General features: G+C 50.6%; 4 protein-coding genes across 5 annotated transcripts; 3 read left to right on the top strand and 1 right to left on the bottom strand.

Annotated features, from left to right (window-relative positions):
* Nucleotides 1-3397: 3397 nt before the first annotated feature.
* On the bottom strand, nt 3398-10699 carry LOC133362377 (uncharacterized). 2 transcript variants are annotated; one of them, XM_061581308.1, is made up of 6 exons: nt 9936-10699; nt 8396-8450; nt 6648-6832; nt 5855-6071; nt 5134-5358; nt 3398-4053 (listed from the first exon to the last, which is right to left on the bottom strand). In XM_061581308.1, exons 2-6 carry the CDS (start codon nt 8436-8438, stop codon nt 3944-3946), a joined length of 780 nt encoding a protein of 259 aa, XP_061437292.1. In that variant the 5' UTR covers nt 8439-8450; nt 9936-10699; the 3' UTR covers nt 3398-3943. The 2 variants fall into 2 exon arrangements, with proteins under 2 accessions (XP_061437292.1, XP_061437291.1); XM_061581307.1 differs by having other exon boundaries at nt 8396-8453.
* A 134-nt stretch (nt 10700-10833) lies between these two features.
* On the top strand, nt 10834-19183 carry LOC133362376 (zinc finger protein 883-like). The gene is made up of 4 exons (XM_061581306.1): nt 10834-10850; nt 11175-11237; nt 12651-13835; nt 17571-19183. Exons 3-4 carry the CDS (start codon nt 12679-12681, stop codon nt 18331-18333), a joined length of 1920 nt encoding a protein of 639 aa, XP_061437290.1. The 5' UTR covers nt 10834-10850; nt 11175-11237; nt 12651-12678; the 3' UTR covers nt 18334-19183.
* Nucleotides 19184-21069: 1886 nt separating this feature from the next.
* On the top strand, nt 21070-27678 carry LOC133362378 (zinc finger protein 892-like). The gene is made up of 3 exons (XM_061581309.1): nt 21070-21176; nt 21622-22045; nt 27536-27678. Exons 2-3 carry the CDS (start codon nt 21637-21639, stop codon nt 27676-27678), a joined length of 552 nt encoding a protein of 183 aa, XP_061437293.1. The 5' UTR covers nt 21070-21176; nt 21622-21636.
* Nucleotides 27679-28065: 387 nt separating this feature from the next.
* On the top strand, nt 28066-46733 carry LOC133362375 (prickle planar cell polarity protein 3-like). The gene is made up of 9 exons (XM_061581305.1): nt 28066-28083; nt 33087-33134; nt 36101-36253; nt 36516-36629; nt 38016-38156; nt 39050-39256; nt 41210-41399; nt 42769-43524; nt 45897-46733. The coding sequence occupies exons 1-9, from the start codon at nt 28066-28068 to the stop codon at nt 46730-46732; spliced, it is 2463 nt and encodes an 820-aa protein (XP_061437289.1). The 3' UTR covers nt 46733.
* The last annotated feature ends 24475 nt before the right edge of the window (nt 46734-71208 follow it).

A 71208-nucleotide genomic window follows, 5' to 3' on the forward strand; every position in this document is an offset into this window, starting at 1 on the left:
ACACGTATTTCTTTAGAACTGCTTTCCGTGAACCTTAGGTCAATGTCACCACCACCGTCAATGTCACTACCACCACCACCGTCAATGTCACTACCACCACCACCATCAATGTCACCACCACCACCATCAATGTCACCACCACCACCACCGTCAATGTCACTACCACCACCACCGTCAATGTCACTACCACCACCACCACCGTCAATGTCACTACCACCACCACCGTCAATGTCACTACCACCACCACCGTCAATGTCACTACCATCACCACCATCAATGTCACCACCACCACCATCAATGTCACCACCACCACCGTCAGTCACTACCACCACCACCATCAATGTCACCACCACCACCGTCAATGTCACCACCACCACCACCGTCAATGTCACTACCACCACCACCACCACCGTCAATGTCACCACCACCACCACCGTCAATGTCACTACCACCACCACCATCAATGTCACCACCACCACCACCGTCAATGTCACTACCACCACCACCATCAATGTCACCACCATCAATGTGACTACCACCACCACCATCAATGTCACCACCACCACCGTCAATGTCACTACCACCACCACCACCGTCAATGTCACCACCACCACCACCGTCAATGTCACCACCACCACCACCGTCAATGTCACTACCACCACCACCATCAATGTGACTACCACCACCATCACCATCATCACTACCAGTCACCACCACCACCGTCATCGTCACTACCAACCGCCATGTGCTAACAGGTGGCAGTGACGTCACGACGGCTCTTGTGATGGCGTCCGGGGATGGAATTCCTTTCCAGCCCAGAGGCTGCCTGCCCTGCGCCACGTATACAAACCCTCGTTGTGACAGGTCTCTCTAGGCTGGCTCAGCAGTTCAACTGCTGTGTTTTATCGCTCTCTCTCCAATGTCGGCAAGAAGCGCGCGGAGATTTTCCACCTCGTGACGTCAACGGCGATCGCAAAGTTGCAATTTAAAAAAATCTCGTGGTCAGAACGACGACCGGTTCCGCGCGTCCGTTTCGCACCGCCTCTGCTGCTGCTGTTCCCTTCCCAGTCACGGCGGAGAAGCAGTGCGGCTGCCAGGAGCAACTCCGCTGGAACGCCGACTGCAAGCTGTGCCCTTGGACCGTCGATCAATTCTTGTGCAAGTAGCCTCAAGACGCTGTCGAGGGATGGCCTCGGCTGAAATCCCGATTCCATTTGGTTTCAGCCGGGTCCTGTGGGTGTGTTTGGTGACCCCCCCACAAAGTTTGTTTGGGGCACCGGTATCATAGCATCCAGCATGCGCATGACTACGTGACACGATACATTACACGACTACAAACACTACACTTTGATACACTACACCTTGATACACTACCCTGCTATGCACTTGTCAACATCCGCATGTGGTGAATTTCCACAATGCAGAAACGCTGTTGCTTTTTGACCGTCGCCACTTGATTGCGGTTAGCAACTCAGTGGCGTTGTTGTTGTTCCTTTCTACTCCGTTCTTGTTGACGCCACGTTTGGCAATTCTACGAAACGTTCACTGGGCACAGTGAGGATGGACAATGCAGAGTGGTGTGTGTGAGTGAGTGTGTGAGTGAGTGAGTGTGTGAGTGTGAGTGAGTGTGTGAATGAGTGTGTGAGTGTGTGTGTGAGTGTGTGAGTGTGTGGGCACAGTGAGGATGGACAATGCAGAGCGGTGACCCCTACACAAGTGAGTTAGCGAGCCGCCCCTGCAGCATCCGTCATCATACCCTTCACTGAGCCGCGTGACGCTCTATACACTTTACACTTGAATACAATCTTGCAGAAAAAAGTCATTTTCTGTGTGTCTATCTCTGTGTGTGGACGTCGGGGATGCCTTCCTGAGTATGGAAACGGCGTTATACCGAAGCGATTGATAGTGTGGTGGTGGTGGTAGTAGGTGAGGTTTTCGTCGAGGATGCGTTCCTGAGTATGGAAACGGTGTTATACCGAAGCGATTGATAGTGTGGTGGTGGTGGTAGTAGGTGGTGATGGTGGTGGAGGCGAAGGGGCTGAGAGGGTGGCGGTGTTAATCACGTGACCACGTCATTTGCGAATTGACGTTAAATCGGAGTAACGCTGCATTTTCTGTGTTTTTTGGAGTTTGCCGTGTGCGTTTTGGGTCTCGATTAAGTCGGCTGTGGTGTTCACGATGGCGAATAGCGGTGCACTAGTTCCGCATCGATTGTTAATGATCACCAGGGGCGGGAGGAGTGGCGTCCTCATGGATCCCGTACCGCTCTCCAGCACGCCTTATCCCACTGGAACAGTTTCATTATCGATCAACTAGAATCTTTCGATTTAAAGCTTCTTTGGTGACTGCAGGGATTCATCTTCTTGGTTCTTTCGGTAAAGTCACGTAGAAGGGAAATAATAAAATAATACAAATAAAACAATATAATTCTCACGACGTTTCGGCCACAACGCAAGCAGCCGTCCTCAGATGAAGAACAGGTCTGTTGGAAAGACAGCATCTGAATGAAACACCACCAGGCTTGGCAGCGTATATTTAAGCCGGGATGGAGGGGGGAAGAGCGCCTTGACAAAATAATTTGCATATCAAGAGGAATTTAGCATATTTATGGGAAATGCAGATATGGGATTAGTACCACTTGTGAAATGCGTAGGAGGTGGGCGGGGGGTTTCAAAGTCATATTATGCCCGTGCATTATGCAGGATTAGCAGCATCAGAATCGTGCAACATTCGCGAGTTTCCTCTCCGTCTGTCCACGCGCGTGATGCCTCCCCAATTCGGTACTTCGGACGACGGTGAAAAAACCCCACAAATGGGTGCGGAGTGATGATGATGATTGATGACGATGGTGGTGGTGGTGGTGATGACGATGATGATGATGGTGATGATGATGGTGATGATGACGATGATGATGACGATGATGATGGTGACGATGATGATGATGCGATGGTGATGATGACGATGATGATGACGATGATGATGATTGATGACGATGATGATGATGGTGGTGGTGATGATGGTGATGATGGTGATGATGATGGTGATGATGGTGATGATGATGGTGATGACGATGATGATGATGATAGTTTAATGATCCAGGAGGCTGCGCGGTGTCACGGAGACTCTCCACTCAGTAGGGCCCTTCCACATTCGGGGTTTTTGATTTATGTTTCATCGCAGGATATTGTCAGCCAATGAGTAAGTTGCGTGTACCGCAAGGGTAGGAGGAAATCTGAACATCTCGGAGAAAAGCCGCTCCTTGCACGAGGGGGAAACACTGGCACAAGCGTCGTGGTGACGTCACCGCCACTTAGTGGCGAATGGCGGTTGTTGTGTTGGGTGTGGGGGTGTGTGTGGGGGGGTGTGTGTGAGTGTGGGGGTGTGTGTGGGGGGGTGTGTGTGAGTGTGGGGGGTGTGTGGGAGTGTGTGAGTGTGGGAGTGTGTGTGGGAGTGTGTGAGTGTGTGTGGGGGTGTGTGACTGTGTAACTGTATGGGTGTGAGAGTGAGTGTGTGGGTGTGTGCGAGTGTGTGGGTGGGGAGCGGTAGTGTAGTGGTTAGCGCGCTGCGCTATGAACCCGGCGGCACGAGTTCGATTCCCATTCACGGCTAACACCAGTGACGATTATCTGAACCGGTTCCCGGGCCTCAGCCTCAAATGAGTACCTGGTGCGGTGTGTAAACATCGCCACTGGGGAGACAAAGGCGGTAGGGCGTGGTGCTGGCCACCCACCCCCTCGTGTGCCGTTCTGGCCTTCATAGGTGCTCGCTAACAGCACTTGCCCCTACAGTCTGTTAAAGGCTATACGGGGGTTCTTAGTTCTTTGTGTGGGGGTGTGAGTGTGTGAGTGTGTGGGGGTGAGTGTATGTGTGCATGTGTGTGTGTGTGTGCGACCCACTCCCCGTGCCGACCAATCGGATGGAGCATCTGGCTGCCTGAACATCGTCACACGGCGAAGGTCTCCGACACTCGTCCTGTTCTCTCTTCGCGTCTGTTCATCGGCGGCTGCGCGTCCACGTCCCTGTCCCTACGCACGTTCTGCATTCCCAGCGCCACTGTCGAAAGAAGGACAAACAGAAGGTTCATCTTCTTGGTTCTTTGGGTAAAGTCATCACGTAGAAGGAAAATAATGAAATAATAAAAATAAAACATAAAGTCACGTAGAAGGGAAATAATGAAATAATAAAAATAAAACAAAGTCGCGTAGAAGGGAAATAATAAAATAATAAAAATATAGCAGAGTTACGTAGAAGGGAAATAATGAAATAATAAAAACAAAACATAAAGTCACGTAGAAGGGAAATAATAAAATAATAAAAATACAACATAAAGTCGCGTAGAAGGGAAATAATAAAATAATACAAATTACACATTAGGTCATGTAGAAGGGAAATAAATAATATTGACAAAAAAAAATAACTATCACGATGTTTCGCCTGCAACACAAGCAATCATCATCAGGTGTGAAATCCACAGCAAGAAAATTTGAAAAAAAGTGGCGGTTTGTCGTGACGTCAGCACCACGGACAGCGATTTGGCAGTTGGCCAGATGGACGAGTCCAACTCTGTGCGGGTCTTCACGCTCACGGCGACTTGCAGACGCAGCCCATTGTCTGCTCCCCCCTCCTCTTTTCCCCGAACAGAGATGGACTCGTCCATCTGGCCAACTGCCAAATCGCTGTCCGTAGTGCTGACGTCAGAACAAACCGCCACTTTTTTTCAAATTTTCTTGCTGTGGATTTCACACCGGACGACGATTGCTTGTGTTGCAGTCGAAACGTCGTGAGAATGTTTTATTGTTTTATATTTTTATGATTTCATTATTTCCCTTCTACGTGATGATTTTACCGAATTCAAGTTTCTACAATCAACCCACCCGAGCCTGCAACATGGCTTCATCCCAGAGGTCGCAATCAGGTACCCGATACCCGTACCCTACCCGTAAACCGGCCGGGTACGGGTAGGGTACGGGTACGGGTACCCGTTTGCGACCCTGGTGCGGCCGGGTACGGGTAAGGAATCAAAACCCGTTTGCGAGCTCTGGCGTGAACGTGAGACCTCGTCAGTGACACACCGAGTGTGGGGCCACGGAGAGAGAGAGCTCCGGCCGGCTACCCACGTCAATGCTCATTCACCAGGGGGGGCCGGGCGATCCGGCTGCCCGGGCCCTGAAGGCCGACGGCGTCTCCTCCTCCTCCTCCTCCTCGTGTTGTTCCCCTTGCAGACGGAGACGACGTAGACCACGACAGCCACAGGCGCCAGCACCCCGGCCACCAGCAGCCCTGCCCTGTGCGGCGGCGTCTCCCCTGGAGGGGCGGCGGTGGCCTCGCTCAGAGCCCCGCCGTGTGGCCGCCGTGGGGCTGCAGAGACACGGAGACGGGGGGGGGGGGGGGCTCAGGGTGACCCCCACTCGCACCCCTGCACCACCACCTCAAGCGGCGACTCGACACGGCTTCACGTGCAGCAGGGAGAGACACTCACTCAACACGGCTTCACGTGCAGCAGGGAGAGACACTCACTCAACACGGCTTCACGTGCAGCAGGGAGAGACACTCACTCAACACGGCTTCACGTGCAGCAGGGAGAGACACTCACTCAACACGGCTTCACGTGCAACAGGGAGAGACACTCACTCAACACGGCTTCACGTGCAACAGGGAGAGACCACCCATTCAACACGGCTTCACATGCAACAGGGAGAGACACTCACTCAACACGGCTTCACGTGCAGTAGGGAGAGACCTCTCACTCGGATTGACATCGTATCGAAATTGCGAAGAGTCGCGTCGCCGCGCGGCGAGCGTGGCCGTGTCAGCCACGGCGCAACCGGCGCCGCGAGCTCCGCGCTCGGCTCACCCGCAGCCGTCACGTCCTGCAGCTGCAGCAGCAGCTCCGCTTGCACGGCGGCGTTCCCCGCGGCGTCACAGCGGCGGCAGTCGACGCGGCACAGGGCGACGGGGCCGAGGCTCCCGGGGAAGTTGGGGATGCCGACGGAGCAGTCTCCCGCGAGCACGTCTCCCGCGGACTTGGCGACGCTCGAGTCGTCCGCCGTCTCGTCGCCCGAGAAGTAGATCTGCCAACGACACCGAGCGCGACGTGGGACGGTCGAGCGCGATCGCACGCGATGCCCGCCGTCGAATCGTCGTGAGCTGAGCCGGGCTCGGTGAGCTCGGTTAACTCCCTACACGGGAGAGCTCTTGGGCGATGGCAAAATATGAACGTTGAGTTTGCGTCGAGTTCTTGGTTCTTTCGGTAAAGTCGTCACGTAGAATGGAAATAATAAAAATAAAACATAATAAAATAATTCTCAGGACGTTTCGGCCACAACGCAAGCAGCCATCCTCAGGTGAAGAACAGGTCTGTCGGAAAGACAGCGTCTGTTGCATTCATCTTCTTGGTTCTTTTGGTAAAGTCACGTAGAATGGAAATAATAAAGAACAGGTCTCCACCTGAGGACGGCTGGTTGCGTTGTGGCCGAAACGTCGTGAGAATTGCATTTTATTATGTTTTATTTTTATTACTTTATTACTTCCGTTCTACGTGGTGACTTTACCCAAAGAACCAAGAAGATGAATCCCTGCAGTCACGAAATCAGCTTTAAATCTTAAGACAATCACTAGTCACGACTGACGTGAAATGCGAGCCCCACCAAGGTCATGTCTCCACTGGTGACGTTCTCTGCGTAGCGTCTGGGCATCGTGAACCACTGGACGACGACGTGGTCCAGGTGTGTGGCCAGTGGGGAGAAGGAGCAGGGGAGAGTGACGTTCTCTCCCTCCCTCACAGACAGACTCTTCGGGAGAGTGAGCTGGAGCTTGACAGCCAACGCCGCATCTGCAGAGAGACCGGTCACGCTCGTTACGCATACACCTTGTTGACCATGCAAAACAGATTTAACTACGCATCAAAACGCTATACCACAGAGCTCATGGCATTTCTGACCAACACCACCTGGCCAGTGAATTGAGACATGTACATCGGGCCCTCAGGACGAACGGATACTCTGACCGCACCATCCGCCAAGCTGTTTCTCCCACCATACAGAAACAGCCACTTGAAACTCCGATCAAAACCATCACGTTGCCATACATAGCAGGCGTGACCAAAAAGATCTCCAAAATTCTAAACAAACATAAGATCCAAGTCCGATTCAGTACAGTACATAACATCCGTGATCTAATTCCATCTGTGAAAGATGTCATTCCTGACTTACAATACCCTGGAGTCTACAAACTGAGTTGCAGTGGTGGTGATTGCTAGATTGGAGAAACGAAACGCCATGTCTCTGATCGTGTCCGCGAGCACAAGTCAGATCTGAAACACGGCAGAACTGATTCTTCCGCCGTTGCCGATCATTGCTACAACGCTGTGGGCTCTCATGAAATTGTCTTTTCCGAGACCAAGGTGCTCTGCAAACCTCCTGGCTACCATCAAGGGTTTTTACACGAAGCCATCCAAATATACAAACACAGACATAATTTCAACCGTGATGATGGGTACAAACTGAGAAATCATTGGAAAGATGTTATTGACCATGCGAAAAAGATTTAACTACACATATTTGGACCATCTTATTTGACAGACAACTATTCCTTAGTTACCGTACAGTTCACTGATAGACAGCCACTGGCACGCCCAGGGCGGTGTCACAGGGGTCGCATCGCCGTGAGCTCCTCGTCGTCCTCACGGTGGGAGATTTAAAAACAACTATGACAATTAGCAGGTGAAATGTGACCCTTTTAATCAAAAGTTACCTGGCCACAAATGCGGAAATTTATCGCAGAAAAGTCATCGGAATGCACGTCGACTCGAAATGTGGAGGAAAAAACAGAGGACCCGGAGACAAATCCACGCGGCCACAGGGACAGACTCGCAAACTCCAAATATACAGCAGCAGGCATCAGGGTCGGGATTGAACCCACGACCTCCTGTACACCAGGCGAGGTAGTTAACATCTCCTAGCCCCCGTGATGATGATGAGAGAGACACCGCAAACTCCAAATATACAGCAGCAGGCATCAGGCTCGGAATTGAACCCACGATCTCCTGTACACCAGGCGAGGTAGTTAACATCTCCTAGCCACCGTGATGATGACGATGAGAGAGGGAGACTCGCAAACTCCAAATATACAGCAGCAGCAGGCATCAGGCTCGGAATTGAACCCACGACCTCCTGTACACCAGGCGAGGTAGTTAACATCTCCTAGCCACCGTGATGATGACGATGAGAGAGAGAGACACGCAAACTCCCAATATACAGCAGCAGGCGTCAGGGTCGTGATCGAACCCACGACCTCCTGCATTCAAGGCGAGGCAGATCGCAGTGACCTCTCACCTAGCTAACGAAAGGGCACCGTCCAATGTGTGCTGGGTGAGTGTCTCTGGGTGTGAACTCACCCAGAAGGAGGAAGACGAACAGTGAGATGAGGACCGGCTTCATGGCCGGCTCTGTCTGCTGATGATCGCAAAAGAGAACGAGCCATTAGTCCATCTCACGGCCGCACTCCAACGGTTCACACTCCCTCACTTTCACATCACTCCGCTTCAACATCTTTCCATTCGTGACATCGGCGATGAGTTTCATCTTTTTGCATTCGGTTTTCCCATCTGCTATAATATAAATGCACGCTTAATTTCTACACGCCAGAGGTCGATACCCGGCTACCCGTACCCGGCCGGGATTTCATTTATACCTGATGATGATTGCTTGTGTTGCAATCGAAACGTCGTATGCTTGTATTAAATGTATTATTTTATCTTTACACGTGACTTTACCGAAAGAACCACCAAAGAGTAATTCCTGCAGTCACGAAAGCTCCAAATTAAGTTTGAATGTTTGCGTGTCGTTAAACCGACCATCAGCCGACACAGCCAGTTGGCAAGGTTTATCACGCGAACACACCGTGCCAATCTGTCACTGGAGAAGCACTAACCGGTTGTGTGTTGGAGTGTCTGTGTGTGTGTGTACACACGTACACACACACAGTGTGTGTGTGTACACTGTGTGTGTGTGTGTACACTGTGTGTGTGTCTGTGTGTGTACACTGTGTGTGTGTACACTGTGTGTGTGTGTACACTGTGTGTGTGTACACTGTGTGTGTGTATACACTGTGTGTGTCTGTGTGTGTGTGTACACTGTGTGTACACTGTGTGTCTGTGTACACTGTGTGTGTGTACACTGTGTGTGTGTCTGTGTGTGTGTGTACACTGTGTGTGTGTATACACTGTGTGTCTGTGTGTGTCTGTGTGTGTGTGTACACTGTGTGTGTGTACACTGTGTCTGTGTGTACACTGTGTGTCTCTGTGTGTACACTGTGTGTGTCTGTGTGTGTGTACACTGTGTGTGTGTGTACACTGTGTGTGTACACTGTGTGTGTGTACACTGTGTGTGTCTGTGTGTGTGTATACACTGTGTGTCTGTGTGTGTCTGTGTGTGTGTGTACACTGTGTGTGTGTGTACACTGTGTGTCTGTGTGTACACTGTGTGTCCGTGTGTGTACACTGTGTGTGTGTCTGTGTGTGTACACTGTGTGTGTGTATACACTGTGTGTCTGTGTGTGTGTCTGTGTGTGTGTATACACTGTGTGTGTGTGTACACTGTGTGTGTACACTGTGTGTGTACACTGTGTGTGTCTGTGTCTGTGTGTGTGTACACTGTGTGTGTGTATACACTGTGTGTCTGTGTGTGTCTGTGTGTGTGTGTACACTGTGTGTCTGTGTGTACACTGTGTGTCTGTGTGTGTATACTGTGTGTGTACACTGTGTGTGTCTGTGTGTGTGTACACTGTGTGTGTATACACTGTGTGTCTGTGTGTGTGTGTACACTGTGTGTGTGTACACTGTGTGTGTGTACAATGTGTGTGTGTACAATGTGTGTGTGTGTGTACACTGTGTGTGTGTGTGTACACTGTGTGTGTGTTCAGCACGCCCGGCGGACCCGTTATTCGATCCCGACTCCTGCCGGGGGAGGCGCTCCGGGCGCGGCGGGTCCGCTAGGAAAACTCGGGATGGCCCGAGGCCGACTAGGCCGCAGTCTTCCCTCCCCTCTGTTCTAGATGGTGACGGTGTTGCTGATGTTGTTGTTGATGCTGATGATGTTGTTGATGTTGATGTTGTTGATGATGTTGTTGTTGATGTTGTTGATGTTGTTGTTGATGTTGCTGTTGTTGTTGTTGCTGATGTTGTTGTTGATGCTGATGTTGTTGTTGATGCTGATGATGATGTTGATGCTGATGTTGTTGTTGATGCTGCTGATGATGTTGTTGATGCTGATTGCTGATTATGTTGTTGTTGATGATAATGTTGTTGATGCTGATGATGTTGTTGATGCTGCTTCTGATGATGTTGATGATATTGCTGCTGATGCTAGGGGTGGTGATGATGTTGCTGATGATGGTGTAGATGATGTTATTAATGATGTTGCTGATGCTGATGATGTTGTTGATGCTGCTTCTGATGATGTTGATGATATTGCTGCTGATGCTAGGGGTGGTGATGATGTTGCTGATGATGGTGTAGATGATGTTATTAATGATGTTGCTGATGCTGATGATGTTGTTGATGCTGATGATGTTGTTGTATATGATGGTGTAAATGATGTTTATTGATAATGTTGATGATCGCAAACATCAACATAATTTATTAATTTATTCAGTTAGGGTAGCCTCTCATTGTGGGAGGGGAGGGTCTTGTACCCCAGAAAGCGACGTCATGTCATCTGCTGCCGCGTGACGTCATGTCATCTGCTGCCGCGTGACGTCACGTCATCTGCAGCCGCGTGACGTCATCTGCTGCCGCGTGACGTCACGAGCTAACAGGAAGCTGGAGGTCCGCGCGTGAACTGCAATCCGAGGTGAGAAATTCTCATCGTCGTGGTGGTTGTGGTTGTGGTGGTTGTTGTTGTGGTTGTTGTGGTTGTTGTTGTTTACCAAGCTAGAGCCTCGCTCTCTCTCTCGTAGGGATGTCACTAGAGCAGCAGCAGCTTGTGAATCGATGTCCAAGTTGGAACTTTACAACGCGGGGCCTAGACACGCGGGGCCTTGCCTCCTGCCCTCGCCTGGTCGCGTTTGCTTTAATTCCCTCTCTTAAGTTTAATTTGTCTTCACGCGGCTCGCTACTTTGTCACTTTGGTTTATTGTAGATATTAACGCAGTTTTTTTTTTCGTTTTTTTACCAGCCCAAGCCCGCTTGAGCTGCTGTACCGCTCTTGTTTACAGAAGCTACCTGCCCACGACACAAGGTGGGTTTTGTCAACGCGTGTCTCGGTGTTTTGACTTAAAACTTTAGTAAGTGCAGCAATTCATATTCTTGGTTCTTTCGGTAAAGTCACGGAGATTAAAAAGAATAACAGATAATAATGTTAAATAAAATAAAAAAAATTGCAAATAAAGAATAAACCCACCACGTTTCGATCGCAACACAAGTGGTCTTTTTTTAATTTAATTTCATGATCTGTTATTTTTATTTCCTATCTACGTGACTTTACCGAAAGAACCAAGACTACGTGTGTCAATGTCTGTCTGTCAAAGACGCTGATGTTGAATGTGGAGGGGAAAACCGGGGCGGGGTGTCTGGTGTAAACTCCACACCACCACCGGTTTACCATGGCACTGTGTGTGACAGTGTCAAGTTTGTGTTTGCAGTAAAGTCTATCAACTCTGTGTGACAGTGTTGAGTTTGTGTTTGCAGTGAAGTCTATCAACTCTGTGACAGTATCAAGTTTGTGTTTGCAGTAAAGTCTATCAGTGTGTGACAGTGTAAAGATGGTGTGTGACAATGTAAAGTATATTAACTCTGATGAACACGGAGGTGATATCAAAACAATAGTTTATTTTAGTTTTCCTCTGGAACTCTTTATAAGAGTGGAAACAGGAAGTTAGCACAGCACACACACGTGCAGCAGCTGACGTCAGATCTGTTCATCCCATCATTCAAGGACATCTGAGCCTGGCTTCATACCGCTAAGTTGCCACTGAACAACATTCCTGCTGCGGAGGGAGCTGCTAGGAACGTCGGGTTGCTCGCTCAATGGCCTGCAGGGTCAACGGCGGCGTGGTGTATTCCGCAAATATGCCCGACTGTGAGGGCGGGCACAAGCCGGCGTGAGTAGGTTAAACGTTGAGTTTTATAAGGGCACCACGGGGTGACCAGCCCCTCCCCACCCAGTCCCACCCCTCCCACCCACCACCCAGCCCCACCCAGCCCCTCTCCACCCTCCCCACCCAGCCCCTCCCTTCACGACGGACACAATAATCCCCTGTGGGCTGGTGTAACCAGGAGGTTCCTACCAGTATTAATTTACGCATTTCTGCATAACACAAATAGGATTGTTTTCAACACCCTTTGCTATGTCAGCTGAATTTAGTTCTTATACATTTTTATTTTGTAGCCAGACAGCCGAAATTGTGTGCTCGGAGTTTTGGGTTCACATTCATTTTGAAGATACGAGGGCTTCCAGGCATATTTATGACCATTCACCCTCTCATTGTGTGCAATAACAGCCTGTGTGATGAATTTGGGAAACTGTTTCACTACATCATGAATATATGAATAAGTATAGACGTGTAAGTCACGTGTGACTGTGTATATATGCATTCCGCTGTGTCTCGATACTGACGTGTAGATGGTGTGGATATTCTTTTTCTGTCTGCAGCTGTCGCTTCCTCTGCAGAATTGGTCTGATGGAGCAAAGGCACTCGGCGCAGCTCGGTGCGACAAGGCATCAATGCGACCGGTGTGCATACAGCACGGATCGTCCTGCAAATTTGACACGGCACCAGAGAACTCACACAGGAGAGAAACCCTTCAAGTGCAGTGTGTGTGGGAAGGCGTTTGCACAGTCATCTACTCTTGTAACACACCAGAGAACACACACGGGAAAGAAACCCTTCAAGTGCAGTGTGTGTGGGAAGACGTTTGCAAAGTCATCTACTCTTGTAACACACCAGAGAACACACACGGGAGAGAAACCCTTCAAGTGCAGTGTGTGTGGGAAGGCGTTTGCACAGTCATCTACTCTTGTAGCACACCAGAGAACACACACGGGAAAGAAACCCTTCAAGTGCAGTGTGTGTGGGAAGACGTTTGCAAAGTCATCTACTCTTGTAGCACACCAGAGAACACACACGGGAGAGAAATCCTTCAAGTGCAGTGTGTGTGGGAAGGCGTTTTCACTTTCATCTACTCTTGTAAAACACCAGAGAACACACACGGGAGAGAAACCCTTCAAGTGCAGTGTGTGTGGGAAGGCGTTTACACTTTCATCTACTCTTGTAGCACACCAGAGAACACACACGGGAAAGAAACCCTTCAAGTGCAGTGTGTGTGGGAAGACGTTTGCAAAGTCATCTACTCTTGTAGCACACCAGAGAACACACACGGGAGAGAAACCCTACAAGTGCAGTGTGTGTGGGAAGGCGTTTGCACTTTCATCTACTCTTGTAAAACACCAGAGAACACACACGGGAGAGAAACCCTTCAAGTGCAGTGTGTGTGGGAAGACGTTTGCAAAGTCATCTACTCTTGTAACACACCAGAGAACACACACGGGAGAGAAACCCTTCAAGTGCAGTGTGTGTGGGAAGGCGTTTTCAGATTCATCTACTCTTGTAAAACACAAGAGAACACACACGGGAGAGAAACCCTTCAAGTGCAGTGTGTGTGGGAAGGCGTTTTCAAATTCATCTACTCTTGTAAAACACAAGAGAACTCACACGGGAGTGAACCCCGTCAAGTGCAGTGTGTGTGGGAAGGCGTTTGCACAGTCATCTGCTCTTGTAGAACGCCAGAGAACACACACGGGAGAGAAACCCTTCAAGTGCAGTGTGTGTGGGATAGCGTTTGCACAGTCAGCACATCTTCATGTACACCAGAGAACACACAAGCATCAGAAGATCCACCAGGAGTGGAGTCTGAAATCAGCTTGTGAAAGTCAAAGTTCTGCAATGAGCCCATCCCTCATCAAACAAGAACCGGACGACAATCCCAGCTTGGACACTTTGAAAGGTATCGAGGTGAAATGTGAAGAGGTGAAGGTGAAATGTGAAGAAGTGATGGTGAAGAGCAAAGAAGTGAAGGTAAAATGTGAAGATGAAGATTCAACTCCAAAATGTGACCTTCACATCGATGGAGGCAACGTGAAGCAGGAGGAGAATTCTGACTGTGAGGCAGAGCGAGGCAACTCCCAGCAGTTTGTGGAAGTGGAGGTGTGGGTGGCCTCCGAGACAATACAAAGTCAAATGGAGACCCGGTAGATGTGTAAGCCAGAGACGATGTCGCTCCAATAGATGCACCTTTGTCACAGGCCTTTAATGACAAGAATGTGAAGTTGAACACTCAGTTCCTAGGTTCAACCTGCAGGGTAAGGGTGGCCAGTCTTTGTGGACCTGTGTGTTGGGTTGATCTCTGACCAGCAGAGAGCCAATAAGCTCCCAAGCATTCACGATGTTATAATTGCTTTTACATGGTGCTTAATCCGCTCAGCAACTCTGAGTTTTGTATCGTACCTCGTCTCAAACATTCTAAGAGCACCCCAAGTGGCAGCTGCCCCTGTGTGGCACACGGTGGTGGCCCTGCACCGGCCTGCGTGTGGACAAGAGCCTGTCAGTAGGGGGCGATGGTTGATGTGTAATCTCAGTTGTGGAGTTTGTCGGTAATGTTTAGAATTTGCTACATTTTTGACCCAGTCGCCAACTTGCAAAGGCCTACTCGTTTTGAATTGTACAATTGTGTGTTTCACATCCACTGTTCAGTAGAGGGTGCATTCTTTAAATAGCTCCTTGTTAATAAGATGTTATCTAAACTAAATTATTCAATTTTGGAAGAACGTAATCAACCAGGTAGGGTGTTGACTTGTGTTGGCTGACTCTTGTGTTGTGTTGCATTATATTTCTAAGTTCACTGTTTGTTTTCTAATTCACTTGTTGTACCTGACGATGGTTGCTTGTGTTCCAATCGAAACGTCGTATTCTATAAAATTTCGTTCTACGAGACTTTACTGAAAGAACCAGAGAATAAGATGTTATCTGATGCAGTATATTTCACTGCAGTTATTCAATTTTGTGCATATGCCTGTCAATAATTTAGAATGAATACTTGTCTGATTGTGTGCGTACATGTAACACACTGTATGTACACAATGCACACACAGTGTACACACACAGTGTACACACACTGTACACACAGTGTACACACACACAGTGTACACACACACACAGTGTACACACACAGTGTACACACACGCACAGTGCACACACAGTGTACACACACGCACAGTGTACACACACGCAGTGTACACACACCCACAGTGTACACACACACACTGTGTACACACACAGTATACACACACACACAGTGTACACACACACACAGTGTACACACACAGTCTACACACACAGTGTACACACACACACAGTGTACACACACACACACACACAGTGTACACACACCCAAGGGGTCTCGATTCAAGAGATGGAGCAATGGAAAATGGATCTAAATCAACTTAAACTCCAACCCCGCTCTGTGACGTCACCACTCAGCATTACGTCATCCGCGTGAAACGCCAGGGGAGGTGTACCTCGCTAGTGACGTCATGTCACCAAGGATGTCACCCCCCTCCCCCCCGTCCACCGCGCTCTTGAACGTGACGTCACCTCCGCCTCGGTCACTGCAGATGTCGTTCCAATTGCCAATCCTTATTTGGGCAAAGCCACGCCCAGTGACTGGCGGCTCATTAACATAAAGAGTTCGTTAAAGCCGTCACGAGGTTATTGCAACGGTGTCATTAACATAATTTATTCATATTTAGTTACAGAGCCGCTCGTTGTGGGAGGGGCGTGTCTCGTGCCCAGGAAGTGACGTCATGTCACCTACTACCGCGTGACGTCACGAGGTAACAGGAAGCTGTCGCCCCGCGCGTGCAGTGAAATCCGAGGTGAGAAATTCTCATCGTCGTGGTGGTTGTTGTTGTGGTTGTTGTTGTGGTTGTTGTTGTTTACCAAGGTAGAGCCTCGCTCTCTCTCTCTCGTAGGGATGTCAATAGAGCAGCAGCAGCTTGTGAATCGATGTCCAAGTTGGAACTTTACAACGCGGGGCCTAGACACGCGGGGCCTTGCCTCCTGCCCTCGCCTGGTCGCGTTTGCTTTAATTCCCTCCCTTAAGTTTAATTTGTCTTCACGCGGCTCGCTACTTTGTCACTTTGGTTTACTGTAGATATTAACGCGGTTTTTTTTTTCGTTTTTTTACCAGCCCAAGCCCGCCTGAGCTGCTATAACGCTCTTGTTTACAGAAGCCACCTGCCCACGACACAAGGTGGGTTGGGGTTTTGACTTAAAACTTTAGTAACTGCAGCAATTCATATTCTTGGTTCTTTCGGTGAAGTCACGGAGATTAAAAAAAATAACAGATAATAATGTTAAATAAAATTAAAAAATTGCAAATAAAGAATAAACCCACGACGTTTCGATCGCAACACAAGTGGTCTTTATTTAATTATTTCATGATCTGTTATTTTTATTTGCTATCTACGTGACTTTACCGAACGAACCAAGACTACGTGTGTCAATGTCTGTCTGTCAAAGACGCTGAATGTGGAGGGGAAAACCGGGCAGTGTGTGACAGTGTAAAGTATATTAACTCTGATGAACACGGAGGTTGTATCAAAACAATAGTTTATTTTAGTTTTCCTCTGGAACTCTTTATAAGAGTGGAAACAGGAAGTTAGCAGCACACACACGTGCAGCAGCTGACGTCAGATCTGTTCATCCCATCATTCAAGGACATCTGAGCCTGGATTCATACCTCTAAGTTGCGATTAAACAACATTCCTGCTGCTGCGGAGGGAGCTGCTAGGAACACGTCGGGTTGCTCGCTCAATGGCCTGCAGGGTCAACGGCGGCGTGGTGTATTCCGCAAATATGCCCGACTGTGAGGGCGGGCACAAGCCGGCGTGAGTAGGTGAAACGTTGAGTTTTATAAGGGCACCACGGGGTGACCAGCCCCTCCCCACCCAGCCCCACCCTCCCCACCCACCACCCAGCCCCACCCAGCCCCTCCCCACCCTCTCCACCCTCTCCACCCAGCCCCTCCCTTCACGACGGACACAATAATCCCCTGTGGGCTGGTGTAATCAGGAGGTTCCTACCAGTATTAATTTACGCATTTCTGCATAACACAAATAGGATTGGTTTCAACACCCTTTGCTATGTCAGCCGAATTTAGCTCTTATAATTATTTATTTTGTAGCCAGACAGCCGAAATTGTGTGCTCGGAGTTTTGGGTTCCCATTCATTTTGAAGATACGAGGGCTTCCAGGCATATTTATGACCATTCACCCTCTCATTGTGTGCCATAACAGCCCGTGTGATGAATTTGGGGAAACTTTTTCACTGCATCATGAATATCTATGAATAAGTATAGACGTGTAAGTCACGTGTCACTGTGTATATGCATTCCGCTGTGCCTCAATACTGACGTGTAGATGGTGTCGCTTCCTCTGCAGAATTGGTCTGATGGAGCAAAGGCACTCGGCGCGGCTCGGTGCGACAAGGCAACAATGCGACCGGTGTGCATACAGCACGGATCATACTGCAAATTTGACACGGCACCAGAGAACTCACACGGGAGAGAAACCCTTCAAGTGCAGTGTGTGTGGGAAGGCGTTTGCACAGTCATCAAATCTTGTAGAACACCAGAGAACACACACGGGAGAGAAACCCTTCAAGTGCAGTGTGTGTGGGAAGGCGTTTGCACAGTCATCTACTCTTGTAAAACACCAGAGAACACACACGGGAGAGAAACCCTTCAAGTGCAGTGTGTGTGGGAAGACGTTTGCAGAGTCATCTTCTCTTGTAAAACACCAGAGAACACACACGGGAGAGAAACCCTTCAAGTGCAGTGTGTGTGGGAAGGCGTTTGCAGAGTCATCTTCTCTTGTAAAACACCAGAGAACACACACGCGAGAGAAACCCTTCAAGTGCAGTGTGTGTGGGAAGGCGTTTGCAAAGTCATCTACTCTTGTAATACACCAGAGAACTCACACGGGAGAGAAACCCTTCAAGTGCACTCCGTGCGGGAAGGCGTTTGCACAGTCATCAAATCTTCATGTACACCAGAGAACACACAAGCATCACAAGATCCACCAGGAGTGGAGTCTGAAATCAGCTTGTGAAAGTGAAAGTGTCGCAATGAGCCCATCCCTCGTGAAACAAGAACCAGAAGAAAATCCCAGCTTGGACAATTTTAAAGCTATCGAGGTGAAATATGAAGAGGTGAAGGTGGAATATGAAGAGGTGATGGTGAAGAGTGAAGAAGTGAAGGTAAAATGTGAAGATGATTAAAGTCCAGAATGTGACCTTCACATCGATGGAGGCAACGTGAAGCAGGAGGAGAATTCTGACTGAGGCAGAGCGAGGCAACTCCCAGCAGTTTGTGGAGGTGGAGGTGTGGGTGGACTTCCTAGACAATACAAAGTCAAATGGAGACCCGGTAGATGTGTAAGCCTGAGACGATGTCGCTCCAATAGATGCACCCTTGTCACAGGCCTTTAATGACAAGAATGTGAAGTTGAACACTCAATTCCTAGGTTCAACCTGCAGGGTAAGAGCGGCCAGTCTTTGTGGACCTGTGTGTTGGTAGATCTCTAACCAGGAGCGAGAGCCAATAAGCTCCCAAGCATGCACTATGTTATAATAATTGCTTTTACATAGTGCTAACTTAATCCGCTCAGCAATACGGAGTTTTGTGTCGTATCTCGTCTCAAACAAGAGCACCCCAAGTAGCAGCTGCCCCTGTGTGGCACAAGGTGGAGGCCCTGCACCGGCCTGAATATTGTCAAGAGCCTGTCGGTAGGGGGCGATGATTGATCTGTCATCTCAGCTGTGTCGTTTGTAGGTAATGTTTAGAATTTGCTAAATTTTTGACCCAGACGCCAACATGCAAAGGCCTACTCGTTTTGAATTGCACAATTGTGTGTTTCACATCCACTGTTCAGTAGAGGGTGCATTCTTGAAATAGCTCCTTGTTAATAAGATGTTATCTAAACTAAATTGTTCAATTTTGGAAGAACGTAATCAACCAGGTAGGGTGTTGACTGTTGTGTTGGCTGACTTGTGTTGTGTTGCATTATATTTCTAAGTTCACTATGTTTGTGTTTTCATTCACGTGTTGTACCTGATGATGGTTGCTTGTGTTCCAATCGAAACGTCGTATTCTATAAAATTTCGTTCTACGAGACTTTACTGAAAGAACCAGAGAATAAGATGTTATCTGATGCAGTATATTTCACTGCAGTAATTCAATTTTGTGCATATGCCTGTCAATAATTTAGAATGAATACTTGTCTGATTGTGTGCATACATGTAACACACACTGTACGTACACAATGCACACACACCGTGTACACACAGTGTGTGTACACTGTGCATTGTGTACACACACAGTGTGTACACTGTGCATTGTGTACACACAGTGCACACACACAGTGTACACACACACACAGTGTACACACACAGTGTACACACACAGTGTACACACACACAGTGTACACACACAGTCTACACACACAGTGTACACACACACAGTGTACACACACACAGTGTACACACACAGTGTACACACACACAGTGTACACACAGTACACACACACAGTGTACACACACACACACAGTGTACACACAAACACACTGTACACACACACAGTGTACACACACACAGTGTACACACACACTGTGTACACACACACAATGTTCACACAATGTACACACACACAGTGTACACACACACAGTGTACACACACACAGTGTACACACACAGTGTACACACACAGTGTACACACACACAGTGTACACACACACACAGTGTACACACACACACACAGTGTACACACACCCAAGGGGTCTCTGTTCAAGAGATGGAGCAATGAAAATGGATCTAAATCAACTTAAACTCAACCCCGCTCGGTGACGTCACCACTCAGCATTACGTCATCCGCGTGAAACGCCAGGGAGGTGTACCTCGCTAGTGACGTCATGTCGCCAAGGATGTCACTCCCGTCCCCCGCGCTCTTGAACGTGACGTCACCTCCGCCTCGGTCACTGCAGACGTCGCTCCAGTTGCCAATCCTTATTTGGGCAAAGCCACGCCCAGGGACGGGCGGCTCATTAACAGAAAGAGTTCGTTAAAGACGTCACGAGGTTATTGCGACGGTCTCATTAACATAATTTATTCATATTTAGTTACAGAGCCGCTCGTTGTGGGAGGGGCGTGTCTTGTGCCCAGGAAGTGACGTCATGTCACCTACTACCGCGTGACGTCACGAGGTGACAGGAAGCTGTCGCCTCGCGCGTGCAGTGAGGTGAGAAATTCTCATCGTTGTTGTTGTGGTTGTTGTGGTTGTTGTTGTGGTTGTTGTTGTTTACCCAGCTAGAGCCTCGCGCTCTCTCTCGTAGGGACGTCAATAGAGCAGCAGCAGCTTGTGAATCGATGTCCAAGTTGGAACTTTACAACGCGGGGCCTAGACACGCGGGGCCTTGCCTCCTGCCCTCGCCTGGTTGCGTTTGCTTTAATTCTCTCGCTTATGTTTAATTTGTCTTCACTACTTTGTAACTTTGGTTTATTGTAAATATTAACGCAGTTTTTTTTCTTTTTTTTACCAGGCCAAGCCCGCTTGAGCTGCGATACACCTTGTGTTGTGGGCGACATGCCCACAACACAAGGTGGGTTTTGTCAACGCGTGTGTCAGTGTTTTGACTTAAAACTTTCGTAACTGCAGCAATTAATATTCTTGGTTCTTTCGGCAAAGTCACGTGGATAGAAAATTAAATAAAAATAACGGTTAATAAAATTAATCAAAATAAACAAAATTGTAAATATATAAAAACCACGACGTTTCGATCGCAACACAAGCGGTCTTTATTAATTTAATTCTATTATCTATTACTGTTATTTCCTATCTACGCAACTTTACCGAAAGAACCAAGACTACGTGTGGAAATGTGTATCGGTCAAAGACGCTGCACGCGTGCTGATGTTGACTCTAAATGTGGAGGGGAAACCCGGGAGATTCGGAGGAAAATCCACGCGACCACGGAGAGAGAGACACGCAAACTCCAAATATACAGCAGCAGCAGCAGCAGGCGTCAGGGTCGGGATCGAACCCACGACTTCCTGTATACCAGGCGAGGTAGTTAACATCTCACCATGGAGAGAGAGAGAGAGACACGCAAACTCCAAATATACAGCAGCAGCAGGCGTCAGGGTCGGGATCGAACCCACGACTTCCTGTACACCAGGTGAGGTAGTCAACATCTCACCACGGAGAGAGAGAGAGAGACACGCAAACTCCAAATATACAGCAGCAGCAGCAGGGCCGGGATCGAACCCACGACTTCCTGTACACCAGGTGAGGTAGTTAACATCTCACCACGGAGATACGAGGGCTTCCAGGCACATTTATGACCATTTGCCCTCTCGTCGTGTGCAATAACAGCCCGTGTGATAAACTTGGGAAACGTTTTCACTGCATCATGAATATGTGAATGAGTCTAGATGTGTAAGTCACGTGTGACTGTGTTTTTGCATTCCTCTGTGTCTCGATACTGGGAGTGGATATTCTTTTCTGTCTGCAGCTGTCGCTTGGTCTGATGGAGCAAAGACGCTCAGCGCAGGTCGATACGACAAGTCAACAATGCGACCAGCGTGGATACAGCACAGATCAGACTGTAAATTTGACACAGCACCAGAGAACACAAACAGGAGAGAAACCATTAAAGTGCACTGTGTGTGGGATGGCGTTTGCATGGCCATCAGTCCTTACAAGACACCAGAGAACACACACGGGAGAGAAACCCTTCAAGTGCACTGTGTGTGACGAGGCATTTGCATGGCGATCTTCTCTTAAAAGACACCAGAGAACACATACAGGAGAGAAACCCTTCAAGTGTACTCTGTGCGGGAAGGCGTTTTCTGTTTTCCATCTTCTCGTAATACACCAGAGAACACACACGGGAGAGAAACCCTTCGAGTGCAGTGTATGTGGGAAGGCATTTTCACAGTCATCTGTTCTTAAAAGACACCAGAGAACTCACACAGGAGAGAAACCCTTCAAGTGCAGTGTGTGTGGGAAGGCATTTTCACAGTCATCTGTTCTTAAAAGACACCAGAGAATACACACAGGAGAGAAACCCTTCAAGTGCAGTGTGTGTGGGAAGGCATTTACACAGTCAACTGCTCTTGTAACACACCAGAGAACACACACAGGAGAGAAACCCTACAAGTGCATTCTGTGCGGGAAGACGTTTTCAGATTCTTCCAATCTTAAAGTCCACCAGAGAACACACAAGCATCAGAATATCCACCAGGAGTGGAGTCTGAAATCAGCTTGTGAAAGTCAAAGTGCTGCAATGAGCCCATCCCTCGAGAAACAAGAACTGGAAGAAAATCCCAGCTTGGACACTTTTAAAGGTATCGAGGTGAAATATGAAGAGGTGAAGGTGGAATGTCAAGAAGTGGAAGTAATATTTGAAGACGAAGATTCAAGTGCAGAATCGGACCTTCACATTGACGAGGGCAACGTGAAGCAGGAGGAGAATTCTTACTGTGAGGCGTGGGTGGACTTCCTAGTAGGCCTCGGCAAGTTCAGGTAATTTACCCTTTTTACCAGGTCAAAGGGTAAAGTGTAGGGTAAAGGTAGCTCGGAAGAGTTACCCGGTAGGGTAAAGGTAGCATGAAGTATTACCCGGTAAATACGGTACCTAAAAGCTCCGTGGCGCAGTCTGTGGCCTCCATTTAATAAGTAATATTTTTTTAAACTTTTTTAAAACACGCTTTAATGAAATGTACAGTACTAGTAATGGCAGAACTCCAGGAAGTGGCCCCGAAGCTTGCCATAACGTAAGGGACCGTGGCCAATTACAGCCAACGTCAGTTGATTGTGAATAAATTAGACACAAGCCGAAACATAACAAAAAGAATGTTTAAAAATGTGTTTTAAAATTTGTTATGATTGAATATAGTATTGTCATCAGTATGACATAAGTATACCAAGTTTGCAGTCGATACCACATTGGGAAGTGGGTTATAATTGAGTTACAAGATTTGAGGACATAACAACGATAACAACAGAGTGAGTTGGAATAATTGAGAGTTTTCTATATGAATAAAGTGCTCTACCTTATAGCATTTACCGTTATAAACCGTTTTCATGTGTAGTAGTACCCCAGTAATCACCCTTTAATTGGGTAATTTGTATGTGGTAAAAGGCTCGTTGCTTTTTAACTTTTACCTTACCTTGCCGAAGCCTACTTCCTAGACAATACAAAGTCAAAAGGAGACCGGTAGATGTGTAAGCTTGAGACGATGTCGCTCTAAGCTATGCACCTTTGTCACAGGCCTTGAATGACAAGAATGTGAAGTTGAACACTCGGTTCCTAAGTTCAACCTGCAGAGTAAGGGCGAGTGGCCAGTCTTTGTGGACCTGTGTGTTGGGTAGATCTCTGACCAGGCGCGAGAGCCAACAAGCCCCCAAGCATTCACGATGTTCTCATCATAATTGCATTTATATGGTGCTTGCTTAATCGCCTCGGCAACTCGGAGTTTTGTATCGTATCTCGTCTCAAACACTCGAAGAGCATCCCAAGTGGCAGCTGCCCCTGTGTGGCACAAGGTGGTGGCCCTGCACCGGCCTGCGTGTGGACAAGAGCTTGTCAGTGGGGGGCGATGGTTGATGTGGCATCTGAGTTGTGTAATTTGTCGGTGATGTTTAGAATTTGCTAGTTTGACTCGGACGCCAACATGCAATGGCCTACTCGTTTTGAACGACACACTCGTGTGTTATACATCCACTGTGGAGTGGACGGTGCATATTGTTTAAAATAGCTTCTTAATGAGATGTTATCTGATGCAGTATATTTCACTGCAGTAACTACATTTTGTTAAAATGCCTGTCAATAATTTAGAATGAACACTTTTCTGATGTGTGTACATGCAACATTTGATCTATAAGGGTCAAACATCGAATAAGTGATGTTAGGACAAAGTGTGTGTTTTTGTAAGTAACCTGGACAGATCACTCGGGTGAGACCCGTTGATTTGTGGTACAGGTCAAAGGGTATTTTTGTGTTTCGGGAAGTATCTGTCTCTGGAGCAACTCATTGTCTTTGAAATAGGGAGCACACTCGAATCATCCGTCAGTTACAAGGCGTACCGCTTAAAAGTTACACGTAGAGGAGATACATTCTCTACAACACGAATTATAATTTTGTATTACGTGTTGACAGATTTTGTCAAACTAGGGCGAGAAATAGTCCTTGCTGATTCACGTCTGGAGGTTAGTAGCTATCAGTTGAAGCAAGTCCAGCTGCTGTTGAGACGCTGCGCACCAGTAAGGGTCACCAGGTGGCTTGCACTGAATCAGTGATGCGCTCCCAGAAGGCCGTGATGATTACAGTTTAAATAATTCCTTTGTTTCGTGGAGAGAACGATAAATGAAATATGTAAAGTCTGGATTCTTTCATAGCAAAGGAGGTAATTTTAAGAACACATTTGAAATGAATTTTTTTACAATCTTGTATTCAGTTACAAGACAGAGCACATTTAGTAGATACATTCTACACAACGCTAATTAGGATTTTGTATGACGTCTTATGTTGGTGAACTAGGACAAGAAATGGTCCTTGCTGATTCACGTCTGGATGTTGACAACCGTGGGTTGAAGCAGGCCGGGCTGCTGGTGAGACGCTGAGCACCAATAATGGTCCCCAGGTGGCTTGCACTGAATCAGCGATGCACTCCCAGAAGGCCGTGATGATTATAGTTTGTGTTGTTTAAACTGTGGCATTGTTTCACCTGTGCCATTGTTTCGACTGTGGCATTGTTTCGACTGTGGCATTGTTTCGACTGCGGCATTGTTTCACCTGTGGCATTGTTTCAACTTGGCATTGTTTCACCTGTGGCATTGTTTCAACTGTGCCATTGTTTCAACTATGCCATTGTTTCACCTGTGGCATTGATTCAACTTGGCATTGTTTCAACTGTGCCATTGTTTCAACTGTGGCATTGTTTCAACTTGGCATTGTTTCAACTGTGCCATTGTTTCAACTATGCCATTGTTTCACCTGTGGCATTGATTCAACTTGGCATTGTTTCAACTGTGGCATTGTTTAAACTGTGCCATTGTTTCAACTGTGGCATTGTTTCAACTGTGGCATTGTTTCACCTGTGCCATTGTTTTGACTGTGCCATTGTTTTGACTGGCACCGAGAGAATGAACCAGCGGCCGCTGCGTTGCAAGTTGAGTGTGCAGAACCACTGCACCACACCCCAGAAACCACTGCACCTCAACACCCCAGAAACCACTGCACCACAACCCTGGCCATTGACCGAGCAACCCAACGATGCTACCAGCTCCCTCCGCAGGACAATGTGTTCACACTGCGACTGCACGCAGAGGTGAGGCAATAGCTACAGGTCTAGGCATGTGTGACGTGTAAGTGTTGGCCGACCGTCATTCTCTGTTAGACATTAGGGACGCCTAAGATGTGACGTGCGTTTTTGTCCAGCCTGCTCGTGTTGACATCCAGTGTGACACAGACAATGTACCGTGCTGTAGATTGCAACGAAAGTCACTGACGACAACCTACCAACAGGAAATAAACATTTGCAAAGTCACTTGTTGTTCAGTCTTATGTATGTGGTTGCATCAACAATGATTTAATATGCTCTGTTTTTCTGTGTGCGCATATGTATAGTGCACACGTGTGCGTGACGTCAGGTGTGCCGTTCAGTGCGATGACGTCACGTCTCCTAGGGTACTTAAGGGAGACCCCGTGACGTGAGCGGGGTCACCGTGGTAACAGAGTAAGCAGGGTGAAGAGGGAACCAGGGGTAGAGAGAGGGATAGAGTGGTGAGTCTGGGAGAAGCCGGTGGTAGCCGTAGAGGCGCTTCTCTCTCCGCTCGGTGTAGTCGGCAGAGTCCCCGATCCGACACGAGAGAGAGACCGGAGCCAGCCGGCAGGGACCCGCACTCAGAGTAGGACCCCCCTAGCCCCTGGGAGTTGTGCACCCTGCTGTGTGTGTTAGTGTCACTAACAGCTTCAATAGACCCTGGGAGTTGTATACCCTGCTGTGTGTGTTAGTGTAACAGCTTCAATAAACCCTGGGAGTTGTGTACACTGCTGTTTGTGTTAGTGTCACTAACAGCTTCAATAAACCCTGGGAGTTGTATACACTGCTGTGTGTATGAAATAGCAACAAAAAATCTAACCTGAAAACTATAGACAGGTATTAAGCAGACAGATATCACCAAGATACATAGAGAGAGTAACACAGGTACAGAGAGGGAGATCGTCTCTGTGGCGTGGCCTTAAATAGACAGAGGGGGGGCGGAGGCAGAGGGAGGGAGGGGTTAGAGACAAAATGTACATGTCAATGAGTACGAAGAGACGCATAGTAAAGTAACGCAGGCTTGAACATTAGGAGAGAGGGAGAAAGAACACACTAAAATAACCTAGCAAAATATCGAAATGTTATGTAATACAACACAGAGAGTCGGTTAACACACAACGCATAGCCTGGTCGATTACGTATTTCAAAGATTGCTAAGTTAGAATTTAAGTGTGAAAGTTCCAAAGAAAGACAAAACATAAAAACAAGAGGAACGGAGACACAGACAGAGCAGAACATAAGAACGACAAAAAACGAGTGGAGACAGGAAAAAGTACACTAAATATACAGGCAGAGAGAGAGAACAAGGTAAACTTGGTGGTTCAATCTTAATTTTGGAGCTGTCGTGACTGTATCTTGGTGATGTCTGTCTGCTTGTAAGTCTGTACCCAGCTGAGCGCCGCTGGTGCGAGCTGTGACCAGCTGTGACGAGCTGTGACGAGTTGTGACGAGCTGTGACGAATTGTGACGAGCTGTGACGAGCGGCTGGCCTCGTGACGAGCGCCATGGCCAGTGGGAGGGGCTTCCACGCAGAGTGGTCCAGAGCGTCTGGGGGGGGGGGTAGGGGGGGGTAGGGGGGGTAGGGGGGTCTGCAGGGGGGGTGGTTCTGGCCCCGCAAGAGTTCCCCGAGTGGAGTGTTGTGGCTGCGTGGAGTTTGGATGTTCTCCATCTGCTCTGCGTGGATATCGTCAGATTCATCTCATTTCCTCCCATAAGTGAAACTAAAATGTGACTGGTATGGGCCAGACGTGGGTGGGGCTGTTTGGAGAGGGGAGGGTGGGGAAGGGAGGGTGGGGTGGGGCTGGGTGAGGAGAGGAGGGTAGAGGGTGGGGCTGGGTGGGGAGGGGAGAGTGGAGAAGGGCTGGGTGAGGAGGGGAGGGTGGGGAGGGGCTGGCTTGGAGAGGGAAGGGCTGGGTGGGGGTGGGGCTGGGTGGGGTGGGGCTGGTCACCCTGCGGTGCCCTTATAAAACTCAACGCTGGTGCCCGCCCTCACAGTCGCCCTTATTTTCAGAATTCACCACGACACTGGTCCTGGTGCCAACGAGGTTGTGGGGGGCCGCTGGCGTGGGGGGCGGGGGGGGGCATGGCTCCCGTGTCCAGAAGCAGCTCGTGACGACGACGACGACGACAACGACGACGCGTCCTCGTCGTCACCCTCGCTCACCCACGCGGCGCTACAGCTTGAGGGACGACGACGCGTCTTCGTCGTCACCTTCACTCACCCACGCGGCGCTACAGCTTGAGAGACGACGACGCGTCCTCGTCGTCACCCTCACCCACGCGGCGCTGCAGCTTGAGGGACGAGGCCGTCGTGCGCTCCTCTCAGAGGACGCTTCTTGTTCGCATGCTGACCACGGGCATTGTGCGCTTAGCGCAGAGAAGATTCCTCGCGTGAAAAGGTTTCAGTTCGGCGTCCTGGCATCTTAACGCGGCTGTTTTGTTGCCAGAAAAAAAAGAGGAAACCTGTTCTCATCGTGCGATCAAATCGGACTTTTATTCGCACAGAAACACCTCGACAACTCATCACCACGTGGCACGACACCCCCCCCCCCCGGCTCCGTCGGGCCCTCCCCCCCGGCTCCATCGGCTCACACAGCCGCTGCTGGGAGCACACGTGTTGCACACTCGAGATGAAGGAACGTGGGCAGGTGCTCCAAATCGAGGGCAAGCACATTTATTTATTGTGGTTCATATGAATCTTGGGAAGAACAGCAGCGTCACTCTTTGGGTCCTTGACCTGTAAAATGCAACAGCGCGTGTTACACGCAGCAATCCTTCCGAAACGCCATTAACCATGTGGCTGGTCTACACGTCCGGTTATTCATTAACCCTTTCTCTTAAACCTAATTCTATTACTGATAAATCATCCTTATCTTTGACAATCACATTTGCACATCACTATTCGAATATTACTTTAATCCTAAGCTGTAAGTCAATCTATACCATCCACTTCTATCGGTATCTTACACCCATTATATGTACTGTATGCGTACAGTATACGTACTGTATATCACCATTGTACAGCTTACTACTTTACATGTGTTCGATGCTCAATAGCATTGCAAGTAGTCATACTCTGGGTACATGGGCATGGTTATAGACTAGTAGTCATACTCTGGGTACATGGGCATGGTTATAGACTAGTAGTCATACTCTGGGTACATGGGCATGGTTATAGACTAGTAGTCATACTCTGGGTACATGGGCATGGTTATAGACTAGTAGTCATACTCTGGGTACATGGGCATGGTTATAGACTAGTAGTCATACTCTGGGTACATGGGCATGGTTATAGACTAGTAGTCATACTCTGGGTACATGGGCATGGTTATAGACTAGTAGTTATACTCTGGGGACATGGGCATGGTTATAGAGTAGTAGTCATACTCTGGGGACATGGGCATGGTTATAGACTAGTAGTCATACTTTGGGTGCATGGGCATGGTTATAGACTAAGCAGTATTACAGTTAGAGAATTACAATGACAGTAACTAATTACAGTGCGTCATCCCTTTACAATGCACAGTGCTAAAACGCCTCTAATTGCATATATCACAAACGAACAATTCAAAGCCAAGCTTAAAGTCTAAAACAAGTCTAGAACAAATCTAGAACATTTATATAACGATCAAAAACAACCTTTGGGTCCTTGACCTGTAAAATGCAACAGCGCGTGTTACACGCAGCAATCCTTCCGAGACGCCATTAACCACGTGGCTGGTCTACACGTGCGGTTATTCATTAACTCTGCCAGCCATCTACAGGCCCGACTCAGACATTATATGCTGCTGTACACACATGCATTGATGCATTGCACAGCACATCAGGACTTTCACAGAACCACACTTTACTCCCTTGCTGTACAAGGACACACTTAAAAGAGTGATCCATTCCTGATGTGCCACATGTGGAATGGATGTGATTGTTATAATTGTACTTTCCATTTTGCTTCGTTCTACTACATATTTGAGGGGGGGGGGTCTGACTTTTGAAGACGCCGTGTGACGAGGGGGGTCAAAAATCGGCCAAAATCGTGTGACGTCATTTATGGACGGCCCTTAAGAGATGGCCACATCGGCCGTTTGATGTCCCGATGCAGATCAAGAGGCCATCTCTTGATGGGCAAATTGTGATTTGGTTGGTTTGGGTTGGTCAGAATGTGTATAATGTCTTTTCATATTTTGAACTTGCACGAGCGAAATTGTCTCCAATAACGAGTTCTCACTACATTTATGCATAGTTTGATCTTAGACACACTGCACACATTATTTCAGGTTTTCATGACGTGCACTTGGAGGTATTCTAATGAATCTACAGCCCTGATCTGTCATCAAATGAGTTACGATTGGGCCACTCATGGATTAGTTGGAAGCATTGTCCCATTACTAAACAATTACACAAATTACAGTTTATAAAACTATGTTACCTACAAAAGGGGTATAGGTGTAAAGTCACGTAGTTAGAAAAAAATTTAAATAATACAAATCACGACGTTTTGATTGCAACACAATCAATCATCATCAGCCGGTGGGAGGAAAACAATTCTCGCTGTGGGTTTCCCACCTGATGATGATGATTGACTGTGTTGCAATCGAACGTCGTGATTTATTTTATTTTAATTTATTTCTAAATATGTGACTTTACCGAAAGAACCAAAGAGTATGGATTCCTGCAGTCACGAAAGCTTCAAATCAAGATTTGGTAGGAGGTGTCTTCTTCCGATAAATCATTATGCCTACCACCATCAGAACAACGAACGGTCACGATCCCAGCAGAAATTAAAAGGATTTGTTCTGCAGGTGACAACTTATAGGGGACACAAACATTCAGTAGCATATACATTGACATTTTAAATAAAATATGAAGCCATTCGTACATCACCATGTGCATTGATCTTACGTTCACATGTCTTGTGTTTCAACAGCAAAACATGAAATGGATTCCACTTTGAGTCTCATCAGCACAGCAGACTGTGGCCCATTAAGCTCCTGGGATTTACAAATGTAATTGGCATGAGCTCTCAATGAACATCGTGGAAACCGTTCAGTACCGCACTATATTAGCCTTTATGTGTTGATGTATAGGTTAGATAAAGTAAATACTGTATACATCACTACACAAACAAAGTCTTCTGGACCAATACCGTGTATATATGTTAATGTGTACATGCTTCTAGTGGACAGCAGGGGGCAGTGCAGTTTCATTTATTTGGTATTAGTCCCGAGCCATTCGGCTCTTGAATCGGGACGTAAGGGCATGCAAAGGTGAGCAATTTCTTGCCATTTCATCTCACTGGACTTCTAACGAGTGCAGTGTCTCTCTACACCCTGCACACGTGCGAGCTGTAGAGAAGCCCTCGTCTTATTGAGTGCAGCATTCTTGATCTAAATGATAACCATTTTTTCTTCCAACCATGACCCCATGTGTTCCATCACACACAAATGAACAATGTTATATATATGTACTAGCTCTACTACCCGGCAGCCTTGGTCTCCCCAGTGGCGATGTTCACACAGCACACCAGTTACTCGTTTGAGGCTGAGTCGACCTAGGGGAGGCCCAGGACTGGTTCAATATTGCCGTCACTGGTGGTGGCCGTGAGCGGGAATCTAACTCGGGTCGCCGGGTTAAAGCTCTATGGGGGATCTTTGGAGCGGTGGTGTAGCGGGTAGCGCTACGCTGCGCTACGGACCCGGCGTCCCGAGTTCGATTCCCACTCACGGCCACCACCAGTGACGATTATATTGAACCGGTCCTGGGCCTCCCCTAGGTCGACTCAGCCTCAAACGAGTAACTGTTGTGCTGTGCGAACATCGCCACTGGGGAGACAAAGGCGGCCGGGCGTGGTGCTGGCCACCCACCCCCTCCTGTGCTGTGCCGGCCTTCACAGGTGTTCGCTAACAGCACTTGCCCCCTACAGTCTCACAGGCTACACGGGGGATCTTTGTCTGTATCCTGTGTGTGTGTGGGGGGGGGGGGGCAGCGACTGCCGTAGCGATTCTCGTGGAAATCGAACTCGGGTCGCCGGGTCTATAATGTTACGAATCTACACACTCACAGGTATACTACTGTATTAAAATCTTTCTTTTGACCACAGAATTTTGCCCACGAATTTATTGGAGCCTTCGCCGATTGGTAAACATTTACTCTTTGGCTCTTTCGGTAAAGTCAACACTTGATAGACATTTGTTAGACGAGCAGCACGCACTGACTCACGCCCATTGCTCGCGAGGCGTTTCGTTAATCATCTCGTGAGTCGTGGAAGTGTCTCCTCTGGATCACGGAGCGAGGGCGCCCCTCCCTCCTCCCCCTCCTCACCCTGTGGAATGTCGCGATCGCTTTAAACGAGAGAGAAGTCCGCCAAGCAGCAGCATCATCATCAGCAGCAGCATCATCAGCATCAGCAGCATCATCAGCAGCAGCATCATCAGCAGCATCATCAGCAGCATCATCAAGAGCATCATCATCAGCAGCAGCATCAGCAGCATCATCAAGAGCATCAGCAGCATCGTCAGCAGCATCAGCAGCATCATCATCAGCAGCATCATCAGCAGCATCATCATCATCAGCAACAGCAGCAGCATCATCAACAGCTGAGCACCGACGAAAACGACGAGGAGGAGGTGGAGGAGGTGGAGGAGGAGGTGGAGGAAGAGGAGGAGGAAGAGGTGGAGGAAAAGGAGGAGGAGAGAGCTTCACGATTCTTCTCCTTCGACGGCGCTCTCGGGTGAGGAGAATGACTTTGGCGGCTCACATTGGCATGTGTGCCTATGTACGTCTCTCTGTCTCTCTTTGTATCTCTGTGATATCTGTCTCTGCTTACATGTCTGTCTGTGTGTCTATGTTGTGTCTCTCTCTGTGTGTGTCTCTGTGTGTCTCTCTCTACGTATCTCTGTGATGTCTGTCTCTACTTATGTGTCTGTCTGTGTGTCTATGTTGTGCGTCTCTCACTGTGTGTCTCTGTGTGTCTCTGTGTTGTCTCTCTCTATGTATCTCTGTGATATCTGTCTCTGCTTATATGTCTGTCTATATGTCTCTGGTTCTGTATTTTCATCTCTCTCTCAAATGTAGCATTCTCAGGAAGAACGTAATCAACCAGGTAGGGTGTTGACTGTTATGTTATCCGACTCTCTGTTGTATTACATTACATTTCTAAGTATAATAGATTTGTGTTTCTATTCCATTTATACCTGATGACGATTTCTTGTGTTGTAATCGAAACGTCGTATGCTAGTATTAAATTTATTATTTATCTTTATACGTGACTTTACCGAAAGAACCAAAGAGTAATACTGTATATTAGTGTGTTACACTGTATATTAGTGTGTGTGTGTGTTACACTGTATATTAGTGTGTGTGTGTTATACTGTATATCAGTGTGTGTGTGTGTTATATCCCCAGCCTCTGACCCCCCCGCCTCCCAGCAGCTATCGTATCACCAGCGAAACACCGCACATCCCCCCGGTCCCTGCCACCTTTGTTCAACCTCTGGCTCATCAAGGCCAGCTGTAGTGCAGAGCTAACTCTGAAGCCTCCCCGTGTGGCTGGGAGCTGTGCCAGGGATTCATGGATAATCCATGATGCCGGCTCGCCTCTTGTCTGCTGAACACTGCCCACAGCTCGCTCCACCTGACGCGGGGTTCATTTGGAGGCTGTGTCGAGAAATGTTAACTCCATCGCCTGGTACGCAGGATGTCCTGTATTCGATCCCGACCCTGACACCTGCTGTATATTTGGAGTTTGCGTGTCTCTCCATCTCGCCCCGTGGTCACGTGCATTTTTCTCCGGGTCCTCCGGTTTTTCTCCTCCACATTTAGAAGTATTTGGCTGCTGTGCATTTCCACGCAATAAGCCACTTTGTTGAGCTTTCATTTGTGGCCAAGTCGCTTCTGAAAAAGAGCTATATAGCTATGTGGGCCTTACCTGGTAAAACCAAATAAGTATAACCCGTAAAAACAAAGTTTTTCACTATAAATACTTTATATGCGTGGCAGCGAACTTAATATAAATGATTTAAAAATATATTCGCCTGTGGAGGACGCGGGGATCGATCCCGCGACCTTTGGCATGGGAAGCGAGGGCGCTACCAACTGCGCTACTCCACCACGGCCTGTGGAGGGGTTACGCTCTGGGCTCTTATACTGTGACGTTCAGCCAAAGCCATGAATGAGTTCTATTTGAATATATGTAAAATATTTTTTTTTTTGCCTAAAAAGTGTAAATTTTGGGAATTTTTTTTCACGAACAATAATTGTCTGGCACAACGAGTCTGTGTGGAAAATGTCAGCTCGATTGGATCACGGGAAGTGGGTTAAAAAACGACCGCAAAATTTGCACGGTCCTAAGCAAGCAAGCAAGCACGCGAACTTAATATAAAGGATTTAAAAATAGTTTTTGGTTCATAATCTGGGGTCTAACACCAACCCCTGCAAATCCTCACGGCCCAAATGTGTTCACGTGACATTATGCAAGAATACAACATTGTAATTACAGAGATAAAAATGGAATTAGTGGATTCATTGCACATGATTGGAATGTATAACAGAAGGAACCATGACACGCTCACACCCAAATTGTAAATTGTTTTAAAATGACGTTGCCGGTTGGGTAAAACACAAGCGACTGTTGGTTTAAGTCCACCTGATCGTGATACTAAACCCAAGCAAAGGATTTGTTGAACCCATGTCATTGATTATTAAATCCTTTGGAATCTTTGTGTTAAACAACCGGTGGTCTAAACCCCATTCGATTGGTGTGTGCGACACCGATGCGATCTACTTGTTAAACCCACCTGATCAGCATACTAAACCCATATGTGCGGTGGTCTTGTACGTGCTGTATGTATGTTGAACTTCTTTCGCACCCTACGTCGTCAACCGTGCTAATCGGAGGTGCGGGGGAAGTACAACGAACCAGGGGTGAGGAACCCTTTTCATTACTAAGGACCCGACACTGGCTTTCTACATATATAAAAGGGAATTTGTGAATGTGTGTCTGTTCAAAATGTTTAGCATACTTCCCAACATGCAACAAACTTGACATTTGGCACGTGGGTAGCTTCCAGACTGTACACAATACAAAAAGTATAACAAGTAAACCCGTAAAAACAAAGTTTTTCACTCTAAATCCTTTATATGCGTGGCGGCTAGAGTTCTCTCGTCCTCTGGCTTGAGATGGCTGCAATCTATGGGTCAGATGATTGTCTGCCAGTATTAAGCAATTGGTAATTACATATTTAATTTGTTTTCCCTAAACAGTGTAAAATTTTGGAAAAAAAATTTCACGAAAATTAATTGTCACACACAACGAGTCTGTGTGGAAAATGTCAGCTCGATTGGATCACGGGAAGTGGGTTAAAACACGAGCGAAAGATTTGCACGGTCCTAAGCAAGCAAGCGAACTTAATATAAAGGATTTAAAAATATATTCGCCTGTGGAGGACGCGGGGATCGATCCCGCGACCTTTGGCATGGGAAGCGAGGGCGCTACCAACTGCGCTACTCCGCCACGGCCTGTGGAGGGGTTACGCTCTGGGCTCTTACACTCTGACGTTCAGCCAAAGCCACGAATGCGTTCTATTTGAATATATGTAAAATATTTTTTTTGCCTAAAAAGTGTAAAAAATTTTTGGCGAATTTTTTTTCACGAACAATAATTGTCTGACACAACGAGTCTGTGTGGAAAATGTCAGCTCGATTGGATCACGGGAAGTGGGTTAAAAAACGACCGAAAATTTAGCACGGTCCTAAGCAAGCAAGCAAGCACGCAAGCAAGCGAACTTAATATAAAGGATTTAAAAATAGACTTTTGTATTTTGGGGGGCGCAATAATGGATATATTTTGCACGGCAAGTGAGCGGTGACGTCACATCTGTCATGTCACCCGCATGTGGCAGCGTCATGCAGTGTGCCTTCCGACGTCACGCATCCCCCCCCCCCAACTCTCCGCTTAGGCCGTGTATTAATCCAAGACAAGAATCCAAGTCTCGGGCGAAGCCGGGTAGTAAAGCTAGTACTACATATACCTTTGGAGGGCCACACATTAACCGAATCAAGCCCATCTTCTTAATTCTTTCGGTAAAGTCACGTAGAATGGAAGTAATAAAATAATAAAATATAATAAAATAATTCTCACGACGTTTCGGCCACAACGCAAGCAGCCGTCCTCACGTGAAGAACAGGTCTGTCGAAACAGAATTACGTTTATTATTTTATTATTTCCATTCTACGTGACTTTACCGAAAGAACCAAGAAGATGAATCCCTGCAGTCACGAAAGCTTTAAATCGAAATCGAATCAAGCCCGTTTAGCGAAGAAACTCTCCTCCAAGGACGACTCGACTGGCATGGCAGACCAACGCACGGCACCCCGATCGTCTATGCAACCAAAATGTGCCCTTTGCAGTGGAAACCTTCCCCTGCAGCAGCCGCTGATGGATAAGTATCGTTTTGCGGGCCGTCCCAAGAGTGGCAGGCCACACATGTCCACAGGGCCGTCCGTGCGGGATGAAGCTGCGGGAGCCCCTCGCCTGCTCGGGCCTGGGGGCCCCTCGCGGGTTCACCGCGGCTCCCTTGCACAAGCTCGCGTGCGGCCGGCATGCCGAGCCGCGTGCCAACGTCGAAGCTGAACCCCCCCCGCGTGCGTCCGCTGTCGCCCGCTTAGGGAGGAGGGCGGCGACGCTGCGGGCGGCGCGACGATGGAGAAGGCGGTGGGCAAGGTGGCGCACGAGATGCAGCGCAACTCCGTCTCCGACGACGACGTCCCATGCCGCGCCCTTGAGGAGTACACGTGGGTCCCACCAGGACTCGAGCCCGAGCAGGTAGCGTCCTGCCTTCCGCGGCCGCCCTTCATCGTCGCGTTCTCGCTACTGCCCAGCCCTTTGTATGTATATACATGCATAGAAATAACGCTGTGCTTGAGCGCAAACCCTTGAGCGGACTGACTTGTGCGGATATACACGGGCACCAGAATCCACCACCTGGAATCTGCTCCCACGCCATCTTGTTCGTTTGCCTGCATTTAACAACAAAATAGATGTAAACTAAACAACCCTTCCCCGTTTCCGACGATGACCGTCGCAGGTCCACCGCTATTTCCGCTGCCTGCCCGAGGACCGCGTGCCGTACGTCAACAGCCCCGGAGAGAAGTACCGCTTCGAGCAGCTGCTGCGCCAGCTGCCGCCGCCCGACGACCAGGTAACGGTCCCCCGGGAGTCGGGGGGGGGGCACGACACGCACGGCGTTCCCTCCCACGCTCGCGTGGAATGACAATCCTGCAGTCTTAGCCAAATCATTTTTCTTCAGCGAAAGTACATTTCTGAGCTGCTGCTGATGATGACGATGAAGCCAGATGCCTCGCACGAAGGGCGTGTCGCTTCATGCGGGTGGGAGATCTGCAATCCGGCCGATTGCCAGGCTGCATGATGCCACGTGCCTGCGTTGGTGGTGTGTGTGCGTGGGTGGTGTGTGTGCGTGCGTACGTGGGTGGTGTGTGTGCGTGGGTGGTGTGTGTGCGTGCGTACGTGTATGGTGTGTGTGCGTGGGTGGTGTGTGTGCGTGGGTGGTGTGTGTGCGTGCGTACGTGTATGGTGTGTGTGCGTGGGTGGTGTGTGTGCGTGCGTACATGTATGGTGTGTGTGCGTGGGTGGTGTGTGTGCGTGCGTACGTGTATGGTGTGTGTGGGTGGTGTGTGTGCGTGCGTACGTGTATGGTGTGTGGGCGTGGGTGGTATGTGTGCGTGCGTATGTTTGCGTGCGTGTGGGTGTAGGTGGTGTGTATATGATGAGCGGTCGTGTATCGGTTAGCACGCTGCGCGATGAACCTGGCGACCCGGGTTCGATTCCGCCAACACCAGTGACATTTATCTGAACCCGTCGTGGGCCTCTCCTAGGTCGACTCGGCCTCAAATGAGTACCTGGTGCGGTGTGTAAACATCGCCACTGAGGAGACAAAGGTGACCCGGGCTTGATGCTTGGCCACACCGCCTCCCCGTAATAGGTGCAGGCGAACGCCACTTTGCCCCAGCATCCTGTGTAGGCCTCACAGGGATGCTTGTGGTGGATGCCTCTTGCTCATATCGCCTGCAAGTGTAATTGAGTTTTCTAAGTGCCACCTGAGGATTTCCCCCCCATAACGGGGGACGTGCGTTATTTTATTGGTTTGTCATGCGGAGATGTTAGGGCAGGCGTGTATTTAAGTGGCATCAACGTCAGTCAGGGTTGTAGAGTGACAGAAAATGGCGGTTCATAGGTGGATCCTCGAATCCATCTTTGCGTGAATTTTGATGGCCGCGCTTGGAATGGTGTTCAACTTCTGTCGCATCGTACACAGCTAGTTGTCGTGAGGTTGTCATTGGTAGTTCGTTGTCGGTGGTGGCGGTGTCGTAGTTATCGGTGGCGTTCATGCCTTTGGTGTTTTTGACGGTGTCACTGATGGACGTGATGCTGGTGGCGTCGATGGTGCCCATTGATGGCCTTGTTGTCGATGGGCGACATCCGTCGGCGACGGCGGTGCTGACGATCGTAGCGGAGCATTCCTTTTCGGTGTCGTTGACGTTAAACGGCGGTGGCGATGTCGGCGCAGGTGGGGTACTGCAGCTCTCTGGGCGAGGAGGAGAAGCAGGAGCTGAAGCAGTTCAGCGCTCGGCGCAGGCGCGAGGCGCTCGGCCTGGGAGCCGTCAAGACCTTCCCCGTCACGACCCTGGAGGGCGCGACGTGCGAGCAGGTAACGTGTCCAGGCCGCGCACTGCTGGGGCCTGCATTGGCCTGCTGATGTGCTGACGTGGTTAACGGGCACATCAATGTGTGTTGAGAAAGAGGAATATGAAAGTCGTCAGGAGGTTGTGATGTTTGGGTCTCGACCGAGGTGTTCGTTTTGCGAGTCGGGCGCCATTCCATTGGAATCCAGATATGATGGGTCGTACAAAAGTTGGGGGTGCATCTTTCAATCCGGTAGGTGTCTGCGTGTGACCTAATCTGTATAACTTTATTGACGCCGGGCCCACAAGTTTGGGGGCACGTATTACATTCTGGGGTGTCTTATACTCCCAACATGTTGATGATGATGATGATACTCCTTCGCTCGCTGGCACTGGGCTTGTTTTGCTGGGTCCTCCAGGACAACGAGTGCTTTTGACCACCGGTCCCCCCCCCCCCCGACTCGGCAGCAACGTACGCGCTGCCACGCTCTACGCCGCTGCGCCGCGATGGGGGGGGGGGGGTGGGCGGCAGCGGCGGTGGCGGAGAAGAGAGATCTACGTCCTCGGTGGACTTGCCCCCCGGCCCCTCCTCTCACGCTACTCCCCTGCACTCTTTACCTCTCCCCCTCTCGGCCCGCGCTACTCCCCTCCGCGCACGCTCTCCGCTTCGCCAGTCAAGGCCCTCTGTCGATCCCCGCCACGACTGACCGCCTGTCCCCCCCTCCTCCCCACCCCCCACCCCCACGGGCACAACCCGGAAAACGCAGCGGGCAACCGCGCCAACGCTCACGGCGCCCGTGCAGCGACCGGTCGTCGCGGGGAGGAGAGGGCGAGCGAGCAAGCGAGAGCGCTTCTCTAGACTCACGAGCAAATCCTCCGCGTTCCCCTCCTCCGCTCCCCGCGCCCATTCTCTCCGCAGTGCGGCGGCGGCATCGGCGGAGGCGAGGTGGCGGTGTTCGCGTCGCGTGCGGGGCACCCCCCGTGCTGGCACCACCCCGCCTGCTTCGTGTGCGCCGCGTGCCGGGAGCTCCTCGTAGACCTCATCTACTTCTTGGCGGACGGGAAGCTCTACTGCGGGCGGCACCACGACGAGCGCTTCAAGCCGCGCTGCGGCGCGTGTGACGAGGTGAGGCGGAGCAGCGGTGGCGATTGCGGTCGTGACGATGGCCCCACCGCCCCCCACACACCGCCCCCCCCACACACACCACACACACCGCCCCCCCCACACACACCGCCCCCACACACCCCCCACACACACCGCCCCCCACACACCGCCCCCCCCCACACCGCCCCCCACACACCGGCCCCACACACCGCCCCCACACACACCGCCCCCACACACCCCCCACACACACCGCCCCCACACCACCCCCCACACACACTGCCCCCACACACCCCCCACACACACCGCCCCCACACACCCCCCACACACACCGCCCCCCACACACCGCCCCCCCCACACCGCCCCCCACACACCGCCCCCACACACCCCCCCACACACACCGCCCCCCACACACCCCCCCCACACACACCGCCCCCCACACACACCGCCCCCCACACACGCCCCCACACCGCCCCCTCACCCCCCACCCCCCCTACCCCCCACACCGCCCCCACACCGCCCCCCACCCCCCCACCGCCCCCACCCCCCCCACCCCCACCCCCCACCCCCCCCACCCCCCACACCGCCCCCACCGCTACCTGCCGGCACCACTTGGGTCCCCGAGTAGACCAGCGAGCCCTTTCAGGCGTCACGAGCCCGGCCTCTAGCGTGTAATCTGCGCTCCCAGTGGCGTCGCCGCAGGGCATAAAGCTCAGGGCATCAAACGTGCGCACAATTCGCTTGGACACCCTCGCATGCGAAATGTTCCGTCTCTAGAAATTATGAAATATATATATATTTCATTGTCAGCTCCATGTTCAAATCCTGATATCCGCAACACAAGACGATGAATACAACAATCCAAGCCATCTTGTCTGATGTCTACCCCATCAGCATTTCTCTCACCCCACTGAATCCCATAAAGTTTGTCTCCGTTGATTTCCTTTCTTTTCTCACAATATCTTCATGCCGTTGTGTCTATTATATCCCTCCTGTCCATTTCGGTAGCATTCTATAATTCGAACGGTGAGGGGGGCTGCCTCACCTGATTGAGTTACTGTCTAGATTTACACCAAATAACACTGAACCCTTTAACACGTAGCAGGCTTTCGCGACCAATATTATTCATAATCAACATTGTTGGGTTTAGATCGCGTTATTTATAAATGTGTCGTAACCCTCCACCACCCGACACGGCCAATCAGTAAAAAAGTGTCACGTTGACAAAAGACAAAATAGTTCACTGCTTTAGCCCACCGGTGTGTTGAAGCGTGAAACCACAACATTTACAATTTTTGAGTAGCACTTCTTCTTCTTGGTTCTTTCAGTAAAGTCACGTAGAAGGGAAGTAATAAAATAATAAAAATAAAACATAATAAAATAATTCTCACGACGTTTCGGCCACAACGCAAGCAGCCGTCTTCAGGTGAAAACCAGGTCCGTCGAGGCGACAGAGTCTGAATGAAACAGCACACGAGCTTGGAGCATATATATAAGCTGGGTTCGGAGGGGGGGAAAGGGCGCTTCGACAAAATAATTTGCATATCAAGAGGAATTTAGCATATTTATGGAAAATGCAGGAATGTTATTAGTACTGCATATGCCCATGCATTATGCAGGATTAGCAGCATCAAAGGGAGGGGATATGGGAAATGCAGGTACGTGATTAGTACTACTCATGCCCGTGCATTATGCAGGATTAGCAGCATCAAAGGGAGGGGATATGGAAAATGCAGGAATGTGATTAGTACTACTTATGCCCGTGCATTATGCAGGATTAGCAGCACTGTGACGTTTCGCTGGTAATTGCCTCCAGCATCATCGGGCAATTCGCCAGAATGTTCCGTCTCAAGAAATTATGAACCGTACGGACCTTCGGGGCGGGGCGGGGGGGTGCCTCAGCCTTACTCCGACAGCGTCTCGAGCGTTAACACCCACGTCCGCCCCCCTCTCCACCCCGACCCCTCCGAACTTCAGATCATCTTTGCGGACGAGTGCACGGAGGCGGAGGGCCGCCACTGGCACACGCGCCACTTCAGCTGCGCCCAGTGCCACGTGGCGCTGGGCGGACGGAGCTACGTCATGGAGCACGGGCGCCCCTTCTGCTGCCCGTGCCTGCGGGCGTGGCACGCGGCGGCGGCGTGCCGGAGCCGCCACCGGCACATCGGTGAGGGGGCCGCAGATGCCGGCGGAGGAGCCGCGCTGCCGCGTGTACGGTCATTCCGGCTTGAAATTCGGTCACTCAGTCAGTCAGTCAGTCACTCAGGCAGTCACTCAGTCAGTCGGTAAGTCACTCAGTCAGTCAGTCAGTCACTCAGTCAGTCAATCGTTAAGTCAGTCAGTCAGTCAGTCACTCAGTCAGTCAGTCGGTAAGTCAGTCAGTCAGTCACTCAGTCACTCAGTCAGTCAGTCACTCAGTCGGTAAGCGGCATCGCCGTGGGCACGTTCGGCTCGCCAGCCGTGCCGCTTGCCCCCCCCCCACCCCCCCCCTTGTCTCTGCGGCGCTCGCTTCGTTGTTTTTGTGACGGTGCCGTGCTTGCCCTTGATGGTGGCAGTCTGTCCGATGTCGAGGAGGTCCTGATGGTGCTGCTGGTCACGAGGAGAGGGCTTCAGCAGAGAGAGAGTTTGCGTCGTGTTGGCGTTCCTCCTCCTCCTTCCGCAGAGCCACAGTGAGGCTTGCTCATACGTTCCGTAGTTTAAATTTCGATTTAAAGCTTTCGTGACTGCAGGGATTCATCTTCTTGGTTCTTTCGGTAAAGTCACGTAGAAGGGAAGTAATAAAATAATAAAAATAAAACATAATAAAATAATTCTCACGACGTTTCGGCCACAACGCAAGCTGCCGTCCTCAGGTGAAACCAGGTCTGTCGAGGCGACAGCGTCTGAATGAAACAGCACACGAGCTTGGAGCATATATATAAGCCGTCATGAAGGACGGGCGCTCCATAGTTTGTGTTGCGTGGCCACCGTCGATTGTGGCCATGGACATCGGTTGACTAAATATGTAGAATCGCCGTCTAATGTAAAGCTATTTGTAGCTACTGCAGTGACTCGGAGTCACGGGAGAGGTTGTTCCACTGTCCTGTCCACTCACTACTCGAGTGCTTTTGAAGTTTCAAATGTCTGCTGGGGGCGGGGGGCGGGGGGGTGGGCTTTGGTAGAGGGTGCATTACGGACGTGTTGAATCTCACGTTGTAAATGCAGTGTCAATGCACTGGCTCTGTACTGTCTGGCTGTCTATAACTGGGGGGGGGGGGGGGGGGGGGGGGGTTGCAGGTGGCGGCGAACACGACAACTCTTGCTAAGACAACGCGATACGATTTAAACTTTAGTGTCTATTTGCATCGCCCGCATCCTCCCCCCCTTCTGCTCTCTCCGCGCGCCGCCTACGGACCGCGCTGGCACGAGCCCGGCCGTCAAATTCGCGCGGCTGCCGGCGCCGACGGCAAACGCGCCGAGCGTGAACCGAATGCGCGGCGCACGCAACGACTTCTTCCCCCTCTCCTCTCCTTTCGACCGCCATTCTTTCTCGCCAGGCCTGCAGCAGGAGGAGGAGCGGCGCGTGACGCACGCCGGCCGGGTCTGGCACACGAGGAGCGACCGCTGCCTGGGAGGAGACGGCGGCGGCGAAGCGACCGACCCGGCCTTCCGGAGCTCGCGGGACCCTCGCCGCGGCATCCGCACGACCCCCGCCGGAGCCGGCACCGGCGCTCGAAAGCCGCTTGCCATTGAAGCGCCAAAGTCGCCCGGCTACAGCCCGGAGGCGGCGTCGGCGCAGAGCCCCCTCGGCGAGCCGGGGAGCGTGCCGGGATTCCGCGGCTATGCCGAGTCGTCATCGCGAGGCGCCGCCGGCGCGGCTGCTGCCATGATGTCGGCGTACGAGCCGGACCAGACTCCGAAGAAGCCCCGGGCTTTCCCGACGCGGCGCTCGGTGACGTTTGGCTGCGGGAGGAGCTCCCCCGAGGCGGCGATGGGAGGCGCCGGCGGCAACCCGCCGGTCGACTGCGACCACACTCCGTACGGCCTTCCCAAGAGCCGGCAGCGGACGCAAGATGGCCCCCGGGGTGGCGGCGGCAGCGGCGTCCGGCAGGCCGCCCACGAGGCAGCGGACGAGATGAGTTTCCCGCCGTCTCCTTCGCCGGGGTCGTGCGTCCATGAGGGATGTCGCGAGGGGGCTGCGGCGGCGGCGGCCTTCAGCGGCAGGGAGCCGCGGCAACATTCGCGGCTCAGTGCGGCCGTGCGGGGGCTGATAGACGTGGGATGGGCGTCACCGCATGACTCCGACAGCACCGGTGAGCGATGTTCACTGGGGGTTTTGTTTTCTTTCTCTTTCCCCTTCCTCCACTGGCCAAGCTCTTCCTGTCGGCTGTAAGTAACAGCCGTCACGTGAGAGCATCGTCACGCTCGGGCAGAGATGGGCTAAGTACAAAGTCGGCACGGATGTCAGATGAGCACTGGGCAATGTGTGCGACGGTCAACAGAGCCGCCCGAGAGAAACCGCGTCACGCGTTTGACGAGCGCGCACGTGACAACGCACGTGCGCCTTAGTCGTCGCCGACGCGGTTGGGCTAGGGGCGAAAGGGAATATCTAGGGTGTGTTCGTTCGCTTCCTTTTTAAGTTGGCGACGGCCGCTCTCGCGGTCGCGAGGTGTGCGCGGGAAGGTGGGCCTGGGTGGGCGGGTCGATTCTCGGTGGGCGTGCGTTTGTGCGACGCACCGCCGCGTGCCAAGGAACGGGAGTGGTTTTGATGGAGAAGAACGCTTCGCGAGAGACGCTCGGGACAGCGAAACGATGAATATCCATGTCACACTCTACATCACGATTCAGATTCACGTCGCCCCCATGACCAGCACGGCAGGGAGGGGGGGGGGGGGGCTTCATCCAGCAGTGGATTTACAAAAGGGCTCTAGACATTTAGCCTCTTAACAACTCTTGGCATTTTACATCCACTAATCGATCCAATACCGATCTCCACGCCGTGCCGGTCACACTTCACCGCGTTGGTCAGCGCAGCTTGGTTGCAGGTAGGGAGAGGTTCCCTGGGACCGATTCAGACATATCTCTGATCGGTCGGCTGATCGGTCGATTCCAAATGGGTTGTCGGCAGCAGATCTAGTCTTGTTGACCACGGCAGAACGCTGTCGTCTTTTTTGGCTCTCGCCGATTTTTCTGGCGCTTTAAGAGACGCCGCCGCCGCTGTCGTCAAGGCGTCACGTCAGCGGGATCAGGCGTCGTACCGTGCCGATTCGTCTCATTCACTCAGTCACTCAGTCAGTCAGTCACTCAGTCAGTCAGTCGGTAAGTCAGTCAGTCGGTCAGTCAGTCACTCAGTCAGTCAGTCGGTAAGTCAGTTGGTAAGTCAGTCACTCAGTCAGTCACTCAGTCAGTCAGTCACTCAGTCAGTCAGTCGGTAAGTCAGTCACTCAGTCGGTAAGTCAGTCACTCAGTCAGTCAATCACTCAGTCAGTCAGTCACTCAGTCAGTCAGTCAGTCGGTAAGTCAGTCAGTCAGTCAGTCGATAAGTCAGTCAGTCACTCAGTCAGTCACTCAGTCAGTCAGTCACTCAGTCACTCGGTCAGTCAGTCAGTCACTCAGTCAGTCACTCAGTCAGTCACTCAGTCACTCAGTCAGTCAGTCACTCAGTCAGTCAGTCGGTAAGTCAGTCAGTCAGTCGATAAGTCAGTCACTCAGTCGGTAAGTCAGTCACTCAGTCAGTCACTCAGTCAGTCACTCACTCAGTCAGTCAGTCGGTAAGTCAGTCAGTCGATAAGTCAGTCACTCAGTCACTAAGTCAGTCAGTCACTCAGTCAGTCACTCAGTCAGTCAGTCACTCAGTCAATCGGTCAGTCAGTCACTCAGTCAGTCACTCAGTCAGTCACTCAGTCACTCAGTCAGTCAGTCAGTAAGTCAGTCACTCAGTCGGTAAGTCAGTCACTCAGTCACTCGGTCAGTCAGTCGGTAAGTCAGTCACTCAGTTGGTAAGTCAGTCACTCAGTCGGTAAGTCAGTCACTCAGTCAGTCGGTAATTCAGTCAGTCGGTAAGTCAGTCACTCAGTCAGTCAGTCACTCAGTCAGTCAGTCGGTAAGTCAATCACTCAGTCACTCAGTCAGTCGGTAAGTCACTCAGTCAGTCAGTCAGTCGGTAAGTCAGTCAGTCACTCAGTCACTCAGTCAGTCAGTCACTCAGTCAGTCAGTCGGTAAGTCACTCAGTCAGTCAGTCATTCGGTCAACAGCCAGTCGTTCTGTCAGGACAGCTGATGTGTTTGGTGATTTAAGCGCATAGCAACATCGTACGTGGCGTGTCACTACGTGGCCCAATCTGGCCAACTTGCGTTGTTGTTTATGCTTGTAGGTATGTGCTGTTTATGGTTTGTGTAGTTTTCCTGCCTGGCATCGTTAGTGTTTACGTGTTGTTTACATCACCTTCTTGCCTCCCTTTCATCAACCTGCACTGACAGGCTGCGGCGATGTGTGCTCAAACACGCGCCCCTGTCTGAAGAGAAGGGGCTGACGATTTCAAATTCATATCGTCCAAAAAAATCACAGCGGTGTACGCAGCCGATGCAAGAATACTGACAGTTTTGCAGCTCTCCTTTTATTAACACGTGTACATTTTTTATTTAATTAAACCCTTTCCCTTTACATTTTTTCTAACGTCACCAGGCCTCTCGGTGGACACTGACGGCAAATCGCCCGACCAGCCGTCCAAGTCCGTCGGCGGCGGGTGCGGCCTCGGCTCGGCGGAGAATCTCAGCGCGGCGGGCCCCCTCGCCTCCGCCTCTCGCTGCCGCAGCGCCGAGTCGCGCTCCGGCCTCCGCTGGAGCCGGCGCCCCTCCGAGCACGAGCGGGGCCGCCCCTCCCAGCCGGCTCCCCTCCATGGCTGCGACCGTGCGCTCCGCTCCCAGTCGCAGCCGCGCTTCCTCGCGCAGTTGGAACCGAGCGAGCGACCCCGCCACCGCAGCCGGCGGCGGCGGCGTCACCGCCGCTCACGCGAGCCGCGGAGCTCGCGCTCGGAGAACGCGCTGCACGAGCCCGCGGCCGTGGAACGGAGCCGGCGCCGCTTCGAGGACGAGCCGGGGGCGCGCGCGCACGAGGACTGCGAGCGGCTGACGCGGCGCAAGTCCGAGATGGACGTGGGGGCGCGGGGCGGCCACCCGCAGGCGCCGCCGCGCTCCGTCTACGCGCCGGACGACTTGGCGCTCGACCCGGACGACGGGCGGGACGACAGCTCGGACGACTGGTGCTCCACCTGCTCCTCGTCTTCCTCGTCGGACTCGGACGACGACGGGTTCTTCCTGGGGCAGCCGATCCCGCGCACCGTGCTCGTGCTGTCGCTGCGGTGCTGCGAGGGCGGCGGCGGTGATGCCGCGGCGATGGCGGCGGGGACGGTGGCGGGGACGGTGGGGTACGGCGGGCGGTCACCACACTCCATCACGATGCCAGCGATGTCGAGGAAGCAGCAGAGCCGGCGCAGGAATAAGAACTGCATCATCTCGTAGCCGCCGGGTCGGTGACCACCTTCGGAAACGCCGGGTCCGGCGAAAGATAGAGATGCGGAGAGGGCAGGTTTGGAAATAATGAGAAGTATCGCCAATTAGTTTAACGGTAAACGAATGTTTACGTTTGTAAAGTCCACGCATTTTCAGATATCGTTGTGCTAAGAGGACGTGTTTCCGAGCTTTGAAGCTTCGCGCATCTCAAGGGCGGAAGGGGGAACGAGACTGCTTTGATGGTGACGTTCATGCAACGGATGTGACGATGGCGTTTCGCCGAGCCGCCTTTCAAGTTGCACCTATCGTCAGCGTGCGTAGATTTGTTTGATCTTATCTATCATCGCGTCGTCATTTTGAGACTGATCCTCCTGTGATTTGGCCGACTTTGCACACGAAAGGGCACAAGGCTCTCGGCTTCACATTCTACATCTAAACAACAAGGGCAAATGTAAAAAAACGAAATGTCAGTAACGCTAAAGCTGATTGTAGAAAAATACGAACGGTAAATGTAACAGCTTGAATGTTTGAAGTGCACCTATATGTGTATTTTATTTTCTTCCTTCGACTTTCTCGACTCGCGTATTACAACATGTAAAACTTGTTTTTGTTTGTCGATTTAAAGCTTTCGTGACTGCAGGGATTCATCTTCTTGGTTCTTTCGGTAATAGACGCTCCAAGCCTGGTGGTGTTTCATTCAGACGCTGTCTTCCCGACAGCCCTGTTCTTCACCTGAGGACGGCTGCTTGCGTTGTGGCCAAAACGTCGTGAGAATTGTATTTTATTGTGTTTCATTTTTATTATCACTACCACTATCACTACCCCTATCACTACCCCTACCACTACCCATATCACTACCCCTATCACTATCACTACCCCTATCACTACCCCTATCACTACCACTATCACTACCCCGACCACTCCCCATATCACCACCTCAAACCCTTAACCACTCCCATCTGTGTTACTGTCACCATAGCAACACCACCACTTTTAATAACTTCACTCTTTATCACAACTACTAAGTTACGTACAAATTCATAATTATCATGAAGTGCCTTGAACGGCAGCGAGAACTTGGACAGCCGGTCGGGCAGCGAACCAAATGAAAAAAAAACATGAAAACGCCGAGAGTGAAAGCGGCTTCGCTCATAAACGAGTGATGCTCATCTCCCGTTTAACAGCCCAGAGGACGCGGAGGAAATTCTACATTCCTATGGCGGGGGCAAGGAATTCCAGAGGGCAATCACTTTCCCAGAAAGTGGTCCACACGTTATCTACACCAGAGGGCTCAGTCAACCCTCAGTTTGAATTGACATCCTCTGATGCAAGTAGCACACTCTACCACTATGCCATCCTGCAAGATAGGTATAGAACAGGGGTGGGTAACCCGTATAGCAATAACAGACAAAATCGGTCCAGGAAAAAAAGTCTATTTTTCAAGAGCCGCAATGCGCTGCGTGGTGAACAGGAGACGGTGGTGCTTAGTAGATGACGCGTCGCAAAGCAGCAGTCCTTATGAAGAGCCGCAGGTTGTAGACCTCGATCTGTTATTGCTACTGCAATGAGCCAAGCATGTCTGTGTGTAACGCGCGTGACGTCACTCCACATGCCGAGGCAGCGGGTGGATTTTTACACTCGCACAGAAGGTCGAGGCGGACATTTATTTTTTCACAAATTCGCTTTAAGTTGGACGTTTCTTTATTGAAAGTGATTCTAATAAATAATTATATTTGGCAACAAAGTGGATTTGGTGTCTTTATTTATTTCTTCAGCACTTGAGACAAAAGGTAAGTCTAATTTATGCTTCTACATTATGCTAAAATAGACATTTCTCGGTGATTTTCCAGATATTCTATTGATTTCCAATTTATTTCAACCCCAGCGACCGAAAGCAGAAGATAATAAAGTATCAGAGCAGTGAATTTGAATGTCAGTTCTATACAGCGCTATCGTGACATGAAGTGAGGTGTTTTATGACTTCGTTTTGTGCAAGATTCACGGCCATTAATACAGTGCTACAGTGACATGAAGTGAGGTGTTTTATGACTTCGTTTTGTGCAAGATTCACGGCCATTAATACAGTGCTACAGTGACATGAAGTGAGGTGTTTAATGACTTCGTTTTGTGCAAGATTCACTGCCATTAATACAGTGCTACAGTGAACTGCAGTGAAGTGTTTTATGACTTCGTTTTGTGCAAGATTCACTGCTATTAAATTTACACAAGATACAATTATACTCTGCTAAAATGTTTCGTAAATATTACAGCTTCCGTCCTAGGACGGGCAAACAAGCTCGTTTCATCATATTCTTGGTAAAGTCACGTAGAAGGGAAATAATGTAAATAAAACAATACAATTCTCACGACATTTCGATTGCAACACAAACAATCATCATCAGGTGTGAAAACCACAGCTGTCGTGAGAATGTAATTGTTGAATTTTTATTATTTAATTATTATTATAAGAATATAAACAATAAAATTAGGGTGAGAATTTTATTGTTTAATATTTTTATTATTTTATTATTATAATAAAAATATAAACAATAAAATTACTGTGAGAATTTTATTGTTTCATATTTTTATTATTTCCCTTCTACGTGATTTTACCGACAGAACCAATAATATGAATCCCTGCAGTCACGAAATCTTTAAATCGAAAAAGCATTTCATCAGTATTGTTTTTTTAAATATATGTTGAGTAGCGTGATGACGTCATGCAGTAGGGGGATGACGTCATGTCACGGGGATTGTAAGGGGGTACTTAAGAGGGACCCCCCGTGACGTGTGGATCGGCTGGAAGAGGTCTCGAAGAGATGGCCGAGAGTGGAGCTCGAAGCAGGCTGTGAGAGGCGGCTGATAGTGAGTGGGAGTCTTCTCTCCTCGGCCAGACCGTGTTGGATGAGCCGCCATCCCGGTCAGAGTGAGAGAATTTCGATTTAAAGCTTCTTTCGTGACTGCAGGGATTCATCTTCTTGGTTCTTTCGGTAAAGTCATCACATAGAATGGAAATAATAAAATAATGAAAATAAAACATAATAAAATCATTTTTACGACGTTTCGGCCACAACGCAAGCAGCCGTCCTCAGGTGGAGAACAGGTCTGTCGGAAAGACAGCGTCTGAATGAACACCACCAGGCTTGGCAGCGTATATTTAAGCTGGGTTGGAGGGGGAAGAGCAAATTCCTTTGTCAAGGCGCTCTTCCCCCTCCAACCCAGCTTAAATATACGCTGCCAAGCCTGGTGGTGTTCATTCAGACACTGTCTTTCCGACAGACCTGTTCTTCACCTGAGGACGGCTGCTTGCGTTGTGGCCGAAACGTCGCGAGAATTATTTTATTTTCTTGGTTCTTTCGGTAAAGTCACGTAGAAGGGAAGTAATAAAATAATAAAAAAAAATAAAAAAAATAAAACATAATAAAATTATTTTTTATTATTTTATTACTTCCCTTCTACGTGACTTTACCGAAAGAACCAAGAAGATGAATCCCTGCAGTCACGAAAGCTTTAAATCAAAAATTAATTATTTTATTGTTTTATTTTTATTATTTTATTATTTCAATTCTACGTGATGACTTTACCGAAAGAACCAAGAAGAAGAGTGAGAGAAGCCACAGAGATAGCCGAGGTTCGGACGAGTAGAGCTCGGGGGGGTCCATGGGAAGGAGCAAGTGTAGAGTACACCTACCTCTGGTGTGAGTTTAGAGTGTGAGTATTAACAGTGTTTCATAAACGGCGTAAGCCCTTACATGAAGTCCCGTCTCCGAGTGGTTTTTCATCACAACGACTGGTGTCAGAAGTAACCACAAACCCTCGTCGCCATGTCAAAGTCGGCCACGAGGCGTAGGAACTCACCTGTCGAGAGCTCGGACGACGCCCCGTGGAGCCCAGCCATCTCATGCAGGAGGAGGGGGCTGCACCTTGAGGCCACCACGTGAAGTGTCGAAACATACATTTGTAACGCTCGCACACACTCACAGGCACACACACATGCGATCACACACACATACAGGCACACACACATGCGCTCACACACACAGGCACACACACTCACAGGCACACACACATGCGCTCACACACACGCGCTCACACACACTCACAGGAACACACACACTCACAGGCACACACGCATGCGCTCACACACACAGGCTCACACACTCACAGCCTCACACACACTCACACACACGTGCGCTCACAGACACGCGCTCACACAACAACAACCGCCATTCGCCACTAAGTGACGGTGACGTCACCACGACGCTTGTGCCAGGCCATGTGCACCTTGAGGCCACGTGAAGTGTCGAAACATACATTTGTAACGCTCACACACACTCACAGGCACACACACACATGCGCTCACACACACGCGCTCACACACAACAACAACAACCGCCATTTTCCACTAAGTGGCAGTGACGTCACTGTAGGCGCAGCTTTCTTGTCCCAGAAAACAAGCTGCACCTCAACTTGCCAGTTTGGACAGCTGCTGCAGTCGGCCACACGTCTCGTCACGACGATGTCCGAGGTGGGAGCCCAGCCGCGTGCGCACACACCACTTGTTTGGAGCGGGATCGGGCGGTTCCCGCCATCTCTCCTCCCGCCACGCTTGAACTTGGCGCCATTTTCCAACAGACGCGCCGCAGCTTCCAGCCGCCATCTTGCCCCCGGGCGCCATTTTGACCGCGACACAGCACCCGGGCGCCATTTTGTTGCAGCGATGCCACCGAGCGCGTCTTCGGGAGCGCCCATGCCAGTTTTCACCTCCGGCTCGTCCAAACTTCGTCGGATGCGGCTTGTGCGTCCATCGCAGCTGGCGGTGACTGGACGTCGTTTCAAGACCGTTTTGATGCGGCTTCCAATGAATACCTGGTGCGGTGTGTAAACATCGCCACTGGGAAGACAAAGGCGGCTAAGGAGGCGTGGTGCTGGCCTTTATAGGTGCTACTCACAAACAGCACTTGCCCCATACAATTTACTAGGGTTGGGGAGCACCCAGGTGGTGAATCTGCCGGTCATCTCAGTCGGTCATCCCATGGCACCTAGGCCTGTCGCGTCACCTCCTGCTGGCAGCGGGAGCCTTGGAACGATTCCTACGGACGTAGAGTGCACCTAGCCTGGCACAAGCACCAGAGGCCATTGCGCAAGTCCGGCTCGGCTGTGCTCTCCCTGTAGTCGACCACGCAACCCCAGATCTGGCCACAAACCTCTCGTTTTTTTTTGTTGTTCAATTTCTGCCCGGTAGAAACGCCGGTCTGGTTCCGTTGGCGCAGCGAGCGAGTGAACACACGGCAGAGACGTTGGCGTTAGGGAACGGGGGTCATCGTTTATTGTAAAACCGTTGGGGGTGAATCGCGTAACTGTACACACGTGTACACACCTGCGCACACCTTTACAAAAAAGCCGCCTCTTATTGCAGTTGACAAAAGGGCCCCCCCCCTCTCCTCTCTCTCCCCACCTTGCCCCCCCCTCCCCTGCCCCCCATCACGCGGTCGGGGGGGGAGGGGGGCGGGAGCGGCTGCACTATAAGAACACGGGAGGGGAAACACAAGACGACGACGACAACACTGAAAAGACTTTTATAATCATAAAAAAAAATCATCAATAAAATCAAACTACTGTACTGCGAGCTACTACACGCGCCTGACTGCCAGGCAACTGTTGAATTTGGTTGCCAGGCAATTGTAAATGTTTCCAGGACAACAGCGTTAGTTGCCAGGGTACCCGGTCCACCTGGTTGCCGGGCAACCCACCTGAAAGTGATTAGTCTCGTACCATTCAAAATGCAGGGGGTGGCATTCTGCAAGTTGCACATCACAAACCTGCTGGCAACCAGCAGGTTTGTGATGAGTGTAGGGGTTGAACCCCTACACTCTCCCCCCTCCCACCTCCTGGGTGAACCCTTTCCCTACCCACCCCCCTTTTTGTGTGGAATGTGGTACAGCCCAATAAACTAATTCTCCATGCGACTATACTGGCAGGGGTGGGGTAAGAGGAGAGAAAGTTGGCCGGTAGGTGGTGGGGCGATTTGGGGTGAGATGTCATTGTCTCGGCGGTTTCCGAATGAGCGGCTGGTCTTGGCGTGGCCGTCATGTATTGTTTCCGGCAATGCAATGATGGTTCATGAGGCTGGAGTTGTGTAGTAGGGGAGGGAGTGGGGGACTTAACTACAGTTAGAGTTCAGGGGGATGCCGCCTGGGAACCCACGGGCAGCGACATACCAGCTGGAGTGTTAGCGACGGCGTTCGCTTAAAATCGCTCGCCCGTTCCGCCCCGCCACCCGCTCACCCGGCCCACTCACCCTTTTTAACCGGCGACCGTGGCGGGCGAGCCGGCCGGTTTCGTCTCAAACCAACGTTCGGCGTTGCCAATTCGTCGACAAGGAACCTCTCTCGTCCAAGGTCGCGACGGGGACTTTCGAAAAAGCTACCGGGTTTCTAAAAACATCGTAAACCCGACGCAGGATCGGCTTCGTCCGTACCCAGAGATGTGGAATCGCGTCTTGAACTAACGCAGATTTCCCCTCGCCGGGCACTCCCGGGCGGACGGGGGGGAGGGACCACCATGGTGTCGTCCCTCGTACCACGAAGTCGTTACATGAACCGTCGCCTCGTCCTCCAGTCGGGTTATACCTCCCCTCCCCCCCCAAAAGAAGAAAACAAGGAGTGGCCTCCAAACTCAAAATTGCTGCCAGCGGGCAGGCAGGCTGGCTGGTGGATCGGCGGTCCAGCCGGTGCTGGTGGTGGTGGTGATGGTGGTGATGGTGGTGATGGAGGTGATGGTGGTGGTGGTGATGGTGGTGGTGGTGATGGTGGTGATGGTGGTTGTGATGGTGGTGGTGGTGATGGTGGTGGTGATGGTGGTGATGGTGGTGATGGTGGTGGTGGTGGTGGTGATGATGGTGATGGTGGTGGTGATGGTGATGGTGGTGGTGATGGTGGTGATGGTGATGGTGGTGGTGATGGTGGTGGTGGTGGTGATGGTGGTGATGGTGGTGATGGTGGTGGTGATGATGGTGATGGTGGTGGTGATGGTGGTGATGGTGGTGATGGTGAGGGTGGTGGTGATGGTGATGGTGGTGGTGATGGTGGTGATGGTGGTGATGGTGATGGTGGTTGGTGATGGTGGTGGTGGTGGTGATGGTGGTGATGATGGTGATGGTTGTGGTGATGGTGGTGAGGGTGGTGATGGTGGTGGTGATGGTGGTGATGGTGATGGTGGTGGTGGTGATGATGGTGGTGATGGTGGTGATGGTGGTGATGGTGATGATGGTGGTGGTGATGGTGGTGATGGTGGTGATGGTGGTGATGGTGGTGGTGGTGATGGTGGTGATGGTGGTGATGGTGATGGTGGTGGTGATGGTGATGGTGGTGATGGTGATGGTGGTGATGGTGGTGATGGTGATGTGGTGGTGGTGATGGTGGTGATGGTGGGTGATGGGTGATGATGGTGGTGGTGATGGTGGTGATGGTGGTGATGGTGGTTGTGATGGTGGTGTTGGTGGTGATGGTGGTGATGGTGGTGATGGTGGTGGTGGTGGTGATGATGGTGATGGTGGTGGTGATGATGGTGATGGTGGTGGTGATGGTGGTGATGGTGATGGTGGTGGTGATGGTGGTGGTGGTGGTGATGGTGGTGATGGTGGTGATGGTGGTGGTGATGATGGTGATGGTGGTGGTGATGGTGGTGATGGTGGTGATGGTGATGGTGGTGGTGATGGTGATGGTGGTGGTGATGGTGGTGATGGTGGTGATGGTGGTGGTGATGATGGTGATGGTGGTGGTGATGGTGGTGATGGTGGTGATGGTGATGGGGTGGTGATGTGGTGGTGGTGGTGATGGTGGTGATGATGGTGATGGTGTGGTGATGGTGGTGATGGTGGGATGGTGGGGGTGATGGTGGTGAGGATGGTGGGTGTGGTGATGATGGTGGGGGATGGTGGTGATGGTGTGATGGTGATGATGGTGGTGGTGATGGTGGTGAGGTGGTGATGGTGGTGGTGGTGATGGTGGGATGGTGGTGATGGTGGTGGGGTGGTGTGGTGATGGTGGTGATGGTGATGGTGGTGATGGTGGTGATGGTGATGGTGGTGATGGTGGTGGTGGTGGGATGGTGGTGATGGTGGGTGGTGGGGATGATGTGGTGGTGATGGTGGTGTGGTGGTGATGGTGGTGGTGAGGGGGTGTGGATGGTGGTGATGGTTGTGGTGATGGTGGTGATGGTGGTGATGGTGGTGATGGTGGTGGTGATGGTGGTGATGGTGATGGTGGTGATGGTGGTGATGGTGGATGGTGGTGGGGGTGGGGTGATGGTGGTGATGGTGGTGGTGGTGATGGTGGTGATGGTGGTGATGGTGATAGGTGGTTGTGATGGTGGTGAGGTGGTGATGGTGGATGGTGGTGATGGTGATTGATGGTGGTGGTGATGGTGGTGATGGTGGTGAGGATGGTGGGGGTGGTGATGGTGGTTGATGGTGGGGATGGATGGTGATGGTGGATGGTGGATGGTGGTGATGGTGATGGTGGTGATGGGATGTGGGTGATGGTGGATGGTGGTGATGGTGATGTGGTGATGGTGATGGTGGTGGTGGGATGGTGTGATGGTGGTGAGGGTGATTGATTGGTGGTGGTGATGGAGGGTGGATGGTGTGATGGTGATGGTGGTGATGGTGGTGAGTGGTGATGGTGTGGGTGATGGTGTGGATGGTGGTGATGGGGTGGGTGGTGGTGATGGGTGGTGGATGGTGATGTGGTGGTCGGGATGGTGGGTGATGGTGATGGTGGTGATGGTGATGGTGGTGTGATGGTGGTGATGGTGATGGTGGTGATGGTGGTGTGGTGGTGGTGATGGTGGTGGTGGTGATGGTGGGTGGTGGTGGTGATGGTGAGTGGTGGTGATGGTGGTGATGGTGGTGGTGGTGATGGTGGTGGTGGTGGTGATGGTGGATGGTGGGGATGGTGGTGATGGTGATGGTGGTGATGGTGGTTGATGATGGTGCCCTGTTGGGTGATGGGTGGTGATGGTGTGGTTGATGGTGGTGATGTGGTGGTGATGGTGATGTTGGTATGATGGTGGTGATGATGGTGGATGGTGTGGATGGTTGGTGGTTGATGGTGGTGATGGTGGAATGGTGGATGGTGGTGATGGTGGTGGTTGATGGTGACGTGGTTGATGGTGGTGATGTGGTTGGTGATGGTGATGGTTGGTGCTGTGGTTTGATGGTTGATGGTGGTGATGGTGGTGGTGGTGGATGGTGGTTGATGGTGAGTGAGGTGCATGTGGTCCGGTGGTGCTGGTGGTGATGATGGTTGTGCTGGTGGTGGTGGGGATGGTGGTGGTGATGATGGTGGATGGTGGTGATGGTGGTGGTGGTGATGATGGTGACTGGTTGTGGTGATGGTGGTGTTTGATGGGTGGTGATGGTGGTGGTGATGGTGGTGATGGTTGTGGTGGCTGATGCGTGATGTGGTTGGTGATGGGTTGAATGAGGGTGATGGTGCTGATGGTGGGTTGATGGTGGTTGATGGTTTGGTGATGGTGATGGTGGTGGTGATGGTGGGATGGTGATGATGGTGATGGTGGTGATGGTGGTGAGTGGTGATGATGGTGGTGGTGATGGTGGTGATGATGGATGGTGATGGTGGTGAGTGGTGATGGTGGTGATGTGTGATGGTGGTGGTGATGGTGTGGTGATGGTGATGATGGTGGTATGGTGATGGTGGTGATGGTGGTGATGGTGGTGATGGTGGTGAGTGGTGGGTGATGGTGAGTGAGTGGTGGTGATGGTGATGGTGGTGATCGGTAGATGGTGGTTGATGGTGGTGATGTGATGGTTGTGTGATGGTGAGTGATGGTGGGTGATGGTGTGATGGTGGTGATGGTGAGTGGATGGTGGTGGTGTGATGGTGGTGATGGTGGTGGTGGATGATGATGGTGGTGATGGTGGTATGGTGGTGGTGATGGTGGGTGGTGGTGCTGGTGGTGATGGTGTGATGGTGGTGGTGATGGTGGTGTGTGTGGTGATTGGTGGTGGTGATGGTTGAGTGATGGTGGATGGTGGTGATGGTGGAGTGGTGGTGATAGGTGGATGGTGGTGTGGTGATGGTGATTGATGGTGGTGGTGATGGTGGTGATGATGATGGTGGTGTGATGGATGGTGATGATGGGGTGATGTTGTGGTGGTGGTGATGTTGGTGGTGATGGATGGTGGTGATGGTGGTGGGATGGTGGTGATGGTGGTGTGGTGGATGGTGGTGATGGTGGTGGTGTGATGGTGGTGATGGTGGTGATGGTGGTGGTGGTGATGGTGGTGGTGGATGGTGTGATGGTGGTGGTGGTGGTGGTGGTGATGGTGGTGATGGTGGTGATGGTGGTGGTGATGGTGGTGGGGTGATGGTGGTGATGGTGGTGATGGTGGTGGTGATGGTGGTGATGGTGGTGGTGATGGTGGTGGTGGTGATGGTGGTGATGGTGGTGATGGTGGTGATGGTGGTGATGGTGGTGATGGTGATGATGGTGGTGGTGATGGTGGTGATGGGTGGTGATGGTGGTGGTGGTGATGGTGGTGATGGTGATGGTGGTGATGGTGATGGTGGTGATGGTGATGGTGGTGGTGGTGATGGTGGTGATGGTGATGGTGGTGATGGTGGTGTGGTGATGGTGGTGATGGTGGTGATGGTGGTGGTGATGGTGGTGATGGTGATGGTGGTGATGGTGATGGTGGTGGTGGTGATGGTGGTGATGGTGGTGTGTGATGATGGTGGTGGTGATGGTGGTGATGGTGGTGATGGTGGTGGTGGTGATGGTGGTGATGGTGATGGTGGTGATGGTGATGGTGGTGATGGTGATGGTGGTGGTGGTGATGGTGGTGATGGTGATGGTGGTGGTGATGGTGGTGGTGGTGATGGTGGTGGTGGTTGGTGATGGTGGTGGTGGTGGTGATGGTGATGGTGGTGAATGGTGGTGATGGTGGTGGTGGTGATGGTGGGATGGTGTGATGGTGGGGGTGGTGATGGTGGTGATGGTGATGGTGGTGATGGTGGTGATGGTGGTGATGGTGATGGTGGTGATGGTGGTGGTGGTGGTGATGGTGGTGATGGTGGTGATGGTGGTGGTGGTTGATGGTGGTGGTGGTGATGGTGGTGATGGTGGTGATGGTGGTGGTGGTGATGGTGGTGATGGGGTGATGGTGGTGTGGTGGTGGTGATGGTGATGGTGGTGAATGGTGGTTTGATGGTGATGGTGGTGATGGTGGTGGTGGTGATGGTGGTGATGGTGGTGATGGTGATGATGGTGGTGGTGATGGTGTTGATGGTGGTGTGATGGTGGTGGTGGGGAATGGTGGTGGTGATGATGGTGATGGTGGTGATGGGTGTGGTGGTGGTGATGGTGATGGTGGTGGTAATGTTGGTGGTGGTGATGGTGGTGATGGTGATGGTGGTGGTGATTGGGTGGTGGTTGGTGATGGTGGTGATGGTGGTGATGGTGGTGATGGTGGTGGTGATGGTGATGGTGGTGGTGATGGTGGTGGTGGTGATGGTGGTGATAGTGATGGTGGTGGTGTGGTGATGGTGATGGTGGTGGTGGTGGTGATGGTGATGGTGGTGATGGTGGTGATGGTGGTGGTGGTGATGGTGGTGATGGTGGTGGTGGTGATGGTGGTGGTGGTGATGGTGGTGATGGTGGTGATGGTGATGGTGGTGATGGTGGTGATGGTGGTGATGGTGCTGGTGGTGATGGTGGTGGTGGTGATGGTGGTGGTGGTGATGGTGGTGATTGGTGTGGGTGTGGTGGTGGTGATGGTGGTGGTGGTGATGGTGGTGATGGTGGTGGTGATGGTGGTGGTGATGGTGGTGATGGTGGTGGTGGTGGTGATGGTGGTGATGGTGATGGTGGTGGTGATTGTAATAGTGCAGGTGATTGGGGAGAGGTGTTACACCACCTACACCCCCCACCTACACCTACACCCCCCACACCTACACCCCCCACACCTACACCCCCCACACCTACAACACCCACACCTACACCACCCACACCTACACCACCCACACCTACACTCCCCACCTACACCTACACCCCCCACACCTACACCCCCCACACCTACACCCCCACACCTACACCCCCACACCTACACCCCCCACACCTACACCCCCCACACCTACACCACCTACACCCCCCCACCTACACACCCCACACCTACACCCCCCCCACACTACACCCCCACACCTACACCCCCCACACCTACACCACCTACACCTACACCACCTACACCCCCCACACCTACACCTTCCACACCTACACCCCCCACACCTACACCAACTACACCCCCACCTACACCCCCCACACCTATACCCCCCACACCTACAACACCCACACCTACACCACCCACACCTACACCACCCACACCTACACCCCCCACCTACACCTACACCCCCCACACCTACACCCCCCACACCTACACCCCCCACACCTACACCCCCCACACCTACACCCCCCACACCAACACCACCCACACCTACACCACCTACACCCCCCACACCTACACCCCCCACACCTACACCCCCACACCAACACCACCCACAACCTACACCACCTACACCCCCCACACCTACACCCCCACACCTACACCCCCCACACCTACACCCCCCACACCTACACCACCTACACCGACACCTACACCACCTACACCCCCCACACCTACACCACCTACACCTACACCCCCCACACCTACACCAACTACACCCCCACCTACACCCCCCACACCTATACCCCCACCTACACCTACACCCCCACACCTACAGCAGCAGGCATCAGGGTCGGGATCGAACCCACCACCTCCTGTATACCTGGCGAGGTAGTTAACATCTCCTAGCCACCGTGATGATGATGAGAGAGACGCAAACTCCAAATATACAGCAGCAGCAAGCGGTCAGGGTCTGTATGGAACCCACGACCTCCTCTATACCTGGCGAGGTAGTTAACATATCCTAGCCACAGTGATGATGATGATGAGAGAGACGCAAACTCCAAATATACAGCAGCAGCAAGCGGTCAGGGTCTGTATGGAACCCACGACCTCCTGTATACCTGGCGAGGTAGTTACCATCTCCTAGCCACCGTGATGATAATGATGAGAGAGACGCAAACTCCAAATATACAGCAGCAGCAAGCAGTCAGGGTCTGTATGGAACCCACGACCTCCTGTATACCTGGCGAGGTAGTTAACATATCCTAGCCACCGTGATGATGATGAGAGAGACGCAGACTCCAAATATACAACAGCAGCAAGCGGTCAGGGTCTGTATGGAACCCACGACCTCCTGTAGACCTGGTGAGGTAGTTAATGATGTAAGAGAATAAAGTTTAGAACTTTAGATGGAAGCATATATTTTTTTACGACATAGAATTGTAATGTATTACTTACTGTTAGTAACTCAGCTTATTGTAGAGTATATTTAGTATACTGATGATACTATGTAGTTTATACTTTAGTTGTTTACGTGGTGGTTTTAGTTACTGCAGCTACAGTCTGTTAAGGCTACACGGCTGTGACGGTCCCACCTGATGACGGAGACTTTGATGCTGCTAATCCTGCATAATGCACGGGCATATGCAGTACTAATCACATACCTGCATTTCCCCTATCCCCTCCCTTTGATGCTGCTAATCCTGCATAATGCACGGGCATATGCAGTACTAATCACATACCTGCATTTCCCCTATCCCCTCCCTTTGATGTTGCTAATCCTGCATAATGCACGGGCATATGCAGTACTAATCACATACCTGCATTTCCCATATCCCCTCCCTTTGATGCTGCTAATCCTGCATAATGCACGGGCATATGCAGTACTAATCACATTCCTGCATTTCCCATAAATATGCTAAATTCCTCTTGACATGCAAATTATTTTGGTGAGGCTCCCCCTTTCTTCCCCCCTTCCAACCCAGCTTATATACATCTGCTAGCCACTGTGGCGCCCCATACTAATCGGAGCTCGCTCACGGTACGAGCACCAACACAAACACAAAGGTCACCCGTGTAGCCTTGGCAGACTGTCGGGTCAAGTGCTGCTGGTGAGTAGCACCTAATGGAGGCCGGCACGGCACGCGAGGAGGGGGGGGGGGGGCGTCAGCACCACTCCCGGTCGCCTTCGTCTCCCTGGCGGCGCCAGTGTACACGCGCGCACGCCATAGACGACACGGAGAGGTCTTCGTGTGTAGCAGCAGTGGGGAGACAAAGACGGCCGGGCGTAGCGCTGGCAACACCACCACCCCCCTCGTGTGCCACAGTGCCGCTACGCTCTTAACAGCAGTTGCCCCAACAGTCTGTGCAGGCTATATGGCGGACCTTTGTCTTTGTGGATGAGTGTGTGATGATGGGGGGGGGGGTGTAGCGGGTAGCGCTGCGCTTCTCAACCCGGCGTCCCGAGTTCGATTCCCGCTCGCGGTCAACATCAGCGGCGATTATCTGAACCGATCCTGGCCCCCCCCCCACCTCCCCCCGCTGGCCTAGATGAGTACCTGGTGTGATGTGTGAACATCGCCACTGACAAAGTGGCGATGAGACAAAGGCGGCCCCGGCGGGGGGTGGAGGGAGGGGGGGTCCCTTGTCTTTAAATGTTTCAACAAAGCGCCATCGCCACGCGGACGCAGCCACTAGAGGGCGCCATTGTCAAGCCGCGCGCAGCTTCAGTGGCGCTTCGGCGCTTTAAAATCTTGAAGACGACAACGTCACACGAGACGGGGGCGGGGGGTTGCTGGGGTGGTTGTTGTGTGGGCCAGCAACCACGCCCGGCCGCCTTTGTCTCCCCCCTTCCCTGTCCCCCTGTTGATGTAGAGACGCCGCTCCATGTAGAGACACCGCTCCATCTAGAGACACCGCTCCATGTAGAGACACCGCTCCATGTAGAGACGCCGCTCCATGTAGAGACGCCGCTCCATGTAGAGACGCCGCTCCATGTAGAGACGCCGCTCCATGTAGAGACACCGCTCCATGTAGAAACACCGCTCCATGTAGAGACGCCGCTCCATGTAGAGACGCCGCTCCATGTAGAGACGCCGCTCCATGTAGAGACACCGCTCCATATAGAGACGCCGCTCCATGTAGAGACGCCGCTCCATGTAGAGACACCGCTCCATGTAGAGACACCGCTCCATGTAGAGACACCGCTCCATGTAAAAAGGCGTTTTGAGGCTGAGTCGATCTCGGCGAGTCCCAGGGGGGCCGGTTCCAGAGCATTCGTCTCTGGTGGTATTGGGTTGGGCGCGGCCGTGATCGGGATTCAAACTCGGGTCTCTGTTGGGAGCTTCTTTGCGAGCCTGGGGCGGCCTCGCCAAGACGCCCCGGGACGCGTTCACGGCACGATGAGGGCTGCTGCTCCATTCGGATGTGTTTGGCCGTGAGTTGTTTTGTAGTTTGTGTTGGCTGCGTGCGAGTCTGTGGGTTTCTGTGTAAGTCTATGGGTCTCTGTGTGAGTCTATGGGTCTCTGTGTGAGTCTATGGGTCTCTGTGTGAGTCTGTGGGTCTCTGTGTAAGTCTATGGGTCTCTGTGTGAGTCTGTGGGTCTCTGCGTGAGTTTATGGGTCTCTGTGTGAGTCTGAGTCTATGGGTCTCTGTGTGAGTCTATGGGTCTCTGTGTGAGTCTATGGGTTTCTGTGTGAGTCTATGGGTCTCTGTGTAAGTCTATGGGTCTCTGTGTGAGTCTGTGGGTCTCTGCGTGAGTTTATGGGTCTCTGTGTGAGTCTGAGTCTATGGGTCTCTGTGTGAGTCTATGGGTCTCTGTGTGAGTCTATGGGTTTCTGTGTGAGTCTATGGGTCTCTGTGTGAGTCTACGGGTCTCTGTGAGTCTATGGGTCTCTGTGTGAGTCTACAGGTCTCTGTGTGAGTCTATGGGTCTCTGTGTGAGTCTATGGGTCTCTGTGTGAGTCTCTGTGTGAGTCTATGGGTTTCCGTGTGAGTGGCTGAGGGACCAGGAGGTGTAAAGCCGTGAGACCTCGAGGGGGAGGGGGAGGGACAGCGGGGGGAGGGGGGGGTTCAGCAGGAGCCGGGAGGATGATTGGTGGATTCTAAAGTCCACACGAAGTCTTCACTCAGACCCGGAGAGGAGAGCTGCAGAGCAAGGTAACTCATATCATCATCTTCATCATCATTTTCATCATCATCTTCATCATCGTCCGCCGTGGTGGTGATGATGATGATGAGAGAGAGACACGCAAACTCCAAATATACAGCAGGCGTCGGGGTCGGGATCAAACCCACGACATCCTGTATACCAGGCGAGGTAATGAACATCTCCTAGCCACCGTGGTGATGATGATGATGAGAGGGAGACACCGCAAACTACAGATATACAGCAACAGGCGTCAGGGTCGGGATCAAACCCACGACTTCCTGTATACCAGGCGATGCCACTTTGGCATCAGTTTTTGACCGTCGGCCACAAACTCCGTGTCGCGACTGTGTCCTGCCAAAGCGCTGTCCTCTCGCCAGTGACTGTCACGTCTAAACTTTGCGTTTGTTCTCTGACACACGTGCTCCCCCCTCTCTCTCTCTCGCTCGCTCGCGTTGGCTCGGTAGAATGCCAAGCATGCATCGTCTTAGATTTCATCATGGAGGTGTTTTGGGTGAGATCGCGTAAATATATGAATTTATCGTTAAGAGCTTTGCTCTCCAACACACAAGCGGTTAGTGCTGTACTGGTGACGAATTGCCACGTTCTGTTTACGTGACAACCCTTACTAGTTGGCTGTGTCGGGTGGTGGCAGGTTTAACGACACATTAATATATTTACACAATCTAACCCTAAAACACCTCCATTATGGATGATATTGGTCGCGAAAGCCTACCACTTGTTAGACATCTCAGATTTCCCGATTGACGTGGTCTTTTGGCCGTGGACATTGAATTACGTAAAATAACTGCGGAGCTTTTGGAAGTAAGTTTTTGCCGAGTGGAGCGCATCGCAAATGCGATGGAACAAATTCGCTCGGCAAGTGAAGGTACTTGTCGAACGAACGCAACCGGGAATCATCGCATCGTGGTGCGTACACCTCCGGCATTCATTGAACGCGGTTTTGGGATCACAACGATGAAATGAAGGGGTGGGTTGAGGGCAGGATCGAGTGCTTGTTTGTTTGTTTTTTAGAAAGCTGGACTTGATCGTGAAAAGCGAGATCGCGATGTGCCCTGAAGGGGAGAGGGTTTTTCGATCCGTGCACATTTCCTGCCACGACGTGCGGCTCTTGGAACATGAAAACTTTGCGAAGGAAATGTAACGAAATCTGAAAGGTGCGAGAATAATCACGGCCGTGTGGATGTAACACAGACACATATTACTCATAATCAACGTTTTTGGGTTTAGATCGCGTTATTTATAAATGTGTCGTAACCCTCCACCACCCGACACGGCCAATCAGTAAAAAAGTGTCACGTTGACAAAAGACAAATAGTTCACTGCTTTAGCCCACCGGTGTGTTGAAGCGTGAAACCACAACATTTACAACTTGAGTAGCACGACGTTTCGCTGGTAATTGCATCCAGCATCATCGGGCAATTCGCCAGAATGGTGAGGCTCTGCTTTGTCCCCCGTTTTTATATAGAGCGATCTAAACCCAAAAACGTTGATTATGAATAATATTGGTCGCGAAAGCCTACGTGTTAAACTGACAGATATTACTGTCAGAATCAAATTAATCATTATTTACCACACAACAACAACAAACGGTTTGGCTTACGTCTAACTAAAAAAATCCCAGAAATATTCGAAAGGTCAACAATCAAACATAACGAGACATTTAACATGCTTTTCTGGACTTCGTGACCACTGGGGATCTTTGTCAACACATTAGACCAGCCTTGCTTGCTGTGGCGTCATTATGCCTTGGTACACATGGGGTATGATGTATTGTTATTAGGCAGGCAGTGAGCAAATTGGGTTCATAACCCACAGCACTTTTCCAGAGGAATTTATGATGATGTGTGCAGCCTCAGTCAAGCTACCACCTAATGCAGTGAACTGGCTGCCCATTAAGGTCCGCATAGCCTCCACATGGCAAGTCAGCGAGGATGGCCCTTAATGGGATGTTTATTTCCTCGGCTTGAATATTTCTTCTCCGGTCCAAATGCTGCCACGGACACTTTTTCATGAAAAAGCATTTCGACCTACCGATGTCTGCAAAGCAATTAGGGGAGAAATAAAAGTCACAGTGTGCTTGTAAAGAGGCCTCCAACACGAGTCCTTCCCTGTGGTTTTAGGACGAGTAAAATTGCATTTCAAAAAGGGTTGCCACGTGCACGAAGCAAGTGCACGAACGGGTGTGGTGGGGGTAATCAACGCAGATAACGAAATGTAGCACCGGCAGTGTCGCATGATCCTAGTAGCAAAAGTAGCTACATATGTAGTAGCTACTGGCCCCGCAGATAATACGAGAAATCAGAATAGACGCAATGAGCACAGTACATGTGGCATGTTGACCTTGACGACATGATTGTCTACTCCTCCAGTCAAATAGAGGGCCACGTGCAGAGATGTATTTGGGTATTGTCACGGTAACAGAATCACAGCAAAGCTAAACAAATAAGAATCGTCATCGTCAGTCATAATCAAGCCACTGCCGGATGAAAGCCTCCCCCCAAGACATCGCCATCTGTCACAATCCTGCGATACAACAGCAAACCTTCTCAGGCCTTTTATCGATTGTGAATAGGCTGTCCCAGCATTTATCATTCAAATAAATCAGCCGCCACGCGTTGTGTTATTTGTTTTACCTTGAATGCAAAGTAACCAAAATGTGACTGCAGTTTTGTGGCACGTAGGGGAAAAGCAGAGCTGGGGATGTGCGTTCATCACGTGCCGTGCTCGACACTCGTTTGCGGCCTTGTGCTGCTTAAGTCGGAACGACGTTCTGACGATTCCCTCCACGCGCTGAAGAACCTCCCAGCACGTGGGAGAGAATAATCCAGACGTCGCACTAAAGGGGCCGTCCATAAATGACGTCACGCGATTTTGGACGATTTTTGACCCCCCCCCCACGTCACACGGCGTCACAAAAGTCAGACCCCCCCCCCTCAAAAATGACGTCACAAAGCTCTGTCCCCCCCCAAAACCATATTTCCATTTTGAAAATAAAACACACTTCAAATCACTTTAAACTATTGTCATTGTGGTGCGTATTTAATGTGGCGCTGCACTCTGATGTTGTAGGAGAAACATTTATTACAAAGTCTATTTAATTACGTAGAACGTGTTGTTTATGTGACGTCACATTTCTCACCCCCCCCCCCCCCCCTCGTCACACATCGTCACAAATGTCTTGCCTCCCCCCCCCAGGTGCATGACGTCATTTATGGACGGCCCCATAAGCATTCGCCTACCCGCACTGACCAGCATGGTGAAGTGTGGCCAGCAGTGTATTAACACAGGATTGCACACAAACAAAATGATCAACAACACACGATGTGATCAAAGACACACACACGAATGCACATTTCCCATCATCAGCCACGATCTCTACGTTGCGGGATGAACACCTCCCCTAAGCCAGTGTCATCTCTCACAGCAATGGCGATGTACCCTTTGGCTAGCTAATAAAGATTGAACATCAGAAGGGAACATTTCCTCATCAAGAAAACATTGGTATAGTTTACAGTTTATTTAAAAGGATAGAGAATGTGAGATGAATGGGCGGGGGGAGGATGTTAAGCATATGTGGAGAGGTTTCAATTTAAGACTTTTGGACAGATTTTTTATGAGCTGGCAAGCTGTCAGGTGCCAAGAAGAGCAGACCTTGGATGTGAGCATGTGGAGAAGTTGTCTGCTGAGAAGTTAAGCTGTGGAGAAGGGGGGTGAGAATGCTGGAGAGATGGAATTGGACATGTGTGCACAGACGACTTGGATGAACGCCACGGCAAGCGACTTGTAAAAAAACATTTTTTTGGTCTTCGTTCCCAACTTTAATTCAATTGTGCTATTGGTGGAATGCCATGAGAAGAAGTTTCCACTCGGAGCTTTCACAGCGCAGCGCATCACCACCCCACGTTAGAGTAAGAGCTCACGGAATTTATTTCGCAAAATGACATGTGAGGTCATCTCGAAGTGACCAATTTCGCCACACGAGGGGCATTCATAACAATCGATTAGATCACCCACCCACGTTCACCCAGCGGCATACAATGTGTACGCCTCAGCGAGCAGATTGGTCGGGTCACTTGTGACCCGACCAATCTGCTCACAGTAAAAACAATACAAAGATCCCCCATATAGCCATAACAGACTGTTGGGGCAAGTGCTGTTAGCGAGCACCTATGAAGGCCGGCACGACACGCGAGGGGTTGGGTGGCCAGCACCACGCCCGTCATTGTCTATCGAGTAGCGATGTTTACAAACCGAACTAGGTACTAATTTGAGGCTGAGTCGACCTAGGGGAGGCTCAAGACCGGTTCAGATAATTGTCACCGGTGTTGGCCGTGAGCGGGAATCGAACTCGGGTCGCCGGGTTCGTAGTGCAGCGTAGCGCTAACCGCTGCACTACCGCTCCCCACAGTGAAACGCACATAAACACACACACACACGGTTATAACACACACACACGGTTATAACACACACACGGTTATAACACACACGGTTATAACACACACACACACGGTTATAACACACACACACGGTTATAACACACACACACACAACGATCTGCTGTTTAAAATTGGCCTCGTGGGCAGCAGGGGGGAGGGCCGTGTGCGAGCACCTGGGAAGGCTCGAACGCCACAAAAGGGGGTGGTGTGGCCAGCACTGCATGCTGAGGTTCACACACCACACCACACACACCGCACGCAGGCACCGAGTCAACAAGGCACAGTGATTAATACTTACAATATTGTGTGTGACCAGCTGGGTTATAACCTACTGGTCGGCGTGTTCATGACCAAGAAGCCAATTTGCTTGTAAAGGGCGCTTTGACTTCTGGTCATTCATTTCAATATTCATTTTTTTAAACCAGTAAAGAATCAGTGAGGCTGAATACTTATGTTGAGGAGAATGCTACTTTGGTATGTTTGACTGCGTTTAAGCAAGTATTTTTTTATTTCATTTGGGAGGAAACAGGAAAAGTTGTAGAAAAGGTCGGCAGGCACAATATGAAATCTGGCCGTAAACGTGGGAGTGTCGTACCACAGACGCCTCTGCTCAATTCACAACCCCCTTGCCTCCTGATTGATTAATTTCAGGCACAAACCACCACCCTTGGTATTATCATCATCATCAGCAGCAGCAGCAATCAGAGTCTCGTCTGATTTAAAATGTATGTAAAAGCCTCACTGATTTACATAATTGGCGAGAGCTGACCATTATTATTCAGTTGTCATATCTCCAAATCAGGAACTCTGTACTAATCCTCGATGAATAAATATGACCACGTCGTGTAGTCATCCTCAACGAATATGTATGTCGAGTGTCGCAATGCACGTAGCCGACCGTGCTACACGAATGAAAGAAAATAGAAGGCCGATCGTGCCCAGGAACGTAAGCGAACGATGGCACTTGCTCCCAATATCTCACGATACATCACGATTTGTTGAACAGATCTGCTGATGAGACCCGGTGGGTTGAAACTGGATGCTGCTGTGACAACATCGGTCTGCGGGGCCCATCGGCAAACTATGTAAGAACAACAACAATAGCGGGGAAATTGACTTATTTGTATGGTTTACATGCTGGCGTCAGTTGCCATCAGAGATGATGATATGTCAATGGGCTCCCCACCTGATTAAATATAGGACGTGAATCATCAATCAATTTTGCTGGGAAAAGAGGGGCGGTTGCTGGAGATAACATTGACGATGCATTACTGTTGTTATCATTCGGCGAATGTAAAGACAAATGGGGGTTTGGGGGTGAATAGCAGACCCGTGTTAATGCTCCCACTAGCACTCCCTCCATTGCTTCAATCATAAATTAAAAACCCCATCACCCATCCCAATCGTACACTGCTCCGCCCACGGTTTCTAACCGCAGCATCTCGGCTGGGCTGGCTACCTGCCAATACTCCAGCAGTGCCATGTTTGGAAGTGTTTCTTGAACGACTTTTGCACCGTACGTAGCCAACTGCGCTAATCGCCTTTAGCAAATCGAGGTGGTGTCTGCAGCAGGAAGTGCCGATTCAAACATCATCTCTCGCGATCCCACGATGCAACAATCCATCTGGCTCCTGCGCAAGAGCAGATGCCATCGCTCTGTGTCTGCGGTGGACATCCGCGCTCGCGCGTGCGCTCCTTAGGCTGCCACTCCATCGTTCATCTTGACCACCAGCCGTCGTCGCTTCCTATACTCATTGGTTTGTTCGGTAGTCATGTATGTTGAAATACAAATAAAAAGTATTTTTATAATTAAAAAAAATACATTTTTATTTTATTTACATTTTATTTTTATTTCAACATACGTGACTTTACCGAAAGAACCAATGAGTATAGTAATTTCTGCAGTCACGAAAGCTTCAATTATATATCGCCGCTTCCAGTGTCGTGCCCAAGCCCCCGATTAATAAGTTAATATGATGTCTTTAACTTGCGTTTGTTCTCTCATCTACGTGTTGTTCTCCTGCCTCTCTCCCAGTGTCATTCCAAGAACGCCTCTTTGCGCACTCCTCAGTTTGTTCCACGTCATTGTCTGTGCCCATTTTGCTCATCCACATGTCACAGCGGCCAACAGAACACTTACCTGCGTGAGATGTTTGTGTTATTCTTCCATGTAGCGCGTGGATTCTATTTTGGGCATTCCAGTTTATCTGTACTGTACAAAATGACAACATCTAAACATAAATAAATGCTGCAATACATTATCCTCCCAAGCTGCGGTTAGAGCACTCAAATCATTATCAGAAGGTCACGAGTTCAATTGCCGATCAAGAGTCGACCCGAATATTCATCCCTCTGGGTTACTAAAATAAGCACCGCTTTGTGGTTGCTTTGAGGGTCAATTTCCGCCACACTAGTGAATGGAGTTGACCAATCATACCAAATTAGGGTCACCAGAGCTCGGGCGAATGTTGGCACTCACTGGTTCTGGCTGCCTTCCCTTCTAGGCTATATTTTTTCCTGCACTTCGTAATAATTCGCTTTTTAAGAGTGAAGGAAATCTGTGTGCCTAAATGGCGATTATTCCGCCAATTCGCCCATGGCCTCCATGGACGAATGGCCGAATGTTCAACCGAGCGGGTTGACACACACACGCGTTGTTATACACCCCACCAAATAACCATAGCAGGATCCCGGCTGTAAGAATTGTGAGTCTCGGCGAGGGCTTCCCTCAATAAATAATCATTACTCTGTTATCGTTATTGTTACTTATTATTGTTGTGTCGTCATGCTTGCTTGGCGCACACATTAGGGGCGCCTTCCATTTTTTATACAAATGTAGTGACTGGATCGGAGACACTGAGAGTTGGAGGCACTCTGTTAATGAATACGCACCGACGGGTTACCACTTCCCAAATAATCCGTCTATAGTCGACTACGGTTCCCAGTCCCGGACAGCTGGGTAGACTGCCCGACTGGCGATGCCGAGATGTGAAGACGAAGACGACGAGGAGAAGACTCCCGCAGCATGACAGGGATCCCACTCCACACGACAGCCCTGAGCTCTTTTAACTGTCATGGCCGGGGGCGTGGCGGGAGCGGAGCCAAGCCACGCCCCCGGCCACGCCCCCTTTCTAGAACCTACCCGCGGGTTCCTCGTGTGAGCCTTCCGTGACCTTTCCCGAGATCCCTCTCTGGTCTATCATCTGGCCTGCTGCTGTTGTCAGGGCTGCTGTAATCTGCAAATCCCCTTCCCCACCAGCAGCCAGCGCTATGCTGCAACATAGCCAATTCTATGTCACTACACAAACATTGAATAACTCCAGCAGCAGAGACACGGGGACTTGGAGAGACACAAGGATCACACCACTAACAATTGTTAAATTACGTAACTGGGAGTAGTTTTTCACGCTTCCAAATGGCGTCAGCCTCACATGTTGCAAAGCAAATTTCTTGGCGCAAAGATCACGAGGAATATATTTTGGAAGTGTAAAACAAGATACTTCAGGCAACGTAGAACTTTACTGACCCTGCCATACGTGTTAATCTAATAGACCTTCTGGCAGTACATGTTGGTTGACCAGATTAGTATTTTAGTTTTTCTAGACATAATCATATTTGAGCAAAATGTCACAATCATCTATAAGAAATCAGATGTGTCTGTGGTTAGCATATTAAATACAATTCCAGCGACTTAGATTAAATTTCCAATCATACACACATCATTGGCACGTGGTATTTGGAACTGTACTGGGCTTCTTCTAGTTCAACTCATCATTAAATGAGTATCTCGTATGATGTGTCAACATCAGCACGAGAGACACAAATGCTGCCAGGCGTGGTGCTGACCCATCCACTTCTTACTGAGCTGTGACAACCTTAATACGAGCTTGCCAACAGCACTTGCTTCTGCAGT

This window comes from Lethenteron reissneri, unplaced genomic scaffold, assembly GCF_015708825.2.
Source record: "Lethenteron reissneri isolate LAM-NWPU_2019-01 unplaced genomic scaffold, ASM1570882v1 scaffold_1459, whole genome shotgun sequence".
Taxonomy (NCBI): domain Eukaryota; kingdom Metazoa; phylum Chordata; class Hyperoartia; order Petromyzontiformes; family Petromyzontidae; genus Lethenteron; species Lethenteron reissneri.

Excerpts from the sequence above, each read along its gene's own strand:
- LOC133362377 (XM_061581308.1), bottom strand. The coding sequence starts at position 8,438 with ATGAAGCCGGTCCTCATCTCACTGTTCGTCTTCCTCCTTCTGG. Across the intron at positions 5,359-5,854 it reads GCAGGACGTGACGGCTGCGG|CCCCACGGCGGCCACACGGC; the intron begins GTGAGCCGAGCG and ends GTGTCTCTGCAG. Across the intron at positions 4,054-5,133 it reads GGATCGCCCGGCCCCCCCTG|TGGCGCTGGGAATGCAGAAC; the intron begins GTGAATGAGCAT and ends TTCTTTCGACAG.
- LOC133362376 (XM_061581306.1), top strand. The coding sequence starts at position 12,679 with ATGGAGCAAAGGCACTCGGCGCAGCTCGGTGCGACAAGGCATCAATGC. Across the intron at positions 13,836-17,570 it reads TGCAGTGTGTGTGGGATAGC|CACGGATCATACTGCAAATT; the intron begins GTTTGCACAGTC and ends GTGTGCATACAG.
- LOC133362378 (XM_061581309.1), top strand. The coding sequence starts at position 21,637 with ATGGAGCAAAGACGCTCAGCGCAGGTCGATACGACAAGTCAACAATGC. Across the intron at positions 22,046-27,535 it reads ATGTGGGAAGGCATTTTCAC|AAGCAGCTCGTGACGACGAC; the intron begins AGTCATCTGTTC and ends TCCCGTGTCCAG.
- LOC133362375 (XM_061581305.1), top strand. Across the intron at positions 36,254-36,515 it reads CAGGACTCGAGCCCGAGCAG|GTCCACCGCTATTTCCGCTG; the intron begins GTAGCGTCCTGC and ends TGACCGTCGCAG. Across the intron at positions 36,630-38,015 it reads TGCCGCCGCCCGACGACCAG|GTGGGGTACTGCAGCTCTCT; the intron begins GTAACGGTCCCC and ends ATGTCGGCGCAG.